A 60948-nucleotide genomic window follows, 5' to 3' on the forward strand; every position below is an offset into this window, starting at 1 on the left:
GACAAGGCCTCTTCAGTGATGTCTTGGTTGGTGTGGAGGACCAAGGAAGGTCAGGGAACACAGGAACAGTGGACGTGCCGACTCCAACATCTGTGGATGTCTTGACTGTTGTTGTCTGCGTACCTTTTACGCACAGAAACAGATATTGAAATCACAGTGTGCAATAAAAGTGAACTGAATATTTGCTTCTTATATGAATATTAAAATGTGTGTTAGATTAGATTTTTTTTTCTATAAGCAAAATCATATCCCAGACCACGAACCTGTACCTAAGAAGTGAGACTGCAAAGTTTTAAATGACAGCTGTGTGCCAGTCGATGCCTGCATTGGAGAGTCTGTCTGGGAGCCAACGTCACCCTTTTGTGGCATTTGGACAGTGCTGGTGCTGGGCACTGCATGAGATGTGCTAGCCTAATAACAGGAAATAGAAATGTTAAAAGCAAAGAAATATACCATAAAAAATCTGAAATGATTCATTAGAAGTAACATATTGTGTTTGAGGACCAAAAGGGTACCAAAAGACCTTATAATATACAGCAATTAAATAAGAAATCCTGAGTGTGAATAGCTGCAGCTGGAATCTAAAACATTAAAACCCATGACATTGGATGTGACATCGGTCAGTGTGTTAACACATTGTAATCACAATAAACTCTGAAAATATGTACATTATAGCCTCCAAAATGCTGGTAGTTTCCCTGTTTCTGCCTCTTTCAGGAGGCTCATCTCTGCCCAGTTAAAACAGTTAACGTTACAGTGAAATCAAGCTGCAGAGCTTGGTTTCACACTCAGCAGACAGCCTGCATGAGTCTCATGTTTTACATTTAAGAGTTTTAATATTGATGTTCATGGTTTATGATGTGAAAACATCAGAGAAATGAAAAGTTTACGTCCTGGTATTTTTTCAGTAATAAAATCCAAACGCAAACACACGTAAACAGTAAGGAAATTGTAGTGATGAGGCAGTAAAACATGAATGCTCTTCACAAAATCCACCCGGATAACGTTAGTTTCTTACGGTCACTCAAAACTATTGGTCAACACACAGTCACTCGCCTTGTTTTGGTAGCAGCTCAGCTGGCTGCAAGTCCCTCAGAAACCAAAACTGGGCAGCATGACGGTCTGTGGCCCGATGTCGGCCCCGACGCTACTGGCAGTATGCAGACACCGAGCTGCTGCTAGCCACTAGATAACTCTGTTATCTACGCTAACACTGAGCTGCTGCTACTCAGTTATCTAGCCGCTACAGCAGCTCAGTGTCTGAGCACTGAGCTGCACCGAGGTGCCCAGACACTGCGCTGCACACCGAGGTGCACCAAGCTGCCGCTTGCCGCTAGAGTAGCAGCAGCTCAGTGTATGCATACTGCCGGAGAACCTGGGTCTCCGCAGGGGTCCCCCGTCATGGTCTCCATTTACAAACATCCATATCACAGTACAACGCACCCCGGAGATATAAAACGAAAGACGTGGGGGTCATTTCTAAATCACATGAGGTCCACAGGTTATACTAGTCCCTTGTGAATAACGTTAGCATCTAGCGTTAGCCCAATTAGCAGTTAGCTGCTGTCTACTGTCATTTCAGGGTCAAGTACACAGTAAAACATACCGTTAACTGTTACACAAAGCGGCGAGACTTACCGATTGCACTGCTGGTGAGTCTTGAATCGTAGGAATTGCCCCTTTCTCCAAACGCAGGGTTGAGGCCAGATTTGCCTGGTACTGTCCCAAATTCGAGAAACTGTCAGGCGAAAAATGATTTCGACAGACGTGAAGGGCGGCAGGAAGAGGCACGGGAACATTGTTGTTGAAAATAAAATTTATCCACTGTTCCTTTGTTGCTTGGTCCGCCGATGCTGGGATGCTGAAAATACTTTTGTCTTCATTCTGGCAACCAACAACGGAGCAATTAACATGGGAGTGTCATTCAGCCATTTTTTTGTTGGTAATGGCGGCAGGTGCTGGCTGATTCAGGTGGTGGGTGGGGTGGTAGAGAGGTCGGGCTTATGCAAATAGCCTCCTATGGTTACGTAACCATAGGAGCACACCCAAAATCTCACTTTTTTTGAGTGCGCACCCTTGTGGTTTGAACAAAGAGGTCAAACGAAAAAACGGAGCCATTTCCATCCCCCAAAATTTCAGGCAAGTTTCAACTGAGGTCCACCTCCAATATACACGTATTAACAGGGAAAATTGTGATTTCCGGGTGATGACTCCTTTAACTGTTCTTTTCTATGGTACAGTATATATTATCTATATTTCTTTGTATTCAGTTATTATCAAAAACAAAATTTATTACAGATTAAACAGGATAACTAAACAGTGGCTCCAAGGTCAAAACACAACACCAATGTAGAAGACACAACATTTCAGAAAACACATATAAAACTTAACATTTCAGAAAACACAGTATCACCTCACAAAACACAATGATATTTCAGAAATCCAAATAGCATTTCACAAAATGCTAAAACATTTCACAAAACACAGCATTCCACAAAACATGATAATATTTCACAAAACATAACATTTCGCAAAACACAACATTTCACAAAACACAGCAACATTTCACAAAACACTATATTTTAAAAAACAACATTTTACGAAACAACAGCATTTTACAAAACAGTGTCGGGATTCTCTGGACTCCACAAATGATTTGCTACTTTGTACAGCTTTAAACTGGGCATGTGAACACACGTTCTGTAAGTTCTAGGTCCTAAAATTGCTGCTGCTGTCTCTTTTGTTCATCAAACGAAGAAAAGCCATTTTGCCTCACCTTTGTCACTTCAGTGACAGTCCTGCCCATGGACCCAGTTTTCAAACTTTATTTGGCATAACTGTCACAGTGACATGTGAACCTGCGATGTCACCAGGCCAACCAACCCCAGGTTGTTGGTTTCTCTTCTCCTCTGCTTGCTGGACCTGCCACACCTTTGGCCTGTAGCTACATTGAATTCTCCAAAAAACAGGAGAGACCAGAGAAATTAGTGCTTCAGGCAGACACAGAGTTTGCCAGCTAATACATCTTCCTGTTGCGGTCCGGGAGGCAGACACCGTCTCCACATTTAAGACTAGACTTAAGACTTTCCTCTTTGATAAAGGTTATAGTTAGGGCCGTCTCAGGCTTGCCTTGTACCACCTCCTAGTTAGCCTGACTTAGGCCTAGACTCTTTCTCTGTCTCTCTCTCTCTGTCTTTTTCTGTCTCACTGTGTCATATGGATTACTGTTAATTTATTATGTTGGTCTGTTCTGTATGACATCTATTGAACGTCTGTCCATCCTGGAAGAGGGATCCCTCCTCAGTTGCTCTTCCTGACGTTTCTACCGTTTTTTTCCCCCCGTTAAAGGGGTTATTTGGAGAGTTTTTCCTTATCTGCTGCAAGGGTCTTAAGGACAGAGGGATGTCGTATGCTGTAAAGCCCTCTGAGGCAAATTGTGATTTGTGATATTGGGCTTTATGAATAAAATTGAATTGAAATTGATTTTTTTCAAAGCAAAAGAAAACATATCTGAGTTAGCACATAACTGCTAACTCTGTAAGGACACACAGAAAGAGATGATTCCTCTGCACCACTGGAACTGGGTACCGCAAAGACTGCACTGGAACCCTTTCTTCTACACCAGGCTCATCCACAACAGACAACCACAGCTAATAAACAGCAAACTTCTCCCTCCATTCATGGATTGGTAACATAACCACTGGGTACAGCATTAGTACAGTTGTATAGGCTAAGCAAGACTTCAACTGTGATTTGATGCAATTCAATGACTTGTTATGAATGTATTGTAGTTAGGGTGTTGATTAGCTTCTTTGCCAGTGCTAAGTTAATTTTACAGTAGTTTGCTAATGCTTTACACAGACAGTCTTGCATGCAACTGAACATCCTGTTGACTAGTTGAGGCACCTTTTATACATCAAAAATCACTTACACATATACTTAAATAAATTGGCTTTCAACATAACCACACTCAGGAAAGAACTGCTTCTTCTCCATTGTTTCTTTGTTCTTGTAGAACCTCCCTCAACTGCAGTGACCATATTTTATTGTAACTCATTTATATTTTTTTCCCTGTTGTCAGCCATTTTGTTTTGAAGGCATGGCTGCCTTTCTCTTTGTGTGTTCACACTCACATCAACACACACACTGTCTCTTTGTCTCTCACACAGACACACACAGAGACATAAATACACACCCATACTTGTATTTACTAGTGAGGATGTGTGTGTGTGTGTGTGTGTGTGTGTGTTTTTTCTTTTGCTTGTGTAACCGATGTATAGTTTTAGTAGGTGTATTTCACCAAATCCATTTTTCTATGTATGTTCATATTCTGATGTTTTTCATGTGTTTATACCTTTCTCTGTATTTATTTTGGGGAGCTTTTATTTTGGTAAGTTGTATTTTTGTTGTGTGACCTTCGACCTTGTAATGACGTCGCTTCCTGTGAATTTGCGCTGTCCTCCTCACTCGTTTTCCGGACGCTGTGAGGAGAGGTAAGCATTACAGGTGTTCCTGTCTATAAAGTGTTAAAATGCAGTAAAAACGCTATACAGAGTTACAAATTTTACATGTTACAGGTCACACACATTACCCGCTGCTGGTGCATTTATTTCGGAGTTTGTATTTATTTAATTATTTTATCAGTACAGCACTTTTATGTAGCATGCTAGGTTACCGATCTCGAGTTAAGCTAAAGGAGTATGGCGGCAGTTTTTCACACAGGTTGTTGTATTGTTCCCTTATGTTTAAAGGTGTTGCTGTGGAAAGCTGGTCATGAGAAGTTGCTGTACTGATTTTTGTGTGTTTTGCACAGGTATGTGAGCTCCCTTTTATGTTGTTTTGTACACATTTGTTGTTATGAAATATAAAATAATTGCTGCTGATGGGAGAAAAATGTCTCTGAAATTGCACATTGTTACTGTAATTATACAGTTTGTAAGAGATGTATTCTATTTTATTGAACAGTTTTAATAATTTTGTTATAAATCAAATAGAGAGTAATGTGGTAGCGACTCACTCGTTTTCCGGACGCTGTGAGGAGAGGTGTTGCTGTGGAAAGCTAGTCATGAGAAGTTGCTGTACTGATTTTTGTGTGTTTTGCACAGAGAATAAATCCCCCCCCGGTCAGCAAAGCAGAGGTTATCCTCGTCTCCTTCCTCATCACCCACAACACAACGCAGAGTTCATAGCCATCCCGAGTGTCAGACCAGACCGGTTACAGTGGTGCCGTGACCCGGATCCACGCTGCTTCAGACTGGTTCGGCATCGTTCCTGGAGCTGTGGATCAACACCAGCTTGGTCACCGGAGGTTGCTACACATTACATGGTTGCAGTAATGAACCTTTTAGTAATATAAGGAGAGGTTTTCCAATTTAAAGACTCAAAAAAAAAAAAAAAAAAAAAAAAAAAAAAATCAACAGAAAAAAAAAAAATCAAAAACTGGTACTTTGATATTTGGTCATTTTGGATTGTTTTGTATTTCGTGCTTTGGGGTAAATTTTCTATTTTGAAATATTTCCTTGTGTACAGCTAAAATATATATGTAATGAAGAAAATGGATGAGGACCAGATGTCAGCTAACAATTTTGGTATTGGTGTTGGAAGGGGGAAATTTTTCAGCAACTTACCTTACACTCCTGTCCGAGGTGCAAATCATGTAGATTCACCAGCTTTCTGTTCTACCCGCATGTCTGTTAATGCGGCCTCTAGTCCTAGTCAGGGGGTTACACTTTTAAGTCTCCCAGATACAACTGACCCAGCCCTAAATAATTTGATAACCCATATTGCCCAGCAAGTAGGACAGTCATTAAAAGAACAGTTGAGGGGTGAGCGTGAAGAAGGAGGTGTCAGCAGCGTACAAGCTCAGAGCAGTACAGGCCAGCTACCCAGTGATGCCATCTACCTCAACCTGACCGGTGCAAAGCTAGTCCTACAGTCAGACGTGAGAGAGCCTCCAGTCTTCAGGGGGGATGAGTCTGACAAGAACGCAGTCTGTGAGTGGCAAGAGTTGATGGAAGTATATTTCAGGAAACGAGCCACACCCCTGAAAGAACAGCACCTTGAAATAATGTCTAAGTTAATGGGCAAGGCCAAGGATATAGTGAGGATAACTCTGAGGAGCAGCCCGGCCATGAAACCTCAAGAGAATCCAAAAATCATCTATGACATTCTCAGACAACATTTCAGTGAGATGACCTACTCGTGTATGCCTATGGCTGATTTTTACAGCACAGTTCCAGTGGCAGGAGAGACCCCTGTAGAGTACTGGCTTAGACTCAACAAGGCAGTTGATACAGCAGAGGAGGGCTTGAAAAGGCTAGGACGACATATGGAAGATCCCTGCCAGGAAGCAGCCATGATGTTTGTTAAACACTGCCCAGATCCTACCCTCGCTGCTGTTTTTAAGTTCAAAGCACCAGACAAGTGGATGGCCAGTGAGATTCAAGAGCACATTGATCGCCACCAAACTGAAATGAAAGAACAGGCGCTCTCCAAATCAAAGCACTTCAAGCCACTGACAGTTCATGCCCAGACTCCTGTCCTGGGCGATCCAGGGACGGCATGCCACTCAGTAGAGTCACCTGTGCAGGGTGAAAGTAATGCAACATCCAGGCCACTTTGTAATGATAACTGCCTTAAAACTTTAGTCAGCCTTTTTGACCGTGCACTATCACAGAACAGCCAAGCTGCACGCAAGCCAGCCCCTTCTGATCAGTTTCAGCAAAAATCCTGTAGAGTCTGCCAGTCGCTGGAGCACTCCACCCTCGCACACTGCAGGCAGAAACGTCTGTGTTTAGCATGCTTTGAGCCAAACCACCTTAAGAAAGACTGTCCCAATCGCCAACCTGGCCGAGGTCATCAGGTCTCGCAGCCACAAAACACCCAGCCTTTAAACTAGCTGGCCCACATTTGGTGGGGGGATGTGTGGGCACCAAAGAAACTCCCGACAATAATAACATTGAACAACACTACATGAAAGCATGTGCAGCGGCACCAGCCGGTGCTAAGGTGATAGCACAGAACACACAGAGAGTGGGTCCATTTGATGAACTGTTTTACACCCCTGTCAACATAAACAACACGTTTCAGGTGCAGGGAATGCTTGATTCTGGTTCCATGGCCTGCACATTCAGCGAGCAAGCAGAACTTAAGATGTTGAGCGAGAACATACTCTCAGCACCCATTCCCCTCACACAAGAGGTTGTGCTAGTAGGTTGTGGAGGGACGCTGAGCAAACCAAAATGCATGTATGAGGTGGAAATGAAACTGTATGGACAGAGTTGCATTGTGCCCGTCCTTGTGGTGCCTGGCCAACGTGATGACCTAATCATAGGCACAAATGTCATCAGATTCCTCATACATCAGTTAAAAGTAACTAATGACTATTGGCGTCTTGTTTCCAGTGGCAGTCTTCTCCCAGAGTGTGAGCAGTTCCTCAGCCTTTTGGCGAACTCATCCCGGTGGAGAGGAGAGGAGCTTCCAGACGTAATCGGGACTGTCAAGCTTCGGCAGTCTGTCACTTTGTTGGCGAAGCAAGAACATCTGGTATGGGGGAAACTGCCAAACAATGTCCCTATGTCACCTGGCAGTACAGTGATTGTCGAGCCCACTTCCTCCAAGTCTATGCCTCGCAACATCATGGTTGGCCGAGTCATCACACCATTATGGGGTGACAGATGGATTCCCATGAAAGTTACTAACCTGACAGACAAACCCATTACCTTGAAGAGAAACAGTAAGTTGGCAGATGTGTCTCCCTGTCTGGCTGTGGAGGACTTTGAAGTTTTCCAGGGCACCAACAGACCTGAAAGAGCCAAACATGAGGAAAAGCATGATAATGTCAAGCCTGAAGATCTGAAACAGCGACTACAACATGTTGGGCTTGCTGACATTGACATCGATCAGTGCCACGCTGACCAAGCGGGGAAGGAGAAGTTGGTTGAACTGCTTGAGAAATACAATGACATCTTCTCTAAACATACACTGGACTGTGGGGAAGCAAAAGGCTTCACACATCGCATCCGACTCACTGATGAAAGACCATTCCGTCTCCCCTATCGGCGCGTACCACCGGCACATTACCAGAAGCTAAGGCAGGTACTGTCTGAAATGGAAGAGCAGGAGATAATAAGAAAATCAGTGAGTGACTATGCCTCCCCCCTTGTGCTTGTGTGGAAAAAGGATGGTAGTCTGGGACTCTGCACAGACTTCAGGTGGCTAAATGCGAGGACGCTCAAGGATGCGCACCCGCTACCACATTAGTCAGACTGTTTGGCCGCTTTGGGTGGAAACACCTACTTCAGCATGATGGACTTGACCTCTGGATTTTATAACATCCCAATGGCGGAGGAGGACAAGAAGTACACTGCATTTACAACTCCTATGGGGTTGTATGAGTACAATAGGATGCCACAGGGTTTGTGCAACAGTCCCGCCTCATTCATGCGTATGATGCTCAGCATATTTGGGGATCTGAATTTCAGCAGTTTGTTGTGTTACCTTGATGATGTACTCGTGTTTGCTGCAACTGAAGAGGAGGCTTTGAGGAGGTTGGAAGTCGTTTTCCAGAGGCTACGACTCCATAACCTTAAACTGAGTCCAAAGAAATGCCACTTTATGAGATCCTCAGTCAAGTTCCTGGGTCATATTGTAGATGGTGATGGAGTGGCTGTGGACCCAACAAAAGTTGAGGCCACATCAAAGATGTCAAGAGCAGATCTGATGGAGGATGATGGCTGCACACCATCAGTGAAGAGGATAAAATCCTTTCTTGGGATGGTCTTTTATTATCAACACTTCATCCCCAACTGCTCCTCCATGGCCAAGCCATTGTTCGCTCTCACTGCTGGACAAAAGAAACGTGGGAAGGTCAAGTCAAGCTCCAACCCTGGTTCCTACAGAAAGCTCAGACCCTCTGATTGGACAGATGAATGTGATGCGGCCCTGAGAAGCCTGAAAGAGAGTCTGTTAAATTGTGTCGTCCTTTGTCACCCAGATTTCTCTCAGCCACTGATTCTCTCCATTGATGCTTCGTTAGACGGTCTTGGGGCTGTGTTGTCACAGATACCAGCAGGTGAGGAAAAAGCACGCCCCATTGCATTTGCCAGCAAAACTCTGAGCAGTTCTCAAAAGAAATACCCAGCTCACAGGCTTGAGTTTTTAGCTTTAAAATGGAGTGTATGCGAGAAGTTCAGCCATTGGCTAAGAGGTCATTCTTTTACTGTGTGGACTGATAACAATCCTCTTACCTATATTATGACAAAACCCAAGCTCGACGCCTGCGAGCAACGCTGGGTCTCCAAACTCGCCCCTTACACATTCGACCTGAAACACATACCCGGCACCAAGAACATAGTAGCTGATGCCCTCAGCAGAGACCCCTTCACAAAAACAGTCAGTCACAGGCTCATCACAGAACAGTACAGCCATCTCCTCGCTGAAGCTGAGAACGTCAGTCACAATGGTATCCAAGACACCTTCCGGTTAAAGGTCCAGTGTCACCGGGTAAAGAAATCAGGCTGCAGTGCTGTGGCATCCCACCCTGGCCTTCTCAAGCATCCCTGTGATGCTGTGGATGTTAAAGCTCTTTTGGATGTTCATGATCAATGGGAAACTGCTGCTGAGGCAAGAGCTGTGGAGTTCATCCAATCTGTTCAAGATCTGCTGCCACCAGGGCAAGACACACTCCCTGTATTCACACTGCAGGATCTCCAGTGCAGCCAGGAACTTGATCCCATCATTTCTACAGTCATTCCATTTGTCATCCGTGGGAGGCGCCCTTCCAGACGCGAAAGAGCAGGGCTGAATGCAAAAACCATGGTGCTTGTCAAACAGTGGGACAGACTCAAGGTTCAAAATGGTGTCCTCTACAGAGTTACCAGGGACATCATTAGTAAGCAGAAAAGACTGCAATACATTCTGCCAGAAAGCCTCAAAGAAAAAGCATTACATGGCATACATGATGCTGCTGGACATCAGGGGCAGGCAAGGACCCTGCATCTCGCAAGGCAGCGGTTCTTTTGGCCAAAAATGGAGTCTGACGTAAAGGAGTATGTCAAATGTTGCCAGAGGTGTATTCTAGCCAAAACACCTGACCCCTCTGCTCGAGCCCCTCTCGAAAGCATCAGAACGTCTGCTCCTATGGAATTAGTGTGTTTGGATTTCTGGAGTGCCGAGGATAGCAAGCAGCATTCAGTGGATGTTCTTGTCATGACAGATCATTTCACCAAGTTAGCCCACGCTTTCCCCTGCCCAAATCAGACTGCGAAACAAGTGGCTAAGAAGCTGTGGGATCACGTCTTCTGTGTGTACGGATTCCCTGAGCGTATCCACTCCGATCAGGGTACCAATTTTGAAAGCGAGCTCATAACTGAACTGCTCAGACTATCCGGGTCACGGCACCACTGTAACCAGTCTGGTCTGACACTCGGGATGGCTATGAACTCTGCGTTGTGTTGTGGGTGATGAGGAAGGAGACGAGGATAACCTCTGCTTTGCTGACCGGGGGGGGGGGGATTTATTCTCTGTGCAAAACACACAAAAATCAGTACAGCAACTTCTCATGACCAGCTTTCCACAGCAACACCTCTCCTCACAGCGTCCGGAAAACGAGTGAGGAGGACAGCGCAAATTCACAGGAAGCGACGTCATTACAAGGTCGAAGGTCACACAACAAAAATACAACTTACCAAAATAAAAGCTCCCCAAAATAAATACAGAGAAAGGTATAAACACATGAAAAACATCAGAATATGAACATACATAGAAAAATGGATTTGGTGAAATACACCTACTAAAACTATACATCGGTTACACTTGTTTTTTTGTGAATAAATGTGTTTTTTACAATATTTGCTATCTTTTAAATATTGCACACGATTGAATAAGTTGTTAATTAATGTGCTAAGAACTCCCAAATCCTTCTATCTTTACTATGGTAATTTTGGTTATTGTTATTAATTTAATCATTAATCCAAGTCCCAAACTGATAGTTTAATTAATCTTATGAGACTGGTATCATTAACTTGCTGTCATGTTTACCTTTTTGGAAATCATGCCCCACAAGGTGATAGTTAATCATTATTTTTTGTGATTATTAATTATTTATTATTATTACTTATTTCTGCCATTTTGATACTTTGAACCACAAGTTCCCAACAAAAGCATTATTTCAAAAAAATAGAACAACAGCTCACAAAACACTGCAACATTTCACAAATCCAATTCAATTCAATTTTATTTATAAAGCCCAATATCACAAATTACAATTTGCCTCACAGGGCTTTACAGCATACGACATCCCTCTGTCCTTGGACCCTCACAGCGGATAAGGAAAACTCCCCCCAAAAAAACCTTTAACAGGGAAAAAAAAAATGCTAGAAACCTCAGAAAGAGCAACAGAGGAGGGATCCCTCTTCCAGGACGGACAGCCATACAATAGACGTTGTACAGAACAGATCGACATAATGAATTTACAGTAATCCGTATAACAAAATGATGTATAAAGAGAGGGAGAGACAGAGAGAGATACTGAGACAGAGAGAGACTGAGAGACACGGAGACAGAGAGACTAGCAGGGCAAGCGGTAATTACATAAGCTACAATAACATTATTTTTAGTAATACTATTATGATGGTAACAGCAGTTATTCTGGTAGCATATGTTGTAAGTATATTAATGTTTGATAGTGTATGTTTGTGACAATAATAATCATATGTGTATAATAATGGTAGAAGCATGACTAACATACCGACATTTCAACAAGGAATCACTGTTCAATAGTACCCACCTATTGTGGTTTGAGTCTCACCACATGCTGTTGTGTTCTCTCTTTTACCATTGTGTTTTGTGAAATGCTAAAGTGTTTTATTAGGGACCTCGGCTAAGGCAGATGAAACGTAGGTGAAACTCACAGGCAGGGCTTGAGGCAGGAAATTTTCTAGGGGGGACAATGTCGCCATCTGGCCCGGTCCACATAGCACCCTCAAGCAAATTTCCTGCCTCGAGCCCCGCCTGTGAGTTTCACCTACACGCATGAAAATGGGTGGACTCATAGAACATGCCAACATGCACAAAAAATCCTCAGGACCCATGCCGTAAACCCAACAGGAAGTCTGTCATTTTTATTTGAATTTCTGACATTTTTAAACGAACTCATCCTAGGGATTTCGTCCAATCAACTTCAAATTTGGTACAGATCATCTAGAGGCCATGCTGATCAAGATTTATATAAAGAATGTCAGTAGGTCAAAGGGCGTGGCTGCTAGGGCGTGACAAATTTTGGCGACTTTTCATTTTCTCGCCACTGAATTTTGAACGGCTCCTACGCCCACATACTTGATCTTAGCAGCTTCAAACTTGCTCGACATGATGATGGCTCTGCCCTGAACGGCCCGATATGTTACTCACAGTGCCAACCTGTGGTAACAGGAAGTAACCAGTATTTACTTTAACATGTACTGATGCCACAAACTTGACCGCATCAACTTCATTCCACTTCTAATGCATGCAGAACAAGTTAATGAAGCTACCTTATGAACGCTGTGAAGCTACGTCTAATGACGTCCGTGTGGCGGCGTGGCAACTATCGATCCCTTGCCACTAAATACGTTTGGCTTTTTAATGGCTTCAGCAACCTCATTTCCTCATGAAAATTGATACACAGATCAAGAATGGCGAGCTCTTTCATCTGGGGGACAAAATGCCTCTATAGGGCCCCTTTGAAATTTTCAAACACCCCTCCACATAGGGGTTTTTTTGGAGTAGGAAGATGAAAATGTGTACATATGTGTATGTTGCCCAGACGCACAAAAATGTCTCTGGCACCAATGGTCTTCTCCAAACAGGAAGTCGCCCATTTTGATGTAAACTTTTCATTTTGGTGGCAATTTTGTGATTTACACAACTTTGTATTTTAACGAACTCCTCCTACAGATTTTGTCCAATCAACTTCAGATTTGGTACAGATCATCCTGACACCATGCTGAAGTTACTAAAAGCTTTTCTCTATGTCAAGGGGCGTGGCCGCTATGGTGCCTCCCTCGCTACCAAATACGTTTCGCTTCTTGATGGCTTCAGTGACCTCATATCCATATGAAAATTGATGCACTAGTCAAGAATGGTGAGCTCTTACATCTGATAGGGTGTCACCCATGGGGGGGACAAAATGCCTCTATAGCGCCCCCTTGAAATTTTGAACAACCCCTCCCAATAGGGTTTTTTTTAGAATAGGAAGATGAAACATCACACCACATAAAGGTTAATTTGCTCTGAGTTTTCACATAACCGCTTCAGTTATGCATGCTGCTGGCCCCCCTCGGTGGCGTGGGAGAGCAAGGGCCAGATCACAGCTGCTTGCAGCTTTAATTTGGGCCCGAGCGACGACAAAGTTGTCCGTGAGGACTCTATTGTAATTGTGCTGTTTATTATTATTATTAGGGCCCGAGCGACGACAAAGTCATCCGTGAGGACCCTATTGTAATCGCGCTGTTTATTGTTAGGGCACAAGCGACGACGAAGTTGCCCGTGAGGACCCTATTGTAATTGCGCTGTTTATTGTTAGGGCCCGAGTGACGACGAAGTCATCTGTGAGGACCCTATTGTAATCACGCTGTTTATTATTAGGGCCCAAGCACCGACCGAAGGCCGGGTGAAGGTCCTATTGCAACTGCTCCGTTTATTATTAGGGCCTGAGCACTGACCGAAGGCAGGCGAAGGCCCTTTTGAAACTGCTCTGTTTATTAGGGCCCGAGCGATGACGAAGTCGTCCGTGAGGACCCTATTGTAATCGCGCTGTTTATTATTAGGGCCCGAGCGACGATGAAGTCGTCTGTGAGGACCCTATTGTAATCGCGCTGTTTATTATTATTTATTAGGGCCCGAGCGACGACGAAGTCACAGCATCTGTGGACTCTCCTGACAAAAAGTTATTAAAAGAATTTTGATATCCCAAAGAATACTGAAGTTATTAAATAACAACTTTCTGCAGATTTGATGCATGACAGGAAGTGTTGCATATCTCCACATTGGTGTGTCCGAATGACATAAAACTCAGTTTACTACTTCCCCATGAGCCCCTGAGGCTCTGTACAAAATTTCAGGCGATGACCACCAGGTGGCGCTCTTTAAATTGAAGTATTTTACTTCTCCACATCGGTTGCTCGGATTAACATGAAACTTAGAACAATTATTGTCAATGCCCTCCTGAGGATATCTGACAAAGGAGTTACCGATCTGCCACTAAGTAGCGCTGTGATGGCAGTCTAATTTAATATTTGGCACTGTGCCAACACCATAACACTTATGGAAATGAAATTGATGGGGGCATAGCAAAGCATTTTTGGCCCACAACTCCCACATAACATGTTGCACATTTTGAAACTTTATATCTTCGTGTTCCCTGAATTCAGCTGAATTGTCTGATGAAAGGCATGCACACTTTTGCATTAAATTTCCATTCACAAAATTGCAAATAATGAAAAACCTACTATTTTGAACTCCTCCTAGGCGATTTGTCTGATTTGCACCAAACTTTACATGAAGCATCTGTGGACCCTCCTGACAAAAAGTTATTAAATTGAATTTTGATAGTCCAAAAAACGGCGAAAATATAAAACAATAAATTCCTGCACATTGTTTTCAAAACAGACAGTCTTTCATATCTTGACGAAATACAGTCAGATTACCACAACACTTTTGCTAATTGTGTTCCATGGCCCGATGAGGGTTTGTGCAAAATTCGGTGCAAATTGGCCAATAGGTAGCACTCTGGTGGCAGTCTAATTAGTGTGAATGGAAGTAAATTGGAAAATCTTCAAATCCTCTTCAAAACTCATCGACTTTCAACCTCTTCTTGTCCCTCATACTTTGAGCTAGAGACACCATGTCAGCTTTTAAAGAGTCAGAAGACCTTGAACTATTAGGCATGTATTCAGCTTCTACTTTTTGGAAAAATACATACATGGGTTGGGTGCCTACCTGTGTACTGGAAATGTAAGTAAGAGATAATGTTTATTTTTTAATTTATTACAGCTGACAAGACAACTAGGTGCAAGCCCCCCGACGGCAACATGTCCCGACGCGCGTGGACTGCGAGGGCCCATTCATTGCTACTTGCAGCTTTAATTATAAGGGCCTGAGCGACGACGAAGTCGTCCGTGAGGACCCGATTGTAATTGTGCTGTTCATTAGGGCCCGAGTGATGACGAAGTCGTCTGTGAGGACCCTATTATAATCACGCTGTTGACCGCATCAACTTCATTCCACTTCTAATGCATGCAGAACAAGTTGGTGAAGCTACCTTATGAACGCTGTGAAGCTAATGGTGTCCATGTGGCGGCGTGGCAACTATCGATCCCTCGCCACTAAATACGTTTGGCAATTTGATGGCTTCAGCGACCTCATTTCCTCATGAAAATTGATATACAGGTCAAGAATAGCGAGTTCTTACATCTGATAGGGGCGTCGCCCATGGGAGGGACAAAATGCCTCTATAGCGCCCCCTTCAAATTTTCAAAAATGCCTCCCCATTGGGGTTTTTTTGGAGTTTGAACATGAAAATTGGTACACATGTGTATGTTGTCCAGACGCACATAAAAGTCTCTGGCACCAATGGTCTACTCCAAACAGGAAGTCGGCCATTTTGATTTTGACTTGTCATTTTGCACGATTTCCAAATGTTGTATTTTAACGAACTAGTCCTAGGGATTTCATCCAATTGACTTCAAATTTTTTACAGATCATCCAGAGACCATGCTGATTAAAAGTTGTGCTCTGCATGTCTGTAGGTCAAAGGGCGTGGCTGCTATGGTGCTGCCATTTTTGATCCATCGCCATGCATATTCAAGCAGCTCTCTCTCCCACATAATTCATCCAAACTGCTTCAAAATTTCTGTACATGATAAGAGCCCCGCCCTCAACGCCTCCATATGCTTGAAGGCAATCTTGCTCATGCCGCCCCCTTGTAGAAACAGGAAATGCCATTTTTTACACTGACAAACACCAACCTCAAGCTCCTGACCTGATCAACTCCATTTTGTGGCCATATGACGATCAAGTTGATGTTTCTCCACAGTGACACACGTGTCCTGTCATGTTGCAGACTGCCGCGGAGGCAGTGGCAACTTTTCATCCTTTGCCACGGAACATCAACTTGGTATAAATCCTTCATGCATTGTCCGATTTGCTCGATATTTCACGTGTGATGAGGGTCCACCCCTGAATGCACCTGGCCACATCTGGTTACACTCGGAGCGCCACCTGGTGGATGAACGAAACATTGCGTTTTTTCACTCCTGCCAGGTTTTTTCTCGCTTCACGCCACAGCCCCCGTGTGCTCCAGGCCCCTGCAGTTGCATGGCTTTAATTATTATGAGGGCCCTCGCACCGCTAGGTGCGAAGACACTATTGAAATGCAAGGATTTTTTATTAGGGCCTGAGCACCTAGCGGTGCGAGGACCCTATTGAAATGCCAGGATTTTTTGTTATTATTATTATTATTATTATTATTATTATTACTATTCCTCCAAATGAATTGCCTTTTTGGGAGGCTTAACATACCCGAAAACTCATGAAACTTTGCACACATCTCAGAACTGGTGAAAAATTTGATATTTTAAGGGTCTCGTGTGCGGGTTCCAAAAAATGTCTCAGTAGCGCCCCCTACAAAAGTTTGAGGAAACAGCCCCTGAAGCTCGTGTAACCTACATGTATGAAACTCGGCAGGCTTATGTAACGCCCAGACACGTACAAAAACACCTCTTGGAGGCATGCTCTAAACCCAACAGGAAGTTGGCCATTTTGAATTTACTGTGCAATTTTGTTGCATTTTTGGCCATTTCCAGGGGTCATAAATGAACAAACTAGTCCTAGAGATTTCATCCGATTGACTTCAAACCTTGGTCTGTCCCATCCCAAGATCTTGGAGATGAAAAGTTATAAAAAGCTTGAGTTTTTGTCAATGTGTGTGACCGTGGGATGGCGTCAAAGTTAGGGGTCTACGTGTGCTGCAGAGGGTTTAATTTTGATGTCTCGCCATGAAACAGGAAATTGCTATAAAGTTGGAGTAAATGGTCCGTTGTCCACCAAACTTTACATGATTCATATTTGTCTCACCCTGAACACATTGATATGACAATATTCCGTGATAGTCATAGTGCCACCTAGTGGTGAAAGGAAGTACTTCTTACCAGACACTTATCTTTGGATTCACCTGAAATTTCAGTGCTGTGGTCTATATTTGATGTATACAAACATGATGTATCATTAGTGTCTATGCGCGCTGCAGAGGCTTTACTTTTGATGTCTCACCATGAAACAGGAAATTGCTATAAATTTGGAGTAAATGGTCTGTTGTCCACCAAACCTGACATGATTCATATTTGTCCCACCCTGAAAACATTTATATGACAATATTCCGTGATAGTCATAGCGCCACCTAATGGTGAAAGGAAGTACTTCTTACCAGACACTTATCTTTGGATTCACCTGAAATTTCAGTGCTGTCATCTATATTTGATATACACAAACATGACATATCATGAGTGTCTATGCGTGCTGCAGAGGTTTTACTTTTGATGTCTCGCCCTGAAAGAGGAAATTGCTATAAATTTGGAGTAAATGGTCCGTTGTCCACCAAATTTGACATGATTCATATTCGTCCCACCCTGAACACATTTATATGACAATATTCCGTGATAGTCATAGTGTCACCTAGTGGTGAAAGGAAGTACTTCTTACCAGACACTTATCTTTGGATTAACCTGAAATTTCAGTGCTGTGGTGTGTATTTAATGTACACAAATATGAAATATCATTAGTGTCTATACGTGCTGCAGAGGGTTTAATTTTGAGGTCTCGCCATGAAACAGGAAATTGCTATATTGTTGCCATAAATGTTCTGATCTCCATCAAACTTCAGATGATTCATATTAGTCCTGCCCTGAAAACATTTATATGACCATATTTCCTGATACTCATATTGCCAGCTAGTGGTGACAGGAAGTAGGTCTCAAACACTTATCTTTTGATGTATCTGAAAGTTAAATGCTGTGGTGTATATTTGATGTATAAAAACATGATGTATAATTACTGCGCTCTCCAACTCCCTCTAGTGGAAAGAGGAAGTGATACAAAATGTGAAATATGTCATTCCAGCACCATATCAAGCATATGCAGAGTCACTCCTGCATGCGATATCTAACTTTGACAGAAATGAACTGATGCATCAGAAGGCATCCTGCCAGGACACCCCACGTTGCGTGAAGGTGCGAGGGCCCCGTTCATCGCTGCTTGCAGCTTTAATTAGGGGCCGAGCACCTAGCGGTGTGAGGACCCTATTGAAATGCAAGGATTTTTTATTATTAGGACCCGAGCACCTAGCGGTGTGAGGACCCTATTGAAATACAAGGATTTATTATTATTATTTTTTTTTTTTTTTTTATCATTATTATTATTATTATTATTATTATTATTATTCCTCCAAATGAATTGCCTTTTTGGGAGGCTTAACATACCCGAAAACTCATGAAACTTTGCACACATCTCAGAACTGGTGAAAAATTTATTTTAAGGGTCTCGTGCGTGGCTTCCAAAAAATGGCTCAGTAGCGCCCCCTACAAAAGTTTGAGGAAACAGCCCCTGAAGCCAGTTTAACCTACGTGTATGAAACTCAGCAGGCTCATGTAACACTCCAGGACCTACAAAAACACCTCTTGGAGGCATGCTCTAAACCCAACAGGAAGTCGGCCATTTTGAATTTACTGTGCAATTTTGATGCATTTTTGGCCATTTCCAGGGGTCATAAATGAACGAACTAGTCCTAGAGATTTCATCCAATCGACTTCAAACCATGGTCTGTCCCATCCCAAGACCTTGAAGATGAAAAGTTATCAAAAGCTTGAGTTTTCGTCAATGCGTGTGACCGTGGGATGGCGTCAAAGTTAGGGGTCTCGCCACTAAACAGGAAGTAGTTTATAACTCCAGCATACATGGTCCAATCTTGCCCAGACTTCACAGGATAGATGACAGTCCCACCCTGAACATATCTACATGTCAATAATTAGACATAAACATAGCGCCCCCTACTGGCAACGGGAAATGTCATGTTTTAGACTTTAATGTACATCTCCTACAGACTTGACCAGATCCACTTCAAACTTGGTGAAAAAAGTCACAAGACGTTGATGACGCTTTATTGTGGGAACTGTGAGTTTTCGTCAAAGGGCGTGGCCACGGCCTGGCGGCGAACTTTGATATTTCGCCGTGATGATAAACGTTGCTGTAACTTGACTCCACATGGGAATATCTTGCCAAAACTTCACACATATGATGACAGTCCAGCCCTGAACACATCTACAGAGGAATTTTGAATCACCGCCATACTGTCACCTACTGGCAACAGAAAGCTAATTTATACATTCTGATGTCCCTCTTCTAGCAGGTTAATCAGACCCACCTCAAACTTGCTGGTCTAAGTCCTTAGACCTTGATGATGCTTAAAAATGAAGCTTTTTAGTTTTCATCAAACACTGTCACCGTGGCGCCGCCTTGTTCGCCATCAAACACAATGTTGTTTTGAAGGGACAAGGGATGCTTGAAAACTCACCAAACGTGGTATACACATCACAGGTGACAAGTCCTGTTGTCTGATGTGATTTTTGTGCTTTGATGAACCAAGATGGCTCAACAGTGCCCCCTAGAATATTTCAATTAAACAGCCCCCAAAACTGGTTTGACCTGCATGTATGAAACTTGCTAGGCACCTGTAACACTCTATTACGTACAAAAAAGTCTCTTGGAGCCATGCTCCAAACCCAACAGGAAGTCCGCCATTTTGAATTTACTTGTGCCACTTTTGTGCATTTTTGCCCATTTCCAGGGCTTGTAAATTAACGAACTTGTCCTACAGATTTAATCAGATTGGCTCCAAACTTGGTGTATGTAAGCGTGACTACGTTGTGACCAAAAGTTATCACATGATTTGCCCAATTTTGAATGCCGCGCCCGCTGCCGAGCGTTGAATCTTGAGGTCTCGCCATGAAAAACGAAATTGATGTAGCTCTGGCATAAATGGTCCAAACTTCACATGATTCATATTAGTCCCGCCCTGAACACATTTTCATTACCATATTGCCTGATAATCATAGCGCCACCTAGTCTCGAAAGGAAGTACTTCTTATCAGACACTTATCTTTGGATTAACCTGAAATTTCAATGCTGTGGTCTATATTTGATGTTGACAAACATGACATATCATTAGTGTCTCTACGCGTTGCAGAGGGTTTAATTTTGATGTCTCGCCATGAAACAGGAAATTGCTATAAAGTTGGAGTAACTGGTCCATTGTCCACCAAACTTGACATGATTCATATTAGTCCCACTCTGAACACATTTATATGACAATATTCCATGATAGTTATAGCGCCACCTGGTGGTGAAAGGAAGTACTTCTTACCAGACACTTATCTTTGGATTCACCTGAAATTTCAGTGCTGTGGTGTGTATTTGATGGACAAAACATGACATATCATTGGTGTCTATGCGTGCTGCAGAGGGTTTACTTTTGATGTCTCGCTATGAAACACGAAATTGCTATAAATTTGGACTAAATGGTCCGTTGTCCACCAAACTTCACATGATTCATATTTGTCCCGCGCTGAACACATTTTCATTACCATATTGCCTGATACTCATAGACCCACCTAGTGCCAACAGGAAGTAGGTCTCATCAAACACTTATCTTTCAATTTATCTGAAACTTACATGCTGTGGTGTATATTTGATGTACAAAAACATGATGTATAATTACTGCGCTCTCCAATTCCCTCTAGTGGAAAGAGGAAGTGACACAAAATGTGAAATATGTCATTCCAGCACTGTATCAAAGATACGCGGAGTCAGTCCTACATGTGATATCTAACTTTGACAGAAATGAACTGATGCGTCAGAAGGCGTCCTGCCAGCTCCCCCGAGTTACGTGAAGGTGTGAGTGCCCGTTCATCGCTGCTTGCAGCTTTAATTAGGGACCGAGCCCTAAGGCAGAGGACTGCTCACAGAGCAGTCCTCGCCAAAGGCGAGGACCCTATTGTTTTTGCTGCGTTTATTCTTTATTCTTTCTCCCGCCGCCTCTTTGAACTGGAATTTGACCCCCTAAACATGCTCAAAAACTCACCAAAATTGGCACGCACATCAGAACCGGTGAAAAATTTTAGAAAATCATGACATTGACCTTTAAAGTGGGGTCGCAGGAAAATTTGTCCTGCTCAGATATGTTGACATGGAATCTCTCACACGTACACATTTTTGCTGAGTGGCTCCAAAGCGAAGGGAGCGCCCATTTTTTTCTCATTCACTCCCATGTAAACTCAGAGGAGAAATTTCTGGAAACAGCTTAGGTGCAACACATTTTAAACTTGCTCCTCTGACCACATTTTTGACTCGAGAAATATAAAACAAGACACGTGCGTTCACGAGAAGTGGCTGTCTCTCACAATCACTTTATTTTCTTGATTGGACCAACGGTTTGGGTATGGGAAGGACTTGTTTGAGGAGTTCAAACCCATATTAAACAGCCTTTGCTGATCTGCTCTCATGAGCTCTGTGTGTGCCCCTCAAGTGCAGGCAAGTCATTAATCGCCATGACAACGGCTGCACACACAGACACAGCCACAGGGCTCTGTCTGTCTGTGTGGCTCACAATTTTTAAAGGACAGATTACAGCAGCAGAAACTTCATTTGAAACAGCAAATACACATTATTAACCCCTACAGTGCCAAAATGGGCTCTCTAGTGCCACCTAGACGCACTAAAATGGCCACTGCAGCCCGTAGGAATGTCGTATCAAGATCAAACCAAAACTGGTGTGTTTGACTTACAAATCACGCATTGACACCCATGACCTGATTCCAACAGTTTGATCATCACACATGTCAAAGTTTCATTAGGTCACATGGCTTTTGTCTACAAATTGCAAAATATACGCTCACACCACCTTCATAAGAACCGTTTACAGTTTTTAAAATTGAGTTTGACTTATGATTCTGGCTATTGTGGTACAACATGTGGGAAGTATATATTAATATCTAATAGTATACAAATGTGACAATAATCATATGTGTATAATAACAGTAGAAGTATGGCACAGACAGACAGACAGAGACACAGACACACACTCCACTCCCCCCGTCCTCTTTCTCCCTTCTCTCCCTCTCTGTATGTGGCTAACTCGGCCGTCTATGACTGTCTGTCCGTCTGTGTCATACTTCTACTGTTATTATACAAATATGATAAGTGTCACACATATATACAATCAGATATTAATTCAACATATTGTACTATAATTGCCAGAATTATAATTATAATATTATTACTTTTATTAATGTTGTTGTAAGCTACATTATGTGCAATAAACATTTCAGAGCTGCTCTGACAGATTGACAGTCTGATCCTTGTACACAGTGTCATTAAAACAAATAAATATAAAAACGACAGAGGTTTGATTTGAGCTGAGGATAATTCATGCAGTGTAATATTTGAACGTTAAGACAAAAAGTGATGTTCAAAGAAATGACTGATCTGCATGAATTCAGTAACTTAAGACAGTCCTGAGTAACAAAGAAATATGCAGCAGGTTAACTTCTATCACAGCGGTGCCTGGATCGTGTGACGTGTGAGGTTGTGTTGCTGCTGTAGTGTGAAATGACTCCTGCTGATTCTGTTAACATTAGTCATTAGTCAAACTGAGCTTGAAGTGCCTGTGCTGTCACTAAATACGTGGTCATTAATTAGCATAACAATGGCTTCACTCTGACAGACACTGGCCTGTGTGTGTTTGTGTGTGTGTGTTGTTTGATCATCACACATGTCAAAGTTTCATTAGGTCACATGGCTTACGTCTGCAACTTGAGCTGGGGGACGACGGCGGGGGGCCGAGGTCCCTCCCAACACTGCTTGCAGCTTTAATTAGGGACCTTGGCTGAAGGGTGAGGACCCTCTTGTTCTTGTAGCGTTTATTATTATTAGGGACCGAGCCTAGAGGCAGAGGACTGCTCAAGGAGCAGTCCTCGTCAAAGGCGAGGACCCTCTTGTTTTTGCTGCGTGCATTTATAAGTAACCGGGCCCAACAGTAGTGGACTACTGACAAAGAAGTCCTCGCCAAAGGCGAGGACCCTTCCTATAGTTTTTGCCGCATTTTTTCTCACTGACCAGTCCTCGCCGAAGGCGAGGACACTATTGTTTTTGCTGTGTTTATTATTATTATTATTAGGGACCGAGCCCTAAGGCAGAGGACTGCTCACAGAGCAGTCCTCGCCAAAGGCGAGGACCCTATTGTTTTTGATGCGTTTATTAGGGACCGAGCCCTAAGGCAGAGGACTGCTCACAGAGCAGTCCTCGCCGAAGGCAAGGACCCTATTGTTTTTAGAGCGTTTATTATTATTCTTTATTCTTCCGCCGCCTCTTTGAACTGGAATTTGACCCCCTAAACATGCTCAAAAACTCACCAAAATTGGCACGCACATCAGAACTGGTGAAAAATTTTATAAAATGGTGACATTAACCCCTAAAGTGCCAAAATGGGCTCTCTAGCACCACCTAGGCACACAAAAATGGCGCCACGGCCTGTAGGAACGTCGTGAAACATGAAACCAAAAGTGGCGTGTTCGTCTCATCAAGACCTAAAAATCACGCGCTGACACTGACCTAAATCCAACAAGAAGTGAGATATTTGCCCTTTCAAAGTAAGATTTTGCCTTAAAACTGCCTTTCCTAAAAAATCATCTTCTCATACAGCGTTTATCCTATCGACTTCAAACTTGCACAGATTACAGATCAACTCCTTCTAATCAAAAGTTGTGCGTAACTTTTCATTACTCGCTTCGTTTGGATTTTGTGGCCTCCATAAGGTGTGATGTCAGAAAAACTGACGATCTTCCAAAGCTGTCCCATAGGAAATGAATGGCAGCAGGGGGAAAGAGACCAATCTTCGGGCTTTTTCTAGCATTTACAGCGTCTCCATACTTTGTGCTACAGACTCCATTCCAACTCTCAAATGTTGCCACAGGTCTCATCTATTCACTCATGTTTTCATCTTTTCATATCTTTTATCGTTTTTGATCGGTGCCTCTCAAAGTACCATGAGCAAAAGTGGAGAAATTCTCAGTTTACAATGGGTGTGTATTGCACGGAATGCTGTGAGCTAGAGTGGAGAGGGCTCTAAAAATCGTCTAAAACTTTTGTCTTTAACTCGCTGCCATGGCCACAATTTTCACTGTACAGACACAATTTATACCACAAAACGTAGGAAAATTTGTCCAGCTCACAGATATGTTGACATGGAATCTCTCCCACGTACACATTTTTGCTGAGCGGCTCCAAAGCGAAGGGAGCGCCCATTATTTTCTCATTCACTCCCATGTAAAGTCTGACGAGAAATTTCTGGAAACAGCTTAGGTGCAACACATTTTAAATTCGCTCCCCTGACCACATTTTTGACTGTAGAAATATAAAACGCGACACGTGCGTTCACGAGAAGTGGCTGTCTCTCAAAATCACTTTATTTTCTTGCTTGGACCAACGGTTTGGGCATGCGAAGCATTTGTTCGAGGAGTTAAAACCCATTATAAACAGCCTTTGGTGAGCTGCTCTCCTTAGCTGTCTGTGTGTGCCACAGGTGCTGACAAGTCATTAATCGCCATGACAACGGCTGCACACACAGACACAGGGCTCTCTGTCTGTGTGTCTCACAATCTTTAAAGGACAGATTACAGCAGCAGAAACTTCATTTGAAACAGCAAATACACATTATTAACCCCTACAGTGCCAACATGGGCTCTCTAGCGCCACCTAGATGCACTAAAATGGCCACTACAGCCCGTAGGAATGTCGTATCAAGATCAAACCAAAACTGGTGTGTTTGACTTACAAATCACGCATTGACACCCATGACCTGATTCCAACAGGAAGTGAGCTATTTGTCCTTTCAAAGTAAGATTTCGCCTCAAACGTGGTCTCAAGAAAACACATCTCCTCCTACACCGCTTATTTTATCAGTTTTAAAGATGCACACATGCCACCTCAACTGCTACTAAACAGATCTTCTGTATAACTTTATCTCTCTCATCATCACATTATTTTCATGATTGGACCAACAGTTTGGACCAACATTTACACAGTAGATTTATTTTGTTTTGTGTTGTTTTGTCGTCTCTTCCTCAAAATAAAGGAAGAGGAATCTGATGGGAAGAAATTTGCTCATCTAATTTGCATAATGTGACATCACTTGTACATACCTACAGCTACAGAAAGCATTCAAACATCAAAACGTTCAGCTCTGTAAGGATTTTCTGATGTTTGTGGCAATATGTCGACATAAGCTGGGGGCGGAAATGGGCGCGAGTGCGAGGTCCCGCCAAACGCTGCTTGCAGCTTTAATTATTCTTTATTCTTTCTTCCGCCGCCTCTTTGAACTGGAATTTGACCCCCTAAACATGCTCAAAAACTCACCAAAATTGGCACGCACATCAGAACCGGTGAAAAATTTTATAAAATGGTGACATTAACCCCTAAAGTGCCAAAATGGGCTCTCTAGCGCCACCTAGGCACACAAAAATGGCCACCACGGCCTGTAGGAACGTCGTAGAAACATGAAACCAAAAGTGGCGTGTTCGTCTCATCAAGACCTAAAAATCACGAGCTGACACCCCTGACCTAAATCCAACAGGAAGTGACGTATTTGCCCTTTCAAAGTAAGATTTTGCCTTAAAACTACCTTTCCTAAAAAAAATCATCTTCTCATACAGCGTTTATCCTATCGACTTCAAACTTGCACAGATTACAGATCAGCTCCTTCTAATCAAAAGTTGTGCGTAACTTTTTCATTACTCGCTTCGTTTGGATTTTATGGCCTCCATAAGGTGAGATGTCAGAAAAACGTCCTGACGATCTTCGAAAGCTGTCCCATGGGAAATGAATGGCAGCAGGGGGGAGAAAGAGACCAATCTTAGGGCTTATTCTAGCATTTACAGCGTCTCCATACTTTGTGCTACAGACTCCGTTCCAACTCTCAAATGTTGCCACAGGTCTCATCTATTCACTCATGTTTTCATCTTTTTCATATCTTTTACCATTTTTGATCTGTGCCTCTCAAAGTACCATGAGCAAAAGTGGAGAAATTCTCACTTTACAATGGGTGTGTATTGCATGGAATGCTGTGAGCTAGAGTGGAGGGGGCTCTAAAAATCGTCTAAAACTTTTGTCTTTAACTCGCTGCCATGGCCACAATTTTTACTGTACAGACACAATCTATACCACAAAACGTAGGAAAATTTGTCCTGCTCACAGATATGTTGACATGGAATCTCTCACACGTACACATTTTTGCTGAGTGGCTCCAAAGCGAAGGGAGCGCCCATTATTTTCTCATTCACTCCCATGTAAAGTCTGACGAGAAATTTCTGGAAACAGCTTAGGTGCAACACATTTTAAACTCGCTCCCCTGACCACATTTTTGACTGTAGAAATATAAAACGCGACACGTGCGTTCACGAGACGTGGCTGTCTCTCAAAATCACTTTATTTTCTTGCTTGGACCAACGGTTTGGGCATGCGAAGCATTTGTTTGAGGAGTTAAAACCCATTATAAACAGCCTTTGGTGAGCTGCTCTCCTTAGCTGTCTGTGTGTGCCACAGGTGCTGACAAGTCATTAATCGCCATGACAACGGCTGCACACACAGACACAGGGCTCTCTGTCTGTGTGTCTCACAATCTTTAAAGGACAGATTACAGCAGCAGAAACTTCATTTGAAACAGCAAATACACATTATTAACCCCTACAGTGCCAAAATGGGCTCTCTAGCGCCACCTAGACACACTAAAATGGCCACTACAGCCCGTAGGGATGTCGTATCAAGATCAAACCAAAACTGGTGTGTTTGACTTACAAATCACGCATTGACACCCATGACCTGATTCCAACAGGAAGTGAGCTATTTGACCTTTCAAAGTAAGATTTCGCCTCAAACGTGGTCTCAAGAAAACACATCTCCTCCTACACTGTTTATTTTATCAGTTTTAAAGATGCACACATGCCACCTCAACTGCTACTAAAGAGATCTTCTGTATAACTTTATCTCTCTCATCATCACATTATTTTCATGATTGGACCAACAGTTTGGACCAACATTTACACAGTAGATTTATTTTGTTTTGTGTTGAGTGTCGTCTCTTCCTCAAAATAAAGGAAGAGGAATCTGATGGGAAGAAATTCGCTCATCTAATTTGCATAATGTGACATCACTTGTACATACCTACAGCTACAGAAAGCATTCAAACATCAAAACGTTCAGCTCTGTAAGGATTTTCTGATGTTTGTGGCAATATGTTTGATATTTCTAAATAATTCACAGTGACGACATAAGCTGGGGGCGGAAACGGGCGCGAGTGCGAGGTCCCGCCAAACGCTGCTTGCAGCTTTAATTATTCTTTATTCTTTATTCTTTATTCTTTCTTCCACCGCCTCTTTGAACTGGAATTTGACCCCCTAAACATGCTCAAAAACTCACCAAAATTGGCACGCACATCAGAACCGGTGAAAAATTTTATAAAATGGTGACATTAACCCCTAAAGTGCCAAAATGGGCTCTCTAGCGCCACCTAGGCACACAAAAATGGCCGCCACGGCCTGTAGGAACGTCGTAGAAACATGAAACCAAAAGTGGCGTGTTCGTCTCATCAAGACCTAAAAATCACGCGCTGACACCCCGACCTAAATCCAACAGGAAGTGAGATATTTGCCCTTTCAAAGTAAGATTTTGCCTTAAAACTGCCTTTCCTAAAAAATCATCTTCTCATACAGCGTTTATCCTATCGACTTCAAACTTGCACAGATTACAGATCAACTCCTTCTAATCAAAAGTTGTGCGTAACTTTTTCATTACTCGCTTCGTTTGGATTTTGTGGCCTCCATAAGGTGAGATGTCAGAAAAACGTCCTGACGATCTTCCAAAGCTGTCCCATAGGAAATGAATGGCAGCAGGGGGGAGAAAAAGACCAATCTTAGGGCTTTTTCTAGCATTTACAGCGTCTCCATACTTTGTGCTACAGACTCCATTCCAACTCTCAAATGTTGCCACGGGTCTCATCTATTCACTCATGTTTTCATCTTTTTCATATCTTTTATCGTTTTTGATCGGTGCCTCTCAAAGTACCATGAGCAAAAGTGGAGAAATTCTCAGTTTACAATGGGTGTGTATTGCACGGAATGCTGTGAGCTAGAGCGGAGAGGGCTCTAAAAATCGTCTAAAACTTTTGTCTTTAACTCGCTGCCATGGCCACAATTTTCACTGTACAGACACAATTTATACCACAAAACGTAGGAAAATTTGTCCTGCTCGCAGATATGTTGACATGGAATCTCTCACACGTACACATTTTTGCTGAGTGGCTCCAAAGCGAAGGGAGCGCCCATTTTTTTCTCATTCACTCCCATGTAAACTCAGAGGAGAAATTTCTGGAAACAGCTTAGGTGCAACACATATTAAACTCGCTCCTCTGACCACATTTTTGACTGTAGAAATATAAAACGCACGATGCTCACGAAGTGGCTGTCTCTCACAATCACTTTATTTTCTTTATTGGACCAACGGTTTGGGTATGGGAAGGACTTGTTTGAGGAGTTAAAACCCATTATAAACAGCCTTTGGTGAGCTGCTCTCCTTAGCTGTCTGTGTGTGCCACAGGTGCTGACAAGTCATTAATCGCCATGACAACGGCTGCACACACACACATAACCACACGGCTCTCTCTGTCTGTGTGTCTCACAATCTTTAAAGGACAGATTACAGCAGCAGAAACTTCATTTGAAACAGCAAATACACATTATTAACCTCTACAGTGCCAAAATGGGCTCTCTAGCGCCACCTAGATGCACTAAAATGGCCACTACAGCCCGTAGGAATGTCGTATCAAGATCAAACCAAAACTGGTGTGTTTGACTTACAAATCACGCATTGACACCCATGACCTGATTCCAACAGGAAGTGAGCTATTTGTCCTTTCAAAGTAAGATTTCGCCTCAAACGTAGTCTCAAGAAAACACATCTCCTCCTACACCGTTTATTTTATCAGTTTTAAAGATGCACACATGCCAGCTCAACTGCTACTAAAGAGATCTTCTGTATAACTTTATCTCTCTCATCATCACATTATTTTCATGATGGGACCAACGGTTTGGACCAACATTTACACAGTAGATTTATTTTGTTTTGTGTTCTTTTTGTCGTCTCTTCCTCAAAATAAAGGAAGAGGAATCTGATGGGAAGAAATTCGCCAATCTAATTTGCATAATGTGACATCACTTATACATACCTACAGCTACAGAAAGCATTCAAACATCAAAACGTTCAGCTCTGTAAGGATTTTCTGAAGTTTGTGGCAACGGCACGGCTCTCTCTGTCTGTCTCACAATCTTTAAAGGACAGATTACAGCAGCAGAAACTTCATTTGAAACAGCAATACACATTTTTAACCCCTACAGTGCCAAAATGGGCTCTCTAGCGCCACCTAGACGCACTAAAATGGCCACTACAGCCCATAGGAATGTCGTATCAAGATCAAACCAAAACTGGTGTGTTTGACTTACAAATCACGCATTGACACCCATGACCATCTAATTTGCATATTGTGGCATCACCAGCAGGCAGCCATATTGGATTTCATAAATCTCAATCAAAGAACATTTTGAACAGATTTACACAGTAGATTTATTTTGTTTTGTGTTGTTTTTGTCATGTCTTGAAGGAAGAGGAATCTGATGGGAATAAATTCGCCCATCTAATTTTTCATGATTGGACCAACGGTTTGGGAATGGGAAGAACTTGTTCGAGGAGTTAAATCTCCACTAAAAGAGGTGTCTGTCTCTCTCTGCTCTTCTGCCAGGTGCGCTTACTTAATTACCATGGCAACCGCTGTCACACACAAACTCACAGAAACATGATGTCTGTGCGTGTGTCTACATCTTACATTCAGACATGACAGGGGCAGCATCTCCATTTTAACCCTTTAGGTGCCAGAGTTAATTGAGGAAAATATTCCATTTTCATTTCAACATTTCAAAAGGCTGTGGCTTTAAAGTGGTGACAGATAAAGGCATACTGTAAATGAGAAAACTATTCATCATGACCCAAAGTTAGTCATGGGAGTAAATTAACTCATCTAATTTGCATGTTGTTACGTCACTAGGCAGTGCCCATATTGGATTTCATACATATCAGTAAATCAGGATATTTACGCAGTAGATTTCTTTTGTTTTTTGCTGTTATTGTTTTCTGTTCCTCAAAATAAAGAGGACTCTGCTAGGCATAAATTGATTCATCTAATGTGCATATTGTGACATCACTTGTCACTTTGTGGCAATATGTGTGATCTTTCTAATTAATTCGCTGGAGGCCGAAACGGGCGAGATGGGAAGAAATTTGCCCATCTAATTTGCATAATGTGACATCACTTGTACATACCTACAGCTACAGAAAGCATTCAAACATCATAACGTTCAGCTCTGTAAGGATTTTCTGATGTTTGTGGCAATATGTTTAATATTTCTAAATAATTCACAGTGACGACATAAGCTGGGGGCGGAAATGGGCGCGAGTGCGAGGTCCCGCCAAACGCTGCTTGCAGCTTTAATTATTATTATTATTTCTTTCTTTCTTCCGCCGCCTCTTTGAACTGGAATTTGACCCCCTAAACATGCTCAAAAACTCACCAAAATTGGCACGCACATCAGAACCGGTGAAAAATTTTATAAAATGGTGACATTAACCCCTAAAGTGCCAAAATGGGCTCTCTAGCGCCACCTAGGCACACAAAAATGGCCGCCACGGCCTGTAGGAACGTCGTAGAAACATGAAACCAAAAGTGGCGTGTTCGTCTCATCAAGACCTAAAAATCACGCGCTGACACCCCTGACCTAAATCCAACAGGAAGTGAGATATTTGCCCTTTCAAAGTAAGATTTTGCCTTAAAACTGCCTTTCCTCAAAATCATCTTCTCATACAGCGCTTATCCTATCGACTTCAAACTTGCACAGATTACAGATCAACTCCTTCTAATCAAAAGTTGTGCGTAACTTTTCATTACTCGCTTCGTTTGGATTTTGTGGCCTCCATAAGTGAGATGTCAGAAAAACGTCCTGACGATCTTCCAAAGCTGTCCCATAGGAAATGAATGGCAGCAGGGGGGAGAAAGAGACCAATCTTCGGGCTTTTTCTAGCATTTACAGCGTCTCCATACTTTGTGCTACAGACTCCATTCCAACTCTCAAATGTTGCCACAGGTCTCATCTATTCACTCATGTTTTCATCTTTTCATATCTTTTATCGTTTTTGATCGGTGCCTCTCAAAGTACCATGAGCAAAAGTGGAGAAATTCTCAGTTTACAATGGGTGTGTATTGCACGGAATGCTGTGAGCTAGAGTGGAGAGGGCTCTAAAAATCGTCTAAAACTTTTGTCTTTAACTCGCTGCCATGGCCACAATTTTCACTGTACAGACACAATTTATACCACAAAACGTAGGAAAATTTGTCCTGCTCAGATATGTTGACATGGAATCTCACACGTACACATTTTTGCTGAGTGGCTCCAAAGCGAAGGGAGCGCCCATTTTTTTCTCATTCACTCCCATGTAAACTCAGAGGAGAAATTTCTGGAAACAGCTTAGGTGCAACACATTTTAAACTCGCTCCCCTGACCACATTTTTGACTGTAGAAATATAAAATGCGGCACGTGCGTTCACGTCTCTCAAAATCCCTTTATTTTCTTGATTGGACCAACGGTTTGGGTATGGGAAGGACTTGTTTGAGGAGTTCAAACCCATATTAAACAGCCTTTGGTGAGCTGCTCTCCTTAGCTGTCTGTGTGTGCCACAGGTGCTGACAAGTCATTAATCGCCATGACAACGGCTGCACACACACACACACACACACACACACAGCCACACAGCTCTCTCTGTCTGTCTCACAATCTTTAAAGGACAGATTACAGCAGCAGAAACTTCATTTGAAACAGCAAATACACATTATTAACCCCTACAGTGCCAAAATGGGCTCTCTAGCGCCACCTAGATGCACTAAAATGGCCACTACAGCCCGTAGGAATGTCGTATCAAGATCAAACCAAAACTGGTGTGTTTGACTTACAAATCACGCATTGACACCCATGACCTGATTCCAACAGGAAGTGAGCTATTTGACCTTTCAAAGTAAGATTTCGCCTCAAACGTAGTCTCAAGAAAACACATCTCCTCCTACACTGTTTATTTTATCAGTTTTAAAGATGCACACATGCCAGCTCAACTGCTACTAAACAGATCTTCTGTATAACTTTATCTCTCTCATCATCACATTATTTTCATGATTGGACCAACAGTTTGGGAATGGGAAGAACTTGTTCGAGGAGTTAAATCTCCACTAAAGAGGTCTCTCTGTGTTCTGTCTGTCTCTCTCTGCTCTTCTGCCAGGTGACTTAATTACCATGGCAACCGCTGTCACACAAACTCACAGAAACATGATGTCTGTGCGTGTGTCTACATCTTACATTCAGACATGACAGGGCAGCATCTCCATTTTAACCCTTTAGGTGCCAGAGTTAATTGAGGAAAATATTCCATTTTCATTTCAACATTTCAAAAGGCTGTGGCTTGAAAGTGGTGACAGATAAAGGCATACTGTAAATGAAAAAACTATTTATCATGACCCAAAGTTTGTGATAGGAGTAAATTAACTCATCTAATTTGCATATTGTGGCATCACTAGCAGGCAGCCATATTGGATTTCATAAATCTCAGTCAAAAACATTTTTAACACATTTACACAGTAGATTTATTTTGTTTTGTGTTGTTTTTGTCGTCTCTTCCTCAAAATAAAGGAAGAGGAATCTGATGGGAAGAAATTCGCTTATCTAATTTGCATAATGTGACATCACTTGTACATACCTACAGCTACAGAAAGCATTCAAACATCAAACCCTTCAGCTCTGGAAGGATTTTCTGATGTTTGTGGCAATATGTTTGACATTTCTAAATAATTCACAGTGACGACATAAGCTGGGGGCGGAAACGGGCGCGAGTGCGAGGACTGCCTTAGGGCTCGGTCCCTAAAAATCAACTCCTCCTACACCGTTTATCGTATCGGCTTCAAACTCACAACCCTGACAGATCAACCCATGGGGAACAAATCTTATTTAGAACTTATTCATTACTCAAACGGTTTGGATTTTCTGGGCTCTCAAAGGTGAGAAGTTACAAAACCTCATGATGATTTTTGTGCCACCTACACACACTAAAATGCCCGCTGCGACCAGTAGGAATCCTGTAGAAAGACCAAACCAAAACTGGCTCGTTCGTCTCAACAAGACCTACAAATTACGCACTGTGAGCACTCAGCTAAATCCAACAGGAAGTGCGTTATTGCCCTTTCAAATTAAGATGTTGTTTTTCACAAATTCTCTCTCTCAAAAAATACTTCCTCCTACACCATTTATCCTATCGGTTTCAAACTCACACACGACAGACCAAGCCCTGCTAAACAATTACTCTGAACAACTTTGTCATTACTCGAACAGTTTGGATTTTATACCGTGTTTAAGGTGACATGTCACAAAACCTCTTGACAATTTTTGTGCCACATAGACACAGTAAAATGTGATGTGGAAAAAAATCAGTTTACCCTCTAAACCTGCTCAAAAACTCACCAAAATTGGCACGCATGTCAGGACTGGTGAAAAATTTTAGAAAACAAAGTAATTCATCCTGAAAGTTCCAAAATGTGCTGTCTAGCGCCACCTAGACACACTAAAATGGCCGCTGCGGCTTGTAGAAATGACGTAGAAAGATCACACCAAAACTGTCTTGTTCATCTCATCAAGACCTACAAATAACTCACTCGTACCACTGACCTAAACCCAACAGTAAGTGAGCTATTTGCCCTTTCAAAGTAAGATTTCGCCTCAAAAATGCTCTTTCTTCAAAATCCTTAAAAAAATAAATCCTCCTACACCGTTTATCATATTGGCTTCAAACTCGCAACCCTGACAGATCAACCCCCGGGGAACAAATCATCTGTACAACTTTTTCATTACTCGAACGATTTTGATTTTATGGCCTCTCAAAGATGACATGTTACAAAACCTCATGACGATTTCTGTGCCACCTACACACACTAAAATGCCCACTGCGACCAGTAGGAATCCCGTAGAAGGACCAAACCAAAACTAGCTCGTCTCATCAAGACCTACAAATCACGCCCTGACAACAGTGACCTAAATCCAACAGGAAGTGCGCTACTGCCCTTTCAACGTAAGACGACGTTTTTCACAAATTCTACTCTCAAAAAATATTTGCTCCTACACCGTTTATCATAACTGCTTCAAACTTGCACACATGACATCTCTACTCCTGGTGAACATTACTTGTGAAGGACTTTGTCATTATTCAAACGGTTTGGATTTTGTAATTGTCCAAGGTGCAGGACACAAAGACTCATGATGATCTTCGGAAGAAAAGATGAGGGCCAACATATCTAAAACTTGGAACTAAGGTCGCATTTTTGACTCCACACACATAAAAGCTATATATCTCTGCTTTCAGAACAAGTTTATCTATCTGGTGATATCTTCAGACTGACGATCGGACCCACAGTTTGGAACTGGAAGGACTAGTTTCCGAAATTTTGAACCCATTTTGCTCTCATCCTGTCTCTCTGTCAGCTGCATGCTGTCATTAATTAGCGTAACAAAAGCTTCACTCTGACAGACACAAGCCTGTGTGTGTGTGTGTGTGTGTGTGTGTGTGTGTGATCACACACACCTGACAGGATAACATTGACCAAATTGACCAGCTCATGTGTGTCATTCCTACAATTTCCTAAATGAATGCTTGATAACAAAAACATGTAAATACAAGATCTCCAGGTCAAACTCTTTTGCCTAACCTGGATCTGGATGGTCCTGATGAGCCCAGGCCCCACCTCTTTTACTTGTTGCCTAAGATCCACAAGCCCCCTGGAACTTGGACGGTTCCTTCTGTTGTCCTGGTCGGCCACCCCATTGTCAGCGACTGTGGTTCAGAAACCTATGCAATAACAGAATACATAGATCATTTTATTAACCCACTCGCCAAACTCCATCCCAGCTACATCCAAGATACATATGACTTTGTTCATAAAATCAGAAACTTTCAAGTACCCAGCCACACCCTCCTTTTTTCCATAGATATTGACTCTTTATATACAAATATAGAAACATCACTAGGCCAGCTGCCATACAGAACATTTTCAATAAACACCTAGACCCATCCAGACCCGACCGCCAAATTTTACAGTTGCTAGAAATCATACTTACCAGAAATTACTTCATGTTCAATAATCAACACTATCTCCAGTTGTGTGGCTGTGCTATGGGCCGGATATATGCTGACATCTACCTGGCCCATTGGGAGGAAACAGCCTTCACAAAAGTATCAACACAACCACTGCTGTATTTCCGGTACCTGGACGACATCTTTGGCCTCTGGGACAACACACCGGAAGAATTTCTCGCATTCATCAACACACTCAATTCACACCACCCAAAAATAAAATTGAAACATAATTTACAAAATTCTACAGTTGAATTTTTGGACACGTGTGCATTTATTAGAAATGCTTACCTCCTGACTTTCCAGGGCCTCTTTTCCACAGGTTTTTAACAGGGCTCTGGCTGCAGAATACCAACTGATAAATGAATTTTATGTATTTGCTTTCTAAATTTTTATTTTTCTTTTTTATCTATTTTAAATTTTACTGGGTTGATTTATTTATATTACTGAAATGCAGCTTCTCCCAATTGGTTTAACGATTTATTACTTCCCCACTAACCTTTATTGTTTTAATAAACTTTCTTGAAAACTCTGGGGTGAGGTATTTTTTTATTTATAAACCAGAGCAAGTTTTAGATTGGGGGTTGGAATTTTACACTATAAGTCACTCAACATTAACGAATTGCATGTTTTAAAATCACTTATGATTTTTATGAACTTTTGTTATTTCCCTTTCCTGATTTTTTAATTGGTTTCATTGTTCCATGCACTTTTCTTGACTTGTCATTCAGCACTTTTGCATATATTTATTTATATATTTTAAAAGCACTTATTAACCTTTCTTCTTTTATGTCGGTTTTCTTAATACAACCCCAACACTTACTTTCATTTATTTTATATAAATTTTATCTTGCTCCTTTTTATTGACAGCTACCCTAAGATGTAAATTTGGAGACTCTGGGAAGCTGGAGGACTTTGTTTAAAACCTACTTCCCACTGCCAAACTGCCCTGTGGCCCAATCTACTTTGCATATTATAAAATTTTAACAGGGCTTTTAAGGACCTATTTGGTTTTAAACAAAAAATTATTTTCAAGTATCTCATGGACATATATAGCCCCCGAGTGCCCGTGCCCCCCGGAGTGCTCTTTTTAGAGCACTGCACTTTTACCCTAACCTAACCCACACATCCATATCAACACTAACATAGCATTTATTTTATTTCCTTTGCAACAATGGCTTGCAAACCTCAATAATGGAAAAGTAGGAGAAAAATACAGGTAATATTACTGCTTATTATTTAGTGTGTGTTTGCTCCACTGGGGAAGCAGGAGAAAATAGAAATACTTCTACTGTTAACTACAGATATACCCATTATGGTATATCTGTATATGTATATATACCCACATTTCCCCCAGCCAATGTATGCACCCCATGGGCCAATCAAGATGCATCATCTCTTTAAGTTTCTCCAAATCGGACTGGTGGCTTAGTTTTGATGGCCTTTGAAAGTCTGATATTTTGACCTTTAATTAAGGCACCCCCTGCCAGGCCAATCAGTGGAATGTGGGAAGCGTCAGAGCCAAAATATACCACCAGTCCCATTTTCGTCCAAATCTAAGTAGCAGCCTGATATCAGATTTGTGTTAAAAACTGTGACATTTAATCAGAGCGCCCTCATTAGGTCCATCAGTGCAGTTGTAGAGTGCGTTGTAGAGTAGCTTTATGTCAGCCACTTTCATTAGACTAATGAGTTGCTTATCTTTTGTATTTTGACATCTGAAACAAAAAGGTATTCAACTTTCCAAAATGTCTAATGTCTAACACCCCATGAGTGCCCCACTGCCACGCCGCAAAGGGTGCAGACAGACTGTGCATCTCTGTTCATTAGGATCATATCGGCAATGCTCTTTTACTTTCATTCATATGTCTGACTGTCCGTCTGTCAATCTGCCTGCCTGTATTGTAAACAAATGTGCTGTTACACCAATCAAGGGCACAATAATCTATTGACCATAAACATAAGTGAATATGAACACAAGCACACTTTGCATGCCTGTGATGCGTGTGTATGTTGCCACAGGTTTTGCTGGCACCAAAGGTGGGAATCAGGTAGGCAGTAGCAAGTATTGTGTACGTGCGTGTGTGTGTGCGTGCGTGCTTGCGTGCGTGCGTGCGTGTGCTCATATTGTGTGTGTCCAGCTGGCAGGCTAAGGCCTTTGTATAGCCTTTCATATTGCCTTATCAGTTCACAAATATACATGGCTGCAGATGAAGTCATTTTCACAAGGAAAAAAAAAATGTGTGTGTGTGTGTGTGTGTGTGTGTGTGCATAAACTGTCTATTGTGCACAGCTCAGCTCTAGCGTAGATGCGGAGTAATATTTGATCAAGATTTGTCTTTTAATTTTTATTTAAAACAAACCTCATGGACTGCATTTTTTCATCTGTATAATGTTGCGAAAATTAGGCCTATCCTGACCCAAAAAGATACAGAAAAATTGGTCCATGCTTTTGTTACCTCAAGGCTGGATTACTGTAACTCCCTATTATCAGGTAGCTCTAGTAAGTCTTTGAAAACTCTCCAGCTAATTCAGAATGCAGCGGCACGTGTACTAACAGGAACTAAGAAACGAGATCATATTTCTCCTGTTTTAACTTCTCTGCACTGGCTTCCTGTAAAATCCAAAACTGAATTTAAAATCCTACTGTTAACTTATAAAGCTCTAAATGGTCAGGCTCCATCATATCTTAGAGAGCTCATAGTGCCATACTATCCCACCAGAACACTGTGCTCTGAGAATGCAGGGTTACTCGTGGTCCCTAAAGTCTCCAAAAGTAGATCAGGAGCCAGAGCCTTCAGCTATCAGGCTCCTCTCCTGTGGAATCATCTTCCTGTTGTGGTCCGGGAGGCAGACACCATCTCCACATTTAAGACTAGACTTAAGACTTTCCTCTTTGATAAAGTTTATAGGGGAACTGCCCATTGGTTCGACAGCACATTGGTTCAACATCCCATTGTTCCGACCATATTAAACTCATTGTTCCTAAGTCCGTTCTGAAATCATCATGATGCCCTGTGGTTAAGGTCTGGTTAGGTTTAGGCACAAAAACAACTTGGTTAGGGGCAGGAAAAGATCATGGTGTGGGTTAAAATGAAAAAGAAAGTGACAAACACATAAGCCATGAGCCTGCTCCGCCTCAAGCCGGTCGCGGCACACCATACGCCCGCCGCGAGCCGTTCAGCACCACAGACAGTCGGACTAATGGGATGTCGAACCAACGGGCTGTCGAACCAATGACATGGACCCAGCTTATAGTTAGGGCTGGCTCAGGCATGCCTTGTACCAGCCCCTAGTTAGGCTGACTTAGGCCTAGTCTGCCGGGAGGCCCACTATTATACACCGGGCACCTTCTCTCCTTCTCTCTTTCTCTCTCTCATGTCCTGTTACTGCATCTTGCTAACTCGGCCATACTGCATGTCGCTAACTCGGCTTCTTCTCCGGAGCCTTTGTGCTCCACTGTCTCGCAGGTTAACTCATATCACAGCGGTGCCTGGATAGTGTGACGTGTGTGGTTGTGCTGCTGCCGTGGTCCTGCTGCTACTGCTGCCATCATTAGTCATACTTCTACTGTTATTATACACATATGATTATTGTCACATATGTATACTATCAGATATTAATATATACTTTCAACATATTGTACCACAATAGCCAGAATTATAACTATAATATTATTACTTTAATTAATGTTGTTGTAAGCTATTACCGCTACCGTCTGTCCTGCATCTCTCTCTGTCTCTGTCTCTCTGTCTCTGTCTCTCTTTCTGTGTCATTGTGTCATACGGATTACTGTTAATCTATTATGCTGATCTGTTCTGTATGGTATCTATTGCACGTCTGTCCATCCTAGAAGAGGGATCCCTCCTCAGTTGCTCTTCCTGAGGTTTCTACTGTTTTTTTCCCCCCTTAAAGGGTTTTTTGGGGGGAGTTTTTTCCACTGTGAGGGTCCTAAGGACAGAGGGATGTCATATGCTGTAAAGCCCTAGGCAAATTGTGATTTGTGATATTGGGCTTTATAAATAAAATTGATTGATTGATTGATTGATTGATAGTGAGGTGACATGGTGGTGTGGTGGTTAGCACTGTCACCTCACTATCAATCAATCAATTAATTGCCTCACAGCAAGAGGGTTCCTGGTTTGATCCCGGGTGTGGGAGCCCTTCTGTGCGGAGTTTGCATGTTCTCCCCGTGTCAGCATGGGTTCTCTGTGGGCACTCCGGCTTCCTCCCACAGTCCAAAGACATGTAGATTGGAGATTAGGTTAATTGATAACTCTAATTTGTCCGTAGGTGTGAATGTGAGTGTGAATGGTTGTCTGTCTCTATGTGTATCGCCCTGCGATAGTCATAGAATGTCAGCTGGGATAGGCTCCAGACCCTCCGCGACCCTCAAGAGGATGAAGCGGTTAGAAGATGGATGGATGGATGATTGATAGTGGCTCAGAGTTGTGGACCCAGAGAAAAAAACATGACAAAAGACTGTTTGAAACCCTGGCTCTCGTTTTAAGTGATCTTACATTATGTACTTTTTCTCTCTCTTTCTCACTGCACATTTGTCTTTCCAGCAGAGATGCACACACACACACACACACACACACACACACACAACTATCTTAAATCTAAAGCACCACAAACGTGTGTGTTTAGGTATTCCAGCCATGGCAAATCAGGGATAGTAAAAATGTTTAAAAATGCCACATCTTTCTTTTCTATTTTGAATTAAAAATGTACATTATTTCTGATGAGCTGGTGAGGCAAAGTGAAATTTCTTACTGTATGGAAGGTAAATCAGGTTTATGCGACTCGTCTCTTGCCATTTTTTGTGTTTTATTGTTCAGAGGTGTAACATGGGTAAAACCATCCTGGAGTCTTGGAGCTACTTTGGCTTAATTACTAGAGGAGGAATAAGTTGCCCCAAAAGCAATCATCTCTGTTTGCTAAAGTAGACGCTATCTGCCTGGACACATTACAGTTTAATGGTCTTTATAGTGTGGAAAAGCAGGGCAAGAGAGGAAAGGGGGGAAACAACAGAACAGGGAAGGAAAGGAAAGGAGGTAAGGTAAGAGACGAGACGAGACGAGACGAGACGAGACAAGACGAGAATGAAATATGGAGAGGTGAAGAAAGAAAGAGAAAGGAGACAAAAGGAGACAATAGGAAGTGTAGTAGTAATGAAAGAAAGGGAGATGAGGAGATGAGAGGAAAGGATACGAGGCGATGAGAACAGACGATGCTTCCTTGGTATCTCTCTCAGTCTCTGTTATCTGATGAGTCTCTCTTGGCCCAACATAGCTGACTGATTGAGGAGGCCAATCGCTGTTGTTGCCCCCCCACCCCTTCCTGATATAAATAACCTCCCTGCTGGTTCAAGGTAGGACATCACACCAACTCCATTAATTTATGTTATTACCACAAATAGACTAGGGTGGGGGGGCTCTCTCCAATAGTGGGACTGAGGCAGGAAGGATGGAGATGGGTGAGAGATTACTAGGGACAGAGGAAGAGCAAGGGAGAAATAATGCAGAATGATAAAAAGAAGTAATCTAAAGAGACGGACAGCTCTGGAAAAAGAAAAGGAGGGTAATAGTTGTTGACATGAGAAGGTGTGTGTATGTGTGTGATGTGTGTCTATGTGTATGTGTGATATGTGTGTGTGTGTGTGTGTGTGTGTGTGTGTGTGTGTGTGTGTAAAACTAAGCACAAAAAGTAAGTAAATTTTTGTTTGATAGATTATTTCCATGTTATAACAATGCTTCTTGGCAATAACTCTGTTGGAAAGCCTGTTTATTTCCCTTTTAAATGGTGCCACAGTTGTAAGGAACATACATTTGTGGGCTGAGCAGCAGAGCTGAGTTTGTGGGTTGTGCCCATAAAAAATTTGCCAAATATTCTCTGCCAATGCCAAACAGCTTGGTTTTACTGTTGACTCTTGTTTGGATCCAGAGGTGTTGGCCAACTACAGAGCAATATCTAATTTTCCTTTTCTTTCAAAAATCCTTGAAAAACTAGTTGCAGACCAGCTGTGTGACTTTCTCCATGATCATAATTTATTTGAGGAATTTGAGGAAAGGAGGAGAGGAAGGAAGTCTAATATTAACCTCAGGACAAAAGGCCCCGCTTGATCACATCCACGAATGCCAACAGGTGGGATGGCGGGCTTGGAACTTCCCAGTGGAAGTAGATTGCCGAGAGTTCCCTGGATTAACCCACTCAGTAGAGAGGAGACATCACAGAGTATCATGGTTTTGGAGCCTGAGGGGCCGAGGGGGCTGCCACAGGAGGCTGGGGCATGCCGTCCAGAGGTGTTGTGAACTCAAATTGGTGAAACACCGGTGAAGGGGGGGGCTCACCTGAAGACCCACAGAAAGCACCAAGGGCCCACACCACAGCTATTTCTATTGGACTTGTGAAGGTACGATTGCTAGCCATCATTCTCATAGGGTGGCATGGTGGTGTGGTGGTGTGGTGGTTAGCACTCTCACCTCACAGCAAGAGGGTTGCCGGTTCAATCCCAGACGTGGGAGCCCTTCTGTGCGGAGTTTGCATGTTCTCCCCGTGTCAGCGTGGGTTCTCTCCGGGCACTCCAGCTTCCTCCCACAGTCCAAAGACATGCAGATTGGGGACTAGGTTAATTGATAACTCTAAATAGTCCGTAGGTGTGAATGTGAGCGTGAATGGTTGCTTGTCTCTATGTGTCAGCCCTGCGATAGTCTGGTGACCTGTCCAGGGTGTACCCTGCCTCTCGCCCGATGTCAGCTGGGATAGGCTCCAGCCCCCCCGCAACCCTCAAGAAGATGAAGCGGTTAGAAGATGAATGAATGAATGAATGAATGTTCTGCACTACACTGGTTTAAATCTTATTCATCCGATGGATTTCAGTTTGTTCACATTTACAATTAAACATCTTTTCATGCCAGCTTGAAAGTTTGTTTTGGAGTTCCTCAAGGTTCTGTGCTCGGACCAATTCTATTCACTTTAGATATGCTTCCCTTCCATCATTAGAAATCACTCTGTAAATTTCCATTGTCATGTGGATGATACACAATTGTATTTATTGCTAAAGCCAGAAGAAACGGATCAATTAACTAAACTTCATAAATGCCTTAAAGACATAAAATCCTGGATGAGCTTCAATTTCCTGATGCAAAATTCAGACAAAACTGAAATTATTGTTCTCGGCAATTCAAACAACACATCAAACAACTCAGAGACTCTTTATCTGATGATATTGTTTCTCTGGATGGCATTGCTCTAGCCTCTAGCACTACCATAAGAAACCTTGGAATAATATTTGATCAAGATTTGTCTTAACTCCCATTTAAAACAAACCTGTATAACATGAGGTCAGGACAGAGCTCTTGTTATCTGGGAGTAAGGACGTGGTAGTTAGGAGTGTGGTTCCAAATCCAACCAAGGGGAGAAAGTGGAACCCAAGATCGGCAGTTCAGGAGGCAGAGGCAGCTCTTAGACATGCAGAGATTGTAGGTAATGTTCAGTTTGGCCGGGGAGGCCTGGGGCTTGGCTCAGGCAAACCGGCATGGAATACAGCAGGTCTCAAAGATAAAAGAAAGCTGGTTGTGGAACAGATACGTAGGCAGGAGGAGATAGTAAGGGGTGCAAAGGTAGTGGCCCGGGCTAAACAGGGACAGTAGTTGAATTGGGAAAGTGTAGAGAAGAGGAAGCTTAGTTGGAGGGACCTGTGGAGTATGGAGGAGAATCGTATTAGATTCCTGGTAGGGGCTACATACGATGTGTTACCAACTCCCCAGAACCTAAAACTGTGGGTAAATGAGGACCCATCATGCCCATTGTGTTCAGGTACCGCAACCTTAAAGCATGTTTTGTCAATCAATCAATCAATCAAGCAATCAAGCAATCAATCAATGTTATTTATAAAGCCCAATATCACAAATCACAGTTTGCCTCACAGGGCTTTACAGCATACAACATCCCTCTGTCCTTTGGACCCTCACAGCAGATAAGGAAAAACTCCCCCAAAAAAAACCCTTTAACGGGGGAAAAAAACGGTAGAAGCCTCAGGAAGAGCAACTGAGGAGGGATCCCTCTTCCAGGACGGACAGACGTGCAATAGATGTCGTACAGAACAGATCAGCATAATAAATTAACAGTAATCTGTATGACACAATGAGACAGAAAGAGAGAGAGAGAGAGAGAGAGAGAGAGAGATGCAGGACAGATGGTAATGACAGTAGCTTACAACAACATTAATGAGAGTAATAATATTATAGTTATAGTTCTGGCTACTGTGGTACAATATGTTGAAAGTATATATTAATATCTGGCAGTATACATGTGTGACAAACATCATATGTGTATAATAACAGTAGAAGTATGACTAATGACTAATGATGGCAGCAGCAGCAGGAGGCATCTGGCAGGACCACGGCAGCAGCACAACCACACACGTCACGCTGTCCAGGCACCGCTGTGATATGAGTTAATCTGAGAGACAGTGGAGCACAAAGGCTCCGGAGAAGAAGCCGAGTTAGTGACATCCAGAATGGCCGAGTTAGCAAGATGCAGTAATAGGATACGAGAGAGAGAGAGAGAGAGAGAGAGAGAGAGAGAGAGAGAGAGAGAAGGAGAGAAGGTGCCCAGTGTATTATAGGGGGTCCTCCGGCAGACTAGGTCTAAGTCAGCCTAACTAGGGGCTGATACAGGGCAAGCCTGAGCCAGCCCTAACTATAAGCTTTATCAAAGAGGAAAGTCTTAAGTCTAGTCTTAAATGTGGAGATGGTGTCTGCCTCCCGGACCGTAACAGGAAGATGATTCCACAGGAGAGGAGCCTGATAGCTGAAGGCTCTGGCTCCTGATCTACTTTTGGAGACTTTGGGGACCACGAGTAACCCTGCGTTCTCAGAGCGCAGTGTTCTGGTGGGATAATAAGGCACTATGAGCTCTCTAAGATATGACGGAGCCTGACCATTTAGAGCTTTATAAGTTAACAGTAGAAAAATCAATTCTGGATTTTACAGGGAGCCAGTGCAGAGAAGCTAAAACAGGAGAAATATGATCTCGTTTCTTAGTTCCTGTGAGTATACGTGCCGCTGCATTCTGAATTAGCTGGAGAGTTTTTAAGGACTTACTAGAGCTATCTGATAATAGAGAGTTGCAGTAATCCAGCCTTGAGGTAACAAAAGCATGGACCAATTTTTCTGCATCTTTTTGGGTCAGGATAGGCCTCGCAATATTACGCAGATGAAAAAATGCAGTCTGTGAGGTTTGTTTTAAATGAGAATTAAAAGGCAAATCTTGATCAAATGTTACTCTGAGGTTTCTTACGGTAGTGCTAGAGGCCAGAGCAATGCCATCTAGACAAACTATGTCATCAGATAAAGAGTCTCTGAGTTGTTTGGGGCCAAGAACAATAACTTCAGTTTTGTCTGAATTTAACATAAGGAAATTGGTGCTCATCCAGGTTTTTATGTCTTGAAGGCAGTTATGGAGTTTAGTTAATTGATTACTTTCTTCTGGCTTCATCGATAAATACAACTGTGTATCATCCGCATAACAATGGAAATTTGATTTCTAATGATGTTACCTAAAGGAAGCATATATAGAGTAAATAGGATTGGTCCGAGCACAGAACCTTGCGGAAAAGTCTCTTCAGTAGAATTTGATGGTCAATAGTGTCAAACGCCGCACTAAGATCTAATAAAACAAGTACAGAGACGAGTCTTTTGTCTGAAGCAATCAGAAGGTCATTTGTAATTTTAACTAGTGCTGTCTCAGTGCTATGATGCACTCTAAATCCTGACTGAAATTCCTCAAATAAATTATTATCATGGAGAAAATCACACAGCTGGTCTGCGACTACTTTCTCAAGGATCTTTGACATAACGAGAAGATTAGATATTGGTCTATAGTTGGCTAACACCTCTGGATCCAGGGTGGGCTTTTTTAGTAGAGGTTTAATTACAGCTACCTTAAAAGACTGTGGTACATAGCCTGTTAATAAGAATATATTGATCAAATCTAATATATGAGTGTTGACTGAAGGTAAGACCTCCTTAAGTAGCGTAGTTGGGATGGGGTCTAAGAGACACATTGATGATTTAGATGAAGAAATCACTGCGGTCAGTTCTTGAAGAGAAATTGGGGAGAAGCAATCTAAATATATGTTAGGTCTTACAGCTGTGTTTGAGGTTAGATAGGTACTATCTGAGGGCAGGAGGTCATGAATTTTGCCTCCAATAGTTAGAATTTTGTCATTAAAAAAGCTCATAAAATCATTACTGCTAAGGGCTAAAGGAATACAAGGCTCAGTAGAGCTTTGACTCTCAGTCAGCCTGGTTACAGTGCTGAAAAGAAACCTGGGGTTATTCTTGTTTTCATCTATTAATGCTGAGTAATAGTTTGCTCTGGCATTGCGGAGACCCCTCTTATACGTTTTGAGACTGTCTGCCCAGATTAAACGAGATTCTTTCAGTTTGGTTAATCGCCAATTCCTTTCAAATTTTCGCGATATTTGTTTTAACTTAGGGGTTTGAGAGTTATACCAAGGAGCAAACTTTCTTGGCTTTGTTAACTTCTTTTTAAGAGGAGCTACAGAGTCGAATGTTGTTCGCAGTGAACCTACGGCACTATCGACAAGATGATCAATTCGGGAGAGGTTAAAGTTGGTACGGGAAACCTCTGTTACTGAAGGACATGGTATTGAATTTAACGATGGAGTTATCATTTCCTTAAATTTTGCGACAGTACTATCTGATAAACATCTAGTATCGTAACTGTTGCTGAGTGGCATATAATCGAGTAAAAAGAAATCAAAAGTAATCAGATAATGATCCGATAACGAGGGATTCTGTGGAAAGACTGTTAGGTTATCAATTTCAATTCCATATGTCAGAACTAGATCAAGGGTATGGTTAAAACAATGAGTGGGTTCATGTGCACTCTGACTGAAGCCAATGGAGTCTAATAATGAGATAAACGCGGAAGCCAGGGAGTCATTATCAACGTCGACATGAATGTTAAAATCGCCTACAATAATAACTTTATCTGATTTAAGAAATAAACTGGATAAAAACTCTGAGAATTCAGATGCAAATTCAGAATACGGGCCAGGAGCACGGTACACTATAAAAAATAAAAGTGGCTGCAAGGTTTTCCAGGTCGGATGTAAAAGACTAAGAACGAGACTTTCAAATGAATTATAATCTAGTTTAGGTTTAGGGCTGATTAACAGGCTAGAGTTAAAAATGGCTGCAACGCCCCCTCCTCAGCCGCTGCCTCGAGGAATGTGGGTATTACTATGACTGGAAGGAGTGGACTCATTTAGACTAACATGTTCATCTTGACAGAGCCATGTTTCAGTGAGACTGAGTAAATCAATATTATTATCTGATATTAATTCATTTACTAACACTGCTTTAGACGATAGAGACCTGATATTTAACAGTCCGCATTTAATTCTCCTGTTTTGTGTTTCTGTCACAGAAGAGGTTTTAATTTTTATGAGGTTGTTATGCATAACTCCTCTTTGTTTAATTTTAGATTTAAATAATTTAGGTAGTCGGGGGGCAGACATCGTTTGTATAAAACTATGAAAACTATGGCTGGGTAACTGCACTAGAAGCTCAGAGAGGCGTATAGGACTGCGACTCTGAGTCCTGATCTCAACTCTGGGTTTGTCAGGGATATAAATTTCTAATAAAATTTGCCAGGTTCCTAGAAATGATAGCAGATCCATCTAAAGTGGGATGAATGCCATCTCTCCTAATAAGACCAGGTTTTCCCCAGAAAGTTTGCCAATTATTAACGAAACCTACATCATTTGCTGGACACCACCTGGACAGCCAGCGATTAAATGATGACATGCGGCTAAACATGTCATCAGTGGTCAGATTTGGGAGGGGTCCAGAGAAAACTATGGAGTCTGACATCATTTTTGCGTATTCACACACCGAGGCAATATTAATTTTAGTGACCTCCGATTGGCGTAACCAGGTGTCATTGCCGCCGACATGAATAACAATCTTACTGAATCTACGTTTAGCTTTAGCCAGCAGTTTTAAATTTGATTCAGTGTCGCCCGCTCTGGCCCCAGGGATACATTTGACTATGGCCGCTGGTGTTGCTGACTTCACGTTCCTCAGAATAGAGCTGCCAATAACCAGAGTTTTATCCTCAGCGGGTGTGTTGCTGAGTGGGGAAAAGCGGTTGGAAACGTTAACAGGCTGGTGGTGAGCCGTGGGCTTCAGCTTGGAGCTATGCCTCTGGCGAATGGTTACCCAACCTCCCGGCTGAACAGGCGTTACCGGAGGACCGCTAGCAGAGGCTAAGGCTATGCTATGTGGCTCCGCACCGGCTACAGGGGGCTGGCTAACTACCGCAGCTATGAATGGTTTTCCATGGTACCACTATTGCTAAAGGAGGCAGAGGCATAACTGAACATTTGGCACACCAAGCAAGAAAGAGCAGAGGGAGAAGCCATCGCTAACTGTAAAGCTAATGTAGCTACCAAGGCTAGTAATGTGCAAATAACAGCTAAGAGATTAGCAAGAAAGTCGTAGAAAGGAGGAGAGCTATAAGTTCTTAAACAGAACCAGTGTGGGTTAAGACTTGAAGTAGACGTTAAAGCAACTGAAGTGAGAAAGCATAAAGCAGGCTAGTAGAATTCACCAGAGCAGTACAGAGACGCTGTCACAGAAACACCGGAAATGACATAACTCGCTTACCGCAATACGTCAGCACATCAGCATCTATCCGTCAGATACAGCCAATTACCTAACCTGTCAGGCTGTAAAGTTAGCTTGTCATAAGGCCAATATCCATGGCAACATAACCAGGTGTTGAAATGTTTAGCTGCAGGAATCGAAGGGAAATGAAGACAGGTGAATTCAGAAGGTGTTAAGGATAGGAGTTTAGCAATTCAGTTTGTCCGTGAGGGAGAGAAATACAGAAGGGATAAGTTAGTAAGGAGGCAAGGGTGTGGCCGCCTAGAAGGTGCTTGTGATTGGGAAATGCAAGTAGATTTAGGGGGAAAGCTTTTGTTCCTCAGGAAATAGTTTGTACCAAGCAGAGGCTGACATAGTGTTGTGGTCATTGAGTCAACAGATAGTTTATTTCATTGAGCTGACAGTTCCTTGGGAAGACTCAGTGGAAGAAGCCTATAAAAGAAAAAAGCTTAGGTATGCAGACTTAGGAGCAGAAGCTGAGCAACGAGATTGGAAGACTAGGATTTGTCCAGTGGACGTGGGGTGTAGGGGATTCATAGCAAGATCAGCTGTCTCGCTCCTGGGGGAACTTGGAGTGCGGGGACAGAGTGTGAGGAAGACAGTGAGGGAAATGTCAGATGAAGCAGCCAGAGCCAGCCAGTTTATCTATAAGAGAAGAAATAATGTCAGTTGGGGGCCAACAGGGGGAACTACTAAGCAGGATACATAACTCCTTGAGATCAGGTGGAGAGATCCACTTCCTCTCAGGAGGAAATCCAGGAAGAGGAAGGTTATTTAAGTGTGGGAGTGGCCTATTTGAATCCATTTTGTTTGAGACCATACTGCAAGGTGAGTGTGTTTGCTGATCCTGTTAGTTTATTTATCTCCTTTAACTTTAGCTTAAATTGGAGTTATGCTCTGTAGCGTGTGAAATAGAGTATGGTGAATGTGCTAGGACAGGTAGTATCGGCACTGGAGCTTGCATGTACGGAGCCTGGGTTTGGTTGAAGGTGGCGGTGCTGTTTGGGCTGAGAAAGCCATGTGTAAGTAAAGTAAAGGAGGTTATTGGGTTGGTGTGGGGAGCAGTGACACCTGGCATTAGGGGAGTGACTCTGGGACGCCAGAGATCACTGTCTAGCCTCCTGGAGGTGTCGTGGGACCAACTAGACGAAACACCGGTGAAAGGAGGTTCCCACCATTTCTAGAGCACAAACTTATTTGAATGAATTGCTTAAATACATAAAAAAAAACATTGATATCCTGTCCCAAAAAGATGCAGAAAAATTGGTCCACGCTTTGTTACCTCTAGGCTGGACTACTGTATTTCCCTGTAATCAGGTAACTCTAATAAGTCTTTGAAAACTCTCCAACTAATCCAGAACACGGTAGCATGTGTACTGACAGGAACTAAGAAACAAGATCACATTTCTCCCATTTTAGCTTCTCTGCACCAGCTCCCTGTAAAATCCAGAAGTGAATTTAACACTAGAACCGCCAACGGGTACATTCAAGTTCCCCAGTCTTTGACTTTTCCTAAAAGTGTTTTATTTAAAGGTAAAAATTGGTGGACCTGACTTTTGGTTAGATGATCATCAAATTATTATGATAGATACACAAGGGGCAGACGCACTGAAAGAGATTCTGACATGTTATATTGTTGCTATTATTATTATTATTAATATAATAAGTATATTAAGTTATTTTGTAATGGTTAAGTTAGTTGATTGGAGGGGAAATTTGACCCAGGCGTGTTTTGTGCTCTGTTCAAAGGAGGCGTGCTTTGTTTTTTGACCTGAGGAATGTATATAGTTTTGTATAGTTTTTTCTTGCACTTTATTTTATCCCCTGATGTTTTATGAACCCTGTGTTGTTTTTATTTGGTTCTTCCTAATCAGTTGTGTTTTTATTAGGGGTGTAAAGATTAATCGATTACATCGATGCATCAATTTATTTTCCTACAATCTAACTGCATCGATAGAGCCTTGGCAAGTTGTCCCTCACTGATGACGATATTGCTGTGAAATCAATTTACAAGGTCAAAAATCGATTATATCGATTACTAAGCATTTGTGCGATGTATTTGAGCACGAAAACGTTATATACATGTATTTTTATCACTTCTAATCGTAAAGTTGCTCGATTCGCTTCACTCTCCCTGAGTGTGACGTCATCGGCATGTGCCGGTAGTGCCGACTCAAAACAAAACGAAGCATGGCTAACAGCAAAGAGGAGGCGGACAAGCTGGAGATTTTTAAGCCGAATTTGAAGTCGAGTGTGTGGAAACACTTTGGTTTCTGCAAAAAAGGAGGTGTTCTGGACAAGTCGGTGGCTGTCTGTCGAATGTGTACCGACTGAGTAAAATGACAGAGAAGAAGCTGGGAAAACTACTGTCCATTCAACCTGATAGGTAAGGTTACACTTTATTTTTGTATATTATTGTACTCCTTTTATACTGAGTAAAATGACAGAAGTAGCAGGGAAACCTACTGTCCATTCAACCTAATAGGCTGCACTTTATTTTTGTGTATTATTGTACTCCTCTTATACTGATTGAAAATCACAAGAGAAGTAGCAGGAAAACCTACTGTTCAGCCTGGAGGAATGTTGATCACACTTTTTTTGTCTTTTGATCAGCAGGTTCTGAACTTGTGAATATTATAGTATTTAATAAAAGGTGAATGTTTTTGCCATTAATCGTTGTGTTTACTTATTTATATCCAAAATTAATTAATCCCTGATTCTCTTTCAAGAAAAAACTCCTCTGCACTGTCCACAGTATTCAGGTATGTATTTCACAGTCACACTGGTTCAGTTTTTGGCAAAACAAAAAAAGTTACTGAATCGATTTCTAGCCCTTGAATCGAATCGAATCGTATTGTTCTAGATGAGCCAAATATTGTTCTTGAATTGAATCGGAACCATGGAAAATAATATGAATTGAATTGTTGCAAAAATGAATCGTTAAACCCCTAGTTTTTATCTATGCTGTTTTGTCTGCTGTTTTTTTCTTTTTCTGTGAAGAATCTTGTCAAGAAAGTGTCATAAAAGTTTATTGTTATATTATTTTATTGCCATATTGTCATTTTGTGAGCATAAAGGGATTACAATAGCATTTCATTATACAACTGTGTTGTATAATGATAAATAAATTGACGCTGTACATTGAAAATCAATGCATTCTAATAGGATCCATCATATGAGCTTAGAGAGCTCATAGTGCCCTATTGTAGAGTTGGGCAATCTTGTCCATATCCTGTCGTCCTATCGGCGTCTAGTGAAATCACCGATGAACGATGTCATATCGCCGTCATATCTCTTTGGAATTTAAGCAGCTTTATAAATCTTTTGAACATGTAATGGCTCCTTAATTAGCAAGTTAACTTTACATAGATGGCATATCTTTTCAATTTCTCCTGACATTGTGTTGTTTGGTTTGTTCACCACTCCACGACATGCGCGTTCGTGTCGAGCGGGCAGAGGCATTGATCTCCCCCGACCCTCCGCTCTCTCACTAAGCAGCCTCCGTCTCCTCTCACTCAGCCTCGTTCAGCCTCAATCTCGTCAGCATGCTCCACACACGCGCTGCCCTAGTTAGGCTGACATAGGCCTCGTCTGCCGGGGGACCTCCTACAATACACTTCCTATAATACACCGAGCACCTTCTCTCCTTCTCTCTCTTTGCTAACATTCATGTCCTGTTACTGCATATCGTTAACTCGGCTCTACTGCATGTCATTAACGCCGATCCACTAACTCTGGATCGTGTGACGCGGTTGTGCTGCTGCCGTGGTCTTGCCTGATGTGGCCTATGCTGCTGTTATTATTAGTCATACTTCTACTGTTATTATACACATATGATTATTATTGTCACATACATATACTGTCATATATTAACATATTGTAGCGACTCTGCAGTAAATTTTTTGTTATAATGTCAATGTTCTGTGAGTTAATGGCATGTTCGGGATTGAATATAGGTAGGGGGGCGGGGGGCGAGTGTAATGGGGATGAGGGCTGTGTGAGTGCGCGTGCTGGTGTATGTATGAGCAAGCTGGAGGAGAGAGCAGCAGTGCACAGTTGGAGTTACAGCTAAGTTCTTGTTTGTTGGTTGTTATGGTGTGGTTAAGGCCAACAGTAACCTGTACTGTTCAGTAATAAACGGTGGTTTGCCGAATAACTGCATCATCCTTTCCACACGTCCTGGCGGATGCTACAATGTACTTACAACGTATTGTACCACAATAGCCGTCATTTTGATTATAATATTATTACTTAAAAAGGCAACAGATAGGATTCGGGTTTTTTTAGCTTGGCACCACCTAGCGTCAGCGGTGTTGCTCGCACTGTCGCAATGACCGAATTGACCGTGGGGATCAGAGATAATCAATAAAATGTAGGCTGTAAAGCCAGCAGTATATCTCTTTGCATATGTAGAATGAGAAGGTGTGTGGACACTCTGCTAAAAAATTGAGTAAAGAGACCGAGCAACAATTATCAGATTTATCTGAAGAAAAAAACAAATAGTAATGCAAATAATTATACCAGAATGCACAGTACCAGTACAAACAACTCACAGTAAATTATACCAATGTACAGTATCAGGACAAACAACAGTAGACACGTAAGGGATAATGTATAGTGAGCCGGTGACTGATGAAAAATAACAAAAGGGGAATGAAATCCATTCCCCCAGTTGCTATGGATGCTATCCCTAGCAACGAAGCAGCAGAGCAGCAGTGATACCTCAAGAAATAAACACCCCAGAATTTTCTTGAAATTGAAATGGGAAATTGAAAGGGAAACAAAGTCCAGTGTTCACTTAGCTGGGCAATGTCCGTTGATAGCTGCCTCTGTGAGAAGAGAACAGAAGGAAGGGAGGGGGGTATCACTGTCCAAGGGCTGCCATAGAATGGCAACGAGGATGTCAGCTGACCAACACTCACTACCCGGTCCCTGGTTGCGGCGATTTGTGATGCTGGCCAGCTAGGAATTAACTAGCAGCCAGTACAGTACAGTCCTCTATCGTCTAGCTAACATTTAGACATGTTACTTACTGATCCATTAGAAAGAAAGCTAGCTGGACATCGGTTTTGAAGCCTCTTTGGTCACGGAACTCCCTCTGTTATATTGATGAGGCTTGACACCCAAGCTTCATTGTGAGCATAACTTTTAGTGGCGCAGTCATACATGACATGCCACAACAACAACAACCACACGTTTCTACTTCCGTATTACGTACATCAGCAGCTACGGATACCTGTAAGGCACAAACGCCTATTACATTACAGCCCCTTTTTTTTTACTTGAAATGGTAGTTTAACTTGCCTACTAGATCTGGTTTGATATGGGAGTGTTTCAGAGTGTTCATCAGGTGTCTCTTTTTTGTCTGCAACAACTGTGTGCTCAGCTGAACATGTGTGTGTTGCTTGTTTGTCTCTCGTGTCACAGTCTTTCATCCATGTGTCTTTGTTCAGGTCGATGTCCTGTTCAGTGGTAGAATGAAAGGTTTTCTCTTCTGTTTTCCGCAGATATTTTCTGTTTCTCCTGTACAGCCTCCCTGTGTGCGAACCACAAAAGAACGCGGTTGCTCATGTTTGTGCAGGACCAGGGCTGGCTTCCATGTTTCTCCTCTTTGCACCCTGACATTTTCTCCCGGTTGCAGGTCAGGCAGTGTCCTTGTTTGTCTGTCGAAGTAGAGCTTTTGTTTCTCCTGTCTTTCTCTCAACTGCCTGCGTACCTGGACAGCTCCCTCTGGAGTAAGCAATGAGGTTGACGTTTGCAGTTTACTTTTCAGCCGCCGTCCCATCAGTAGCTGTGCAGGCGATAATCCAACACCTTCCAGCGGTGTGTTGCGATATTCCAACAGTGAAATGTAGGGATCACCATTACACTCAGATTTCTTCAGCAGATTTTTAATAGTCTGTATTGTCCTTTCTGCTTGACCATTTGACTGGGCATGACAGGGGCTAGATGTGATGTGTCTAAATTCCCAGCTTTCTGCAAATTCTTTGAACTCAGCACTGGCATACTGAGGACCATTATCTGAGATGACAACGTCAGGAATGCCATGACTTGCAAACACTGATTTCAGTGCAACTATGACACTGCCACTGATAATGTCTCTCAATTTAGTGATTTCCGGCAACTTTGAGAATTAATCCACACATAGCAGCTGCATTTCTGGATCCTCTGCTGTTGCTGTTATGAACTTTTGCAGCTTTTCCTCTGACATGGGTAGCTGTGATGTAACCATGTTCACCTTTAAGTCTTTCTCCAGCAGGTCTTCTCTCTGCTCTTTGAGGAATGCTCGACTCAGAGCGTCTGTGATATGAAGTTCTTTGCCTGGCCGGTAGGTGACTTTAAGGCTGTATCTTTGCAGCCTAAGCAGCATCCTCTGAAGCCTCATAGGAGCTTGGTGTAAAGGCCTTTTAAAGATGCTTTCCAGTGTGTAGTAACTCAAGGGAGAGCTTCTTGTTGAACACAGGGGAGTTTATTTTGTTCCAGACGAACTCGGTGTAACTCAGTCACTTCTTGCTTCATAACAACAGGCCCAGTGCTCTTACTCTTTTTATCTGAATAGATACCCCCAACAGATAACAACATATACGCTTGCGCCACCTAGTGGACCGGCAGACATATATAACATACAATAAACAGGGTTACCACACAGTGGTTTATGGTCGCTCTCAACCTGAATGTCTTTTCCATAAACATACTGATGGAATTTCTCACATCCGTAGACAATGGCTAGCAGCTCTTTTTCAATCTGTACCTGCACTGGCAGTCAGTGAGTGCCATTGACCCATAAGCTACTGGTTGTCCGTCCTGCAGGATAACTGCTCCGATGCCTTCTGAGCTAGCATCCACTGACAGTGTGATGGGTTTGTTGACGTCATAAAATTTCAGTCGGAGCATTGGTGACCAGCTGTTTAAGGTGTTCAAAACTCCTCTTTTGGGTTTCCTCCCAGTGCCACTCTGTGTCACCTTCAAGCAGTTTTTTTAAAGGAGCACCAACAAGTTGGGTATGAACTTGGAGAGATATTGAATCATCCCCAATAACCTCAGCAGCTTCTGCTTGTTCTGTGGGGGTGGCAGCTCTGTCACAGCTCTCACTTTTTCCTCATCTGGTCTCAGTCCACTGGCGCTGAGTGTGTGTCCAATGTATTTGATTTCCTCTGTCCTGATGAAGCACTTGTTTTTGTTAAGATTAAGATTGTGCTCTTTCGCTCTTTCCAACACCTGTCTCAGTCTGAATAGAATAGATACCCCAACAGATAACAACATATACGCTTGCGCCACTTAGTGGACCGGCAGACATATATAACATACAATAAACAGGGTTACCACATCCTTCCCCCCTTAAGTGTTTTCTATACAACTCAAATGAACATTGTGACTGTTTTTTTTTTTTTTTTTTACAGTCTCTCTTAGTTCACTTTGAAGTCCTTGAGGTAACTAGGCAACTTAGTTTCCCTTCTTGACTGTCTCCTCACTGGAGTTGTGTTTGTTACAGTTCTTAGTTCAGTCTCTGAGCTTGCTACAGCTTCAGTAGCTGCTGGCTCCTCCAACTTGTCATCACTGAGTACCACCTCCTCAGCTTCCAGCCATGCTTCATTTCTTCCGTCAGCTTGACTTAGCTGAATAGAGACAGTCTGTGGAGGGTTGTTGCATTCTTCGGGTCTCTGATGGTGGGTGTGAATCTGATCCACATGTCTCCTCACTACTCTCCCATCACCCAGCATGACCTTGTATGACACAGGTCATGTCACTGACTCAATAATTCCCGGGATCCACTTAGGTCCGAGACTGAAGTTCTGGGTCAGCACTGAGTCTCCTGTTTTGAACCAGCGTCCCTTTGCCTTTTTGTTGTGATCTTTTGTCTGTTGTTCTTGTTTTTTCATCACTTTCCTGCTTAGGTCTGGGTGAATTGAGTCCAGGGTGCAACGTAGCTTCCTCCCGAGAAGTAGCTCTGCAGGAGATAGACCGGTTGTTGTGTGAGGCGTCACTCTGTAGCTAAATAACACTCTGGCTACCTTAGCTGTCAGTGTGCCCTCTGGACATTTTTTCATCATTCTCTTGAAAGTTTGTACCGCCCTCTGCCAATCCGTTACTGGCAGCATGGTAGGGTGCAGAGGTCACATGACGGACACCATTTTTGCTCAGAAAGTCTTTGAACTCTGTGCTGGTGAAACAAGTGCCATTATCAGACACCAACAACTCAGGCAGTCCATGGTTGCTAAAGCTGGTACGCAGGCACTCAATTGTGGTGGCTGAAGTGGCAGAGTTCACTGGATACACATCCATCCATTTTGAATGTGCATCAATGAGCACAAAAAACATTTTCTCCATAAACGGTCCAGCATAATCAACATGAATACTGCTCCAAGGCTTGTCCGGCCAATCCCACGGGTGTAATGGGGCTGGTGCAGGGATGTTGCGGTGCTCTTGACAGGTCATACAGCCCTTGACAGTATCCTCCACCTCTTTGTCCAACTTTGGCCACCATACATAACTCCTAGCCAGTGCTTTCATTCTGGACACTCCTGGGTGGCACTGATGAAGCTGTCTCATGACATTTTCTTGTCCTGGTTTTGGCACAATCACTCTCGAACCCCATAACACACACCCATTTTGGATGCTGAGTTCATATTTCCTCACCTCATAGGGGGCAAACTCCTCCCCTTTTACTTTTGATGACCAGCCATTTTGGACCATCTCCCGCACCTTCGAGAGTACTGGATCTTTGTCTATCCATGCTTTCACTTGATCAGCTGTCACCAGCGTGATGTCAGAGCTCTCCAGCATGAGAACCCTCTCTTCACGCTTCTCCTCTGCTTCCTCTGGTAAAGGAAGGCGGCTCAGGGCATCTGCATTGCAGTGATACTTCCCTTCCTTATACACTATTGTGTATTCGTAGGCTCTCAAGGTTACCGCCCACCTCTGTATTCTGGGTGAGGCCATTTGTGGCACAGCTCGCATCTCACTGAAGAGTGCCAACAAGGGCTTGTGATCTGTCACAATAGTGAATTTCCTTCCATAAATGTACTTGTGGAACCGTTTTATACCGAACATCACTGCTAGTCCTTCCTTGTCCAGCTGTGAATAATTCTTTTCAGCCGTGTTTAAGGTTCTTGAGGTGAATCCTATGGGTCTCTCTGTTCCATCAGGCATGTGATGCGACAACACGGCACCTACTCCATAGGGTGATGCATCACATGACAGTACAATGTCCTTCTCTGGGTCATAGTGCACAAGGACCTCAGCAGACTGCATCATTTCCTTTGACTTGTCAAAAGCAGCTTGTTGTGCTTCACCCCACTGCCACTTTGTGTCTTTTTGTAGCAGTTTGTGTACTGGTGCAAGAACAGTTGAAAGATTGGGCAGGAACTTGTTGTAATAGTTTAACAGTCCCAGGTACGCCTTCAGCTCTGTTACATTTGAAGGTGTGGGTGCCTCTTTGATTGCTTGTACCTTCTCATGTACTGGGTGCAGTCCTGTTGCGTCCACTTTATGACCCAGGAACATCACTTCCTCATTTATGAATAGGCACTTGGTCCTCTTGAGTCTGAGACCGGCCTCCTGTAGCCGTTTCAGCACCGTGGCTAGAGTCTGCAGGTGCTCGCGGTCGTCTTTCCTGTGAGGAGGACGTCATCCAGGAAGATGGTCACATGAGGGATGCCCTGTAGCAGTCCCTCCATTGTCCGTTGGAATATCGCTGGGCTTGATGAAACGCCAAAAGGTAGCACTCTGTATGTGAACAACCCTTTGTGAGTATTTATGGTCACATACTTCTTTGCTTCTTTGTCCAAGGGAATCTGGTGATAGGCATGACTCAGATCTAATTTTGAGAATTTCTGTCCACCTGAAAGCGTGGCAAACAGGTCCTCAATTCTGGGAATTGGGTACTGCTCCAGTTTTGAGATCTGGTTTACAGTCAGTTTGTAATCTCCACACAGTCTTGCTGTGTCATCAGACTTCAACACAGGGACCACAGGTGCAGCCCACTCAGAATGTTTTACAGGTTCGATGATCTCCTGGGCAAGGAGTCTGTCAAGCTCAGCCTCCACTCTTCCTCTCATGGCATATGGGACAGGCCGGACTTTAAAAAACCTGGGGGCTGCTTCCTTGTCCACATATATTTTTGCTGGGGGGCCTTGAAATCGCCCAAGTTCATCTTTGAAAACCTCCCCATACTCCCCCAGTACCTGCTCCAAGGTCACTTCTGCCACATTGTGGATTTGGGTTTCTGGACTCTCCTGGACCTCCTCTGCGGTCTCTACCTGGAGGCGATGGACCTGGGGTGCTGCTCTCCACTGTAAACCTAGCCTCCTAATCCAGTGCCTGCCTAATAGACTGAGGCCTGAACCTCCTACCACTACCACAGGTAAGTCTAGTGCTCGCCCTTTGTGCTGCACTTTAACCACAGCTGCTCCTAAGACTTTGACCTTATGCCCTGTGTATGTTTTGAGCCTAACCCGACATGGGCGTAGCTTTGGTGCCTCTTTTCCCCCTGGTGTTTTGAACACTGAGTGGTTCACTACTGTTACCCCACAACCTGAATCCAGCTCAAACTGTGTGTCTGTCCCATTAACTGTCAATGTCTCTACAAATGGAGCTTCTGCTGGGATGTCAAGTTCATCTATCTTGTACAGTGTGAACATGACTTCATCTGAATCTATGCCATCCTTTTCTTCCTCCCCCTGGCTGACATAATTCGCTCCCTGAGTTCTCCCCTGTTTGCCTGTCTGCACTCCACCCCCTCTGGCCTTTGAGTTATTAGCTCAGCCCTTGAACCTACACACTTTCTGAATGTGGCCAACCTTACCGCACTTGTGACAGGTTTCTTTAATAAACCTACAGTCCCCAGCCCTGTGCTGCTCACCACCACATCTGTAGCAAGCCTTACGCTGGTGCTGCTGCTTACTGGGGGTCTGCTTTGTAGACATTTTATGCACTGCCTGGGGTGCCTCCGTGTGTGGGGGTGCAAACTCCAGAGAATGTAAGTCTTTCACATCTTTGCTGGCCGTCTCAATGGCCTGGGCCAACTTCAGTGCCTTGTCGAAGGTCAAATCCGGCTCTGATAGCAGTCTGCGCTGAATGCGGTCATCTCCAATGCCACAGACCAGTCTATCACGTATCATCTCTGATAACTTGTCTCCATAGTTGCAGTCTTGTGCTAATTTCCTCAGCACGGCAACATACTCCATAACTGTTTCTCCCTGCTTTCTGTTCCTGGAGTTAAACTTGAAACGCTGCACAATCTCGCTGGGTTTAGGGTTGAAATGATCCTTTAATAACTTGACAAGTTCATCAAAGCTCTTGTCTCCCGGTTTGGTGGGGCTGACCAAGTTGCGCATGAGACTGTAAGTCTGACTGCCCACTGAACTGAGCAATATAGCTTTCTGTCGACCTGCATCGTCGATCTCATTAGCTTCAAAAAAATGGTGGAGCACTTCACAATATTCCTCCCACGTCTGGGCTTGACTATCAAAAGGAGCGGTGCTTCCTACCATAGCCGCCATGCTGTCTTGCACTTGGTTACAAAGTCCGGTTTGCTATGCTAACTTAGCCACTTAGCAGCGAGTCTCTTACTCATTCATCTGCATCCATACGAGGCATCCGCTGTGACTTTATCCTCGTCGCCATTTATGTAGTAACTCAAGGGAGAGCTTCTTGTTGAACACAGGGGAGTTTATTTTGTTCCAGACGAACTCTGTGTAACTCAGTCACTTCTTGCTTCATAACAACAGGCCCAGTGCTCTTACTCTTTTTATCTGAATAGATACCCCCAACAGATAACAACATATACGCTTGCGCCACCTAGTGGACCGGCAGACATATATAACATACAATAAACAGGGTTACCACACAGTGGTTTATGGTCGCTCTCAACCTGAATGTCTTTTCCATAAACATACTGATGGAATTTCTCACATCCGTAGACAATGGCTAGCAGCTCTTTTTCAATCTGTACCTGCACTGGCAGTCAGTGAGTGCCATTGACCCATAAGCTACTGGTTGTCCGTCCTGCAGGATAACTGCTCCGATGCCTTCTGAGCTAGCATCCACTGACAGTGTGATGGGTTTGTTGACGTCATAAAATTTCAGTCGGAGCATTGGTGACCAGCTGTTTAAGGTGTTCAAAGCTCCTCTTTTGGGTTTCCTCCCAGTGCCACTCTGTGTCACCTTCAAGCAGTTTTTTTAAAGGAGCACCAACAAGTTGGGTATGAACTTGGAGAGATATTGAATCATCCCCAATAACCTCAGCAGCTTCTGCTTGTTCTGTGGGGGTGGCAGCTCTGTCACAGCTCTCACTTTTTCCTCATCTGGTCTCAGTCCACTGGCGCTGAGTGTGTGTCCAATGTATTTGATTTCCTCTGTCCTGATGAAGCACTTGTTTTTGTTAAGATTAAGATTGTGCTCTTTCGCTCTTTCCAACACCTGTCTCAGTCTGTGGTCATGCTCCTCAATGGAGTCTCCCCACACAAGCAAGTCGTCAGTGATATTCACAACATTCTCTAGTCCTTCAATCATCTGCGCAATAGCCCTCTGGAACACCTCTGGTGCCGATGAAATGCGCAGGAATTTGTATCGTCCTATGGGGGGGTTGAAAGTGCATAGCTTTGAGCTTTCATTGTCAAGTTTAATTTGCCAAAGCCCTGATTAGCATCAAGCACGGACAAATATTTTGCATTTGGCATACGGGAAACTACTTCCTCCACAGTGAGTACTGGGTAGTGTTCCCGTTTAATAGCTTGGTTCAAGTCTTTTGGGTCCATACAAATACGAATTTTCTTGGATGTGACCACAGTTACCATACTGTTCACCCACTCTGTTGGCTCCGTCTGTCTTACTATT

The 60948-nt window shown here is 42.9% G+C and overlaps 2 protein-coding genes across 2 annotated transcripts; both read right to left on the reverse strand.

The window, feature by feature from the left end:
- Window positions 1-55501: 55501 nt before the first annotated feature.
- On the reverse strand, window positions 55502-58751 carry LOC125900327 (uncharacterized protein K02A2.6-like). The gene is given in 3 exon segments (XM_049595229.1): window positions 55502-56187; window positions 56189-57716; window positions 57719-58751. Coding segments are annotated over 3 exon segments (2898 nt in total). The 3' UTR covers window positions 55502-55850.
- A 120-nt stretch (window positions 58752-58871) lies between these two features.
- LOC125900328 (uncharacterized) lies at window positions 58872-59953 on the reverse strand. The gene has a single exon (XM_049595230.1). It carries the CDS (start codon window positions 59610-59612, stop codon window positions 58872-58874), a length of 741 nt encoding a protein of 246 aa, XP_049451187.1. The 5' UTR covers window positions 59613-59953.
- Window positions 59954-60948: the final 995 nt, after the last annotated feature.

The sequence above is a fragment of the Epinephelus fuscoguttatus genome, linkage group LG14, assembly GCF_011397635.1.
Source record: "Epinephelus fuscoguttatus linkage group LG14, E.fuscoguttatus.final_Chr_v1".
NCBI classification, from domain to species: Eukaryota; Metazoa; Chordata; class Actinopteri; order Perciformes; family Serranidae; genus Epinephelus; species Epinephelus fuscoguttatus.

Bases quoted from the DNA above. Each gene is read 5' to 3' on its own strand.
- LOC125900328 (XM_049595230.1), bottom strand. From the start codon at position 59,612: ATGGCGGCTATGGTAGGAAGCACCGCTCCTTTTGATAGTCAAGCCCAG.